Below are 72,089 nucleotides of genomic sequence, written 5' to 3' on the forward strand. Positions count from 1 at the left end.
TCTTGCTGGAATACTGATGCCTTTTTTCCTCCCAGAAGCCCCAGGAGCCTAGTCAAATGAAGGGATGTGCACATCTCACTGGCCTCTGTTTACCCTCTGGCTAACTGAAAATAGTTCTGGGCTCTCCAGGCAAATGTATCCATTCGGGAGAGAGGAAGGAATAGGAAGGCTCTTTCTGCAGGCACGGTGGGGAAGAGTCAGAGAGCTACATGCCTGAGGCATCTTTCCTCCTCCCTCGCTCATTGTGTTCCCTAACTTCTAACTCTCTGCCAGGCCAGGCCCTGTTTCTTTTACTGCCAACCCCCTGACCACTCGTCGTCCACCTACTTCCCGCTCTATTATGCCTTTTCCTTTTTTGCTCTCTTTCATGGCCCTTTGAAAAGGAATGCAGGCCTAGCTGAGCCTGATGAAGGAAATCTACCAACAAAAGATGCATTCCTCGCTTATGGGAGGTGCTGTGAGACGAGTAAGAAGGGCTGAAGGGGTGATTGGGTTGTTGAGTTGCGAAACACCAGAGGCGTAGCCAGGATTGTCTAGCAAATGGGGCCTGATGCTAATGTAGTTGGGCCCACTGCATTGACAAAAATATCTGTAATACCCACACAGCGCTGCTGAGTGGGCATTTACAGATTTTGTATGGGCCTTGCCCCTCAGGCCCTACCCTGCCTGCGCCTCTGCTCTCTCCCCCAGGGCAAAGAGTGGGAAAAGCTCGCTACAGCAAGAGTCTTTCAAATCTTTCACTTTTGAAAGCAGAGTGTTTACATTTAAGATCTTGAACAAGCAGCAATAAGGAAGCATACCGTAGCACAGGACAGAAGACTGCACTGCGCATATCAGTACACCCCAATGACAAAGGCAAAGATTTAACTGACCTGCTTAGCTATTAGTGGCTCACACCTCACAATGAGTATCATCTCTCCGTGAAGCAAAACATACTCTGAATTGGGGTGAAAGATAGATCTCATGTGCCAAAGGAAGGTAACATGGAAATTCAGTTTCCTGCTCTCAGAGGAAGGAGGGTCGACATCCCAATGGGTTAATGCACCTACTGCAACCTCCTATGTGTAGCCTGCAGGTGACAAATTCAGTTGCTGGTGAGATGCTGATACAGGTTTGCTTGCTATGCAGGGGCCGGTGGTCACCTCGCAGCGCCTCGAGAAGGTGTCCTGTTTGAGTCCCCGTGCAAATATCTTATCAACCATGACCCGTAGGTTACACTCTTTCCCCTTGTTTTTTCCAGTTAGTTGGGGCCAGAGAGACAAGCTTTTGTATGGGCGTTACCAATGCCAGAGTGCAGAAAACAAATGCACAACTGTTAGGAGGAATGCAGGTATTGAAGGGGCATTAGCTGTTAGCTGATCGCACAGGGCAATGCATACCTATTTTAAAAAAAAAGTAAAAAAAGATGTTTTCCCTTTTTAAAAAAAACATGGCAAGGAGACTCCAAACATTGGATTAGAACTCTGGTCTCCAGCATTCCAAGACCAATCACTTACCACTTGAGCCACAGGCGCTTGTGTTTTTGACCATAGCTTTTGGGCGTATATATCTTTCTTTTGCATGCCCCTTTGAGCATACCCATTTGCATTGTGAAACATGTTCACTAAAGAAAATGAGGAAGGAACCTCTGGGCCCCAGCTCAACCAAATACCAGCTAACTGCAGTGGCCTAGAGGTTAAGTGCTTGCGTTACAGCGCTGGGGGCATGGGTTTGAGTCCTGTTAACAGAATAGTTGTGTAGTCTCCTTGTACAGTTGCAGTGGAAAAAAGCAGAGAGGCGGTGCTGTGGGAATGCAGGCTAATGGAGCAGGTGGGCAGGCTAAAGGAGGAGGTAGGGCAGGCTACAGGGGGAGGTAGGGCAATATACATGGGTCCCTGTGGAGAGGAGGCGAGGCTGGCTAGGCCTACAAGGGCATGGCATAGGTTCCGTGTAGAGGAAGAAAGCATAGAGGCAGCACTGAGGAGGCCAGGAAGTGCAAGGTAAATAAAGGAGAAGGTGGGGCAGGCGAAAGAGTAGTGCTGGATGAGGGAAAAAATGTCAGCTCATGGTCCATTCCACCCTCTCTGGGGCACCCTTTTTTTGCTTACAGGGGCATGCAGTTGAAAGATATATACGCCCAAAAGCTGCTTTCAGAAGCACTGCCACCAGTGGCTCAAGTGGTAAGTGCTTGGTCTGGAAATGCTGGAGACCTGAGTTCTAATCCAATGTCTGTAGTCTCCTGGGCATGCATCATTTTTTTATAAATGTTTTTTTAATTTTTAATTGAAAATGGGTATGCATTGCCCTGCGCGATCAGCGAAAAGCTAATTCCCCTTCAATACCTGCATTCCGACTAACAGTTTTGTCTTTTTTTCCTGCACTCTGGCCTTGGTAACGCCCATACAAAAGCTTGTTTTTCTGGCCCCAATTGACTGGAAAAAAACCGAGGGGAAAAGGTGCAATGTACGGCTCATGGTTGTTACAATATTTGCCCTGGGACTCAAAATGGACACCTTCTCGAGGTGCTGTGAGGTGACCACCGGTCCCTGCATAGCAAGCAAAACTGTTTCAGCATCTCACCAGCAACTGAATGTGTCGCCTGCAGGCTACACATAAGAGGCAGCAGTAGGTGCATTAACGCATTGGGCTGTCGACCTTCCTTCCTCTGAGAGCTGAAAACTGAATTTCCATGTTGCCTTCCTTTGGCACATTAGATCTATCTTTCAACCCAATTCAGAGGATGTTTTGCTTCACGGAGAGATGATAATCATTGTGAGGTGTCAGCCACTAAATGCTAAGCAGGTCAGTTAAATCTTTGACTTTGTCATTGGGGTGTACTGATATGCGCAGGGCAGTCTTCTGTCTTCTGCTACTGTATGATTCCTAAATGTAAACACTGCTCTCAAAAGTGAAAGATTTGAAAGACTCTTGATGTAACAAGCCTTTCCCACTCTTTGCCCTGGGGGTCAAAGGGCTGCTTTCTGTCTTTAACACCCTGAATTTTGGAGTGGCTGGCTCCACCACTGAGAATCAGAGCCTACTGCTGGAGGGAAACGGACAGAGGTCGGCACCCTGCGTTCCAAACGCGACCATACCTCTAACGGGCACAGCCCTATGTCCGGTACAGCCTCTATGGTGCAGCCACCCAGGTATCTTAGGGTTAGGATATGTGCTCTTCAACATAAGCCTGGCCAACCAGGCCCCGGAGAGTGTCACAGCATGCACTGTAATACCCTAGTGATGGTGGCCTTGGTGACAATATTCTTGCTGGAATACTGATGCCTTTTCTCCTCCCAGAAGCCCCAGGAGCCTAGTCAAATGAAGGGGTGTGCACATCTCACTGGCCTCTGTTTACCCTCTGGCTAACTGAAATTAGTTCTGGGCTCTCCAGGCAAATGTATCCATTCGGGAGAGAGGTAGGAATAGGAAGGCTCTTTCTGCAGGCACGGTGGGGAAGAGTCAGAGAGCTACATGCCTGAGGCATCTTTCCTCCTCCCTCGCTCATTGTGTTCCCTAACTTCTAACTCTCTGCCAGGCCAGGCCCTGTTTCTTTTACTGCCAACCCCCTGACCACTCGTCGTCCACCTACTTCCCGCTCTATTATGCCTTTTCCTTTTTTGCTCTCTTTCATGGCCCTTTGAAAAGGAATGCAGGCCTAGCTGAGCCTGATGAAGGAAATCTACCAACAAAAGATGCATTCCTCGCTTATGGGAGGTGCTGTGAGACGAGTAAGAAGGGCTGAAGGGGTGATTGGGTTGTTGAGTTGCGAAACACCAGAGGCGTAGCCAGGATTGTCTAGCAAATGGGGCCTGATGCTAATGTAGTTGGGCCCACTGCATTGACAAAAATATCTGTAATACCCACACAGCGCTGCTGAGTGGGCATTTACAGATTTTGTGTGGGCCTTGCCCCTCAGGCCCTACCCTGCCTGCGCCTCTGCTCTCTCCCCCAGGGCAAAGAGTGGGAAAAGCTCGCTACAGCAAGAGTCTTTCAAATCTTTCACTTTTGAAAGCAGAGTGTTTACATTTAAGATCTTGAACAAGCAGCAATAAGGAAGCATACCGTAGCACAGGACAGAAGACTGCACTGCGCATATCAGTACACCCCAATGACAAAGGCAAAGATTTAACTGACCTGCTTAGCTATTAGTGGCTCACACCTCACAATGAGTATCATCTCTCCGTGAAGCAAAACATACTCTGAATTGGGGTGAAAGATAGATCTCATGTGCCAAAGGAAGGTAATATGGAAATTCAGTTTCCTGCTCTCAGAGGAAGGAGGGTCGACATCCCAATGGGTTAATTCACCTACTGCAACCTCCTATGTGTAGCCTGCAGGTGACAAATTCAGTTGCTGGTGAGATGCTGATACAGGTTTGCTTGCTATGCAGGGGCCGGTGGTCACCTCGCAGCGCCTCGAGAAGGTGTCCTGTTTGAGTCCCCGTGCAAATATCTTATCAACCATGACCCGTAGGTTACACTCTTTCCCCTTGTTTTTTCCAGTTAGTTGGGGCCAGAGAGACAAGCTTTTGTATGGGCGCTACCAATGCCAGAGTGCAGAAAACAAATGCACAACTGTTAGGAGGAATGCAGGTATTGAAGGGGCATTAGCTGTTGGCTGATCGCACAGGGCAATGCATACCCATTTTCAAAAAAAAGTAAAAAAAGATTTTTTCCCTTTTTAAAAAAAACATGGCAAGGAAACTCCAAACATTGGATTAGAACTCTGGTCTCCAGCATTCCAAGACCAATCACTTACCACTTGAGCCAAAGGTAGCTGTGTTTTTGACCATAGCTTTTGGGCGTATATATCTTTCTTTTGCATGCCCCTGTGAGCATACCCATTTGCATTGAGAAACATGTTCACTAAAGAAAATGAGGAAGGAACCTCTGGGCCCCAGCTCAACCAAATACCAGCTAACTGCAGTGGCCTACAGCGCTGGGGGCATGGGTTCGAGTCCTGCTAACAGAATAGTTGTGTACTCTCCTTGTACAGTTGCAGTGGAAAAAAGCAGAGAGGCGGTGCTGTGAGAATGCAGGCTAATGGAGCAGGTGGGCAGGCTAAAGGAGGAGGTAGGGCAGGCTACAGGGGGAGGTAGGGCAATATACATGGGTCCCTGTGGAGAGGAGGCGAGGCTGGCTAGGCCTACAAGGGCATGGCAGAGGTTCCGTGGTAGAGGAAGAAAGTATAGAGGCAGCACTGAGGAGGCCAGGAAGTGCAAGGTAAATAAAGGAGAAGGTGGGGCAGTAGAAAAAGTAGTGCTGGATGAGGGAAAAAATGTCAGCTCATGGTCCATTCCACCCTCTCTGGGGCACCCTTTTTTTGCTTACAGGGGCATGCAGTTGAAAGATATATATGCCCAAAAGCTGCTTTCAGAAGCACTGCCACCAGTGGCTCAAGTGGTAAGTGCTTGCTCTGGGAATCCTGGAGACCTGAGTTCTAATCCAATGTCTATAGTCTCCTGGGCATGCATCAATTTTTTATAAATGTTTTTTAAATTTTTAATTGAAAATGGGTATGCATTGCCCTGCGCGATCAGCGAAAAGCTAATGCCCCTTCAATACCTGCATTCCGACTAACAGTTTTGTCTTTTTTTTCCTGCATTCTGGCCTTGGTAACGCCCATAAAAAAGCTTGTTTTTCTGGCCCCAATTGACTGGAAAAAAACCGAGGGGAAAAGGTGCAATGTACGGCTCATGGTTGATACAATATTTGCCCTGGGGCTCAAAATGGACACCTTCTCGAGGTGCTGTGAGGTGACCACCGGTCCCTGCATAGCAAGCAAAACTGTTTCAGCATCTCACCAGCAACTGAATGTGTCGCCTGCAGGCTACACATAAGAGGCAGCAGTAGGTGCATTAACGCATTGGGCTGTCGACCTTCCTTCCTCTGAGAGCTGACAACTGAATTTCCATGTTGCCTTCCTTTGGCACATTAGATCTATCTTTCAACCCAATTCAGAGGATGTTTTGCTTCACGGAGAGATGATAATCATTGTGAGGTGTCAGCCACTAATAGCTAAGCAGGTCAGTTAAATCTTTGACTTTGTCATTGGGGTGTACTGATATGCGCAGGGCAGTCTTCTGTCTTCTGCTACTGTATGATTCCTAAATGTAAACACTCTGCTCTCAAAAGTGAAAGATTTGAAAGACTCTTGATGTAACAAGCCTTTCCCACTCTTTGCCCTGGGGGTCAAAGGGCTGCTTTCTGCCTTTAACACCCTGAATTTTGGAGTGGCTGGCTCCACCACTGAGAATCAGAGCCTACTGCTGGAGGGAAACGGACAGAGGTCGGCACCCTGCGTTCCAAACACAACCATACCTGTAACGGGCACAGCCCTATGTCCGGTACAGCCTCTATGGTGCTGCCACCCAGGTATCTTAGGGTTAGGATATGTGCTCTTCAACATAAGCCTGGCCAACCAGGCCCCGGAGAGTGTCACAGCATGCACTGTAATACCCTAGTGATGGTGGCCTTGGTGAAAATATTCTTGCTGGAATACTGATGCCTTTTTTCCTCCCAGAAGCCCCAGGAGCCTTGTCAAATGAAGGGGTGTGCACATCTCACTGGCCTCTATTTACCCTCTGGCTAACTGAAATTAGTTCTGGGCTCTCCAGGCAAATGTATCCATTCGGGAGAGAGGTAGGAATAGGAAGGCTCTTTCTGCAGGCACGGTGGGGAAGAGTCAGAGATCTACATGCCTGAGCCATCTTTCCTCCTCCCTCGCTCATTGTGTTCCCTAACTTCTAACTCTCTGCCAGGCCAGGCCCTGTTTCTTTTACTGCCAACCCCCTGACCACTCGTCGTCCACCTACTTCCCGCTCTATTATGCCTTTTCCTTTTTTGCTCTCTTTCATGGCCCTTTGAAAAGGAATGCAGGCCTAGCTGAGCCTGATGAAGGAAATCTACCAACAAAAGATGCATTCCTCGCTTATGGGAGGTGCTGTGAGACGAGTAAGAAGGGCTGAAGGGGTGATTGGGTTGTTGAGTTGCGAAACACCAGAGGCGTAGCCAGGATTGTCTAGCAAATGGGGCCTGATGCTAATGTAGTTGGGCCCACTGCATTGACAAAAATATCTGTAATACCCACACAGCGCTGCTGAGTGGGCATTTACAGATTTTGTGTGGGCCTTGCCCCTCAGGCCCTACCCTGCCTGCGCCTCTACTCTCTCCCCCAGGACAAATAGTGGGAAAAGCTCGCTACAGCAAGAGTCTTTCAAATCTTTCACTTTTGAAAGCAGAGTGTTTACATTTAAGATCTTGAACAAGCAGCAATAAGGAAGCATACCGTAGCACAGGACAGAAGACTGCACTGCGCATATCAGTACACCCCAATGATAAAGGCAAAGATTTAACTGACCTGCTTAGCTATTAGTGGCTCACACCTCACAATGAGTACCATCTCTCCGTGAAGCAAAACATACTCTGAATTGGGGTGAAAGATAGATCTCATGTGCCAAAGGAAGGTAACATGGAATTCAGTTTCCTGCTCTCAGAGGAAGGAGGGTCGACATCCCAATGGGTTAATACACCTACTGCAACCTCCTATGTGTAGCCTGCAGGTGACAAATGCAGTTGCTGGTGAGATGCTGATACAGGTTTGCTTGCTATGCAGGGGCCGGTGGTCACCTCGCAGCGCCTCGAGAAGGTGTCCTGTTTGAGTCCCCGTGCAAATATCTTATCAACCATGACCCGTAGGTTACACTCTTTCCCCTTGTTTTTTCCAGTTAGTTGGGGCCAGAGAGACAAGCTTTTGTATGGGTGTTACCAATGCCAGAATGCAGAAAACAAATGCACAACTGTTAGGAGGAATGCAGGTATTGAAGGGGCATTAGCTTTTGGCTGATCGCACAGGGCAATGCATACCCATTTTCAAAAAAAAGTAAAACAAGATTTTTTCCCTTTTTAAAAAAAGCATGGCAAGGAGACTCCAAACATTGGATTAGAACTCTGGTCTCCAGCATTCCAAGACAAATCACTTACCACTTGAGCCACAGGCGGCTGTGTTCTTGACCATAGCTTTTGGGCGTATATATCTTTCTTTTGCTTGCCCCTGTGAGCATACCCATTTGCATTGTGAAACATGTTCACTAAAGAAAATGAGGAAGGAACCTCTGGGCCCCAGCTCAACCAAATACCAGCTAACTGCAGTGGCCTAGAGGTTAAGTGCTTGCGTTACAGCGCTGGGGGCATGGGTTCGAGTCCTGCTAACAGAATAGTTGTGTAGTCTCCTTGTACAGTTGCAGTGGAAAAAAGCAGAGAGGCGGTGCTGTGAGAATGCAGGCTAATGGAGCAGGTGGGCAGGCTAAAGGAGAAGGTAGAGCAGGCTACAGGGGGAGGTAGGGCAATATATATGGGTCCCTGTGGAGAGGAGGCGAGGCTGGCTAGGCCTACAAGGGCATGGCATAGGTTCTGTGGTAGAGGAAGAAAGCATAGAGGCAGCACTGAGGAGGCCAGGAAGTGCAAGGTAAATGAAGGAGAAGGTGGGGCAGGCGAAAGAGTAGTGCTGGATGAGGGAAAAAATGTCAGCTCATGGTCCATTCCACCCTCTCTGGGGCACCCTTTTTTTGCTTAAAGGGGCATGCAGTTGAAAGATATATATGCCCAAAAGCTGCTTTCAGAAGCACTGCCACCAGTGGCTCAAGTGGTAAGTGTTTGCTCTGGGAATGCTGGAGACCTGAGTTCTAATCCAATGTCTGGAGTCTCCTGGGCATGCATCATTTTTTTATGAATGTTTTTTTAATTTTTAATTGAAAATGGGTATGCATTGCCCTGCGCGATCAGCGAAAAGCTAATGCCCCTTCAATACCTGCATTCCGACTAACAGTTTTGTCTTTTTTTTCCTGCACTCTGGCATTGGTAACGCCCATACAAAAGCTTGTTTTTCTGGCCCCAATTGACTGGAAAAAAACCGAGGGGAAAAGGTGCAATGTACGGCTCATGGTTGATACAATATTTGCCCTGGGACTCAAAATGGACACCTTCTCGAGGTGCTGTGAGGTGACCACCGGTCCCTGCATAGCAAGCAAAACTGTTTCAGCATCTCACCAGCAACTGAATGTGTCGCCTGCAGGCTACACATATGAGGCAGCAGTAGGTGCATTAACGCATTGGGCTGTCGACCTTCCTTCCTCTGAGAGCTGAAAACTGAATTTCCATGTTGCCTTCCTTTGGCACATTAGATCTATCTTTCAACCCAATTCAGAGGATGTTTTGCTTCACGGAGAGATGATAATCATTGTGAGGTGTCAGCCACTAAATGCTAAGCAGGTCAGTTAAATCTTTCACTTTGTCATTGGGGTGTACTGATATGCGCAGGGCAGTCTTCTGTCTTCTGCTACTGTATGATTCCTAAATGTCAACAATGCTCTCAAAAGTGAAAGATTTGAAAGACTCTTGATGTAACAAGCCTTTCCCACTCTTTGCCATGGAGGTCAAAGGGCTGCTTTCTGTCTTTAACACCCTGAATTTTGGAGTGGCTGGCTCCACCACTGAGAATCAGAGCCTACTGCTGGAGGGAAACGGACAGAGGTCGGCACCCTGCGTTCCAAACGCGACCATACCTCTAACGGGCACAGCCCTATGTCCGGTACAGCCTCTATGGTGCAGCCACCCAGGTATTTTAGGGTTAGGATATGTGCTCTTCAACATAAGCCTGGCCAACCAGGCCCCGGAGAGTGTCACAGCATGCACTGTAATACCCTAGTGATGGTGGCCTTCGTGACAATATTCTTGCTGGAATACTGATGCCTTTTTTCCTCCCAGAAGCCCCAGGAGCCTAGTCAAATGAAGGGGTGTGCACATCTCACTGGCCTCTATTTACCCTCTGGCTAACTGAAATTAGTTCTGGGCTCTCCAGGCAAATGTATCCATTCGGGAGAGAGGTAGGAATAGGAAGGCTCTTTCTGCAGGCACGGTGGGGAAGAGTCTGAGAGCTACATGCCTGAGGCATCTTTCCTCCTCCCTCGCTCATTGTGTTCCCTAACTTCTAACTCTCTACCAGGCCAGGCCCTGTTTCTTTTACTGCCAACCCCCTAACCACTCGTCGTCCACCTACTTCCAGCTCTATTATGCCTTTTCCTTTTTTGCTCTCTTTCATGGCCCTTTGAAAAGGAATGCAGGCCTAGCTGAGCCTGATGAAGGAAATCTACCAACAAAAGATGCATTCCTCGCTTATGGGAGGTGCTGTGAGACGAGTAAGAAGGGCTGAAGGGGTGATTGGGTTGTTGAGTTGCGAAACACCAGAGGCGTAGCCAGGATTGTCTAGCAAATGGGGCCTGATGCTAATGTAGTTGGGCCCACTGCATTGACAAAAATATCTGTAATACCCACACAGCGCTGCTGAGTGGGCATTTACAGATTTTGTGTGGGCCTTGCCCCTCAGGCCCTACCCTGCCTGCGCCTCTGCTCTCTCCCCCAGGGCAAAGAGTGGGAAAAGCTCACTACAGCAAGAGTCTTTCAAATCTTTCACTTTTGAAAGCAGAGTGTTTACATTTAAGATCTTGAACAAGCAGCAATAAGGAAGCATACCGTAGCACAGGACAGAAGACTGCACTGCGCATATCAGTACGCCCCAATGACAAAGGCAAAGATTTAACTGACCTGCTTAGCTATTAGTGGCTCACACCTCACAATGAGTATCATCTCTCCGTGAAGCAAAACATACTCTGAATTGGGGTGAAAGATAGATCTCATGTGCCAAAGGAAGGTAACATGGAATTCAGTTTCCTGCTCTCAGAGGAAGGAAGGTCGACATCCCAATGGGTTAATGCACCTACTGCAACCTCCTATGTGTAGCCTGCAGGTGACAAATTCAGTTGCTGGTGAGATGCTGATACAGGTTTGCTTACTATGCAGGGGCCGGTGGTCACCTCGCAGCGCCTCGAGAAGGTGTCCTGTTTGAGTCCCCGTGCAAATATCTTATCAACCATGACCCGTAGGTTACACTCTTTCCCCTTGTTTTTTCCAGTTAGTTGGGGCCAGAGAGACAAGCTTTTGTATGGGCGTTACCAATGCCAGAGTGCAGAAAACAAATGCACAACTGTTAGGAGGAATGCGGGTATTGAAGGGGCATTAGCTTTTGGCTGATCGCACAGGGCAATGCATACCCATTTTAAAAAAAAAGTAAAAAAAGATTTTTTCCCTTTTTAAAAAAAACATGGCAAGGAGACTCCAAACATTGGATTAGAACTCTGGTCTCCAGCATTCCAAGACCAATCACTTACCACTTGAACCACAGGCGGCTGTGTTTTTGACCATAGCTTTTGGGCGTATATATCTTTCTTTTGCATGCCCCTGTGAGCATACCCATTTGCATTGTGAAACATGTTCACCAAAGAAAATGAGGAAGGAACCTCTGGGCCCCAGCTCAACCAAATACCAGCTAATTGCAGTGGCCTAGAGGTTAAGTGCTTGCGTTACAGCGCTGGGGGCATGGGTTCGAGTCCTGCTAACAGAATAGTTGTGTAGTCTCCTTGTACAGTTGCAGTGGAAAAAAGCAGAGAGGCGGTGCTGTGAGAATGCAGGCTAATGGAGCAGGTGGGCAGGCTAAAGGAGGAGGTAGGGCAGGCTACAGGGGGAGGTAGGGCAATATACATGGGTCCCTGTGGAGAGGAGGCGAGGCTGGCTAGGCCTACAAGGGCATGGCATAGGTTCCGTGGTAGAGGAAGAAAGCATTGAGGAGGCCAGGAAGTGCAAGGTAAATAAAGGAGAAGGTGGGGCAGGCGAAAGAGTAGTGCTGGATGAGGGAAAAAATGTCAGCTCATGGTCCATTCCACCCTCTCTGGGGCACCCTTTTTTTGCTTACAGGGGCATGCAGTTGAAAGATATATACGCCCAAAAGCTGCTTTCAGAAGCACTGCCACCAGTGGCTCAAGTGGTAAGTGTTTGCTCTGGGAATGCTGGAGACCTGAATTCTAATCCAATGTCTGGAGTCTCCTGGGCATGCATCATTTTTTTATAAATGTTTTTTTAATTGAAAATGGGTATGCATTGCCCTGCGCGATCAGCGAAAAGCTAATGCCCCTTCAACACCTGCATTCCGACTAACAGTTTTGTCTTTTTTTTCCTGCACTCTGGCCTTGGTAACGCCCATACAAAAGCTTGTTTTTCTGGCCCCAATTGACTGGAAAAAAACAGAGGGTAAAAGGTGCAATGTATGGCTCATGGTTGTTACAATATTTGCCCTGGGACTCAAAATGGACACCTTCTCGAGGTGCTGTGAGGTGACCACCGGTCCCTGCATAGCAAGCAAAACTGTTTCAGCATCTCACCAGCAACTGAATGTGTCGCCTGCAGGCTACACATATGAGGCAGCAGTAGGTGCATTAACGCATTGGGCTGTCGACCTTCCTTCCTCTGAGAGCTGAAAACTGAATTTCCATGTTGCCTTCCTTTGGCACATTAGATCTATCTTTCAACCCAATTCAGAGGATGTTTTGCTTCACGGAGAGATGATAATCATTGTGAGGTGTCAGCCACTAAATGCTAAGCAGGTCAGTTAAATCTTTGACTTTGTCATTGGGGTGTACTGATATGCGCAGGGCAGTCTTCTGTCTTCTGCTACTGTATGATTCCTAAATGTCAACAATGCTCTCAAAAGTGAAAGATTTGAAAGACTCTTGATGTAACAAGCCTTTCCCCCTCTTTGCCATGGAGGTCAAAGGGCTGCTTTCTGTCTTTAACACCCTGAATTTTGGAGTGGCTGGCTCCACCACTGAGAATCAGAGCCTACTGCTGGAGGGAAACGGACAGAGGTCGGCACCCTGCGTTCCAAACGCGACCATACCTCTAACGGGCACAGCCCTATGTCCGGTACAGCCTCTATGGTGCAGCCACCCAGGTATCTTAGGGTTAGGATATGTGCTCTTCAACATAAGCCTGGCCAACCAGGCCCCGGAGAGTGTCACAGCATGCACTGTAATACCCTAGTGATGGTGGCCTTGGTGACAATATTCTTGCTGGAATACTGATGCCTTTTTTCCTCCCAGAAGCCCCAGGAGCCTAGTCAAATGAAGGGATGTGCACATCTCACTGGCCTCTGTTTACCCTCTGGCTAACTGGAATTAGTGCTGGGCTCTCCAGGCAAGTGTATCCATTCGGGAGAGAGGTAGGAATAGGAAGGCTCTTTCTGCAGGCATGGTGGGGAAGAGTCAGAGAGCCACATGCCTGAGGCATCTTTCCTCCTCCCTCGCTCATTGTGTTCCCTAACTTCTAACTCTCTGCCAGGCCAGGCCCTGTTTCTTTTACTGCCAACCCCCTGACCACTCGTCGTCCACCTACTTCCCGCTCTATTATGCCTTTTCCTTTTTTGCTCTCTTTCATGGCCCTTTGAAAAGGAATGCAGGCCTAGCTGAGCCTGATGAAGGAAATCTACCAACAAAAGATGCATTCCTCGCTTATGGGAGGTGCTGTGAGACGAGTAAGAAGGGCTGAAGGGGTGATTGGGTTGTTGAGTTGCGAAACACCAGAGGCGTAGCCAGGATTGTCTAGCAAATGGGGCCTGATGCTAATGTAGTTGGGCCCACTGCATTGACAAAAATATCTGTAATACCCACACAGCGCTGCTGAGTGGGCATTTACAGATTTTGTGTGGGCCTTGCCCCTCAGGCCCTACCCTGCCTGCGCCTCTGCTCTCTCCCCCAGGGCAAAGAGTGGGAAAAGCTCACTACAGCAAGAGTCTTTCAAATCTTTCACTTTTGAAAGCAGAGTGTTTACATTTAAGATCTTGAACAAGCAGCAATAAGGAAGCATACCGTAGCACAGGACAGAAGACTGCACTGCGCATATCAGTACGCCCCAATGACAAAGGCAAAGATTTAACTGACCTGCTTAGCTATTAGTGGCTCACACCTCACAATGAGTATCATCTCTCCGTGAAGCAAAACATACTCTGAATTGGGGTGAAAGATAGATCTCATGTGCCAAAGGAAGGTAACATGGAATTCAGTTTCCTGCTCTCAGAGGAAGGAAGGTCGACATCCCAATGGGTTAATGCACCTACTGCAACCTCCTATGTGTAGCCTGCAGGTGACAAATTCAGTTGCTGGTGAGATGCTGATACAGGTTTGCTTACTATGCAGGGGCCGGTGGTCACCTCGCAGCGCCTCGAGAAGGTGTCCTGTTTGAGTCCCCGTGCAAATATCTTATCAACCATGACCCGTAGGTTACACTCTTTCCCCTTGTTTTTTCCAGTTAGTTGGGGCCAGAGAGACAAGCTTTTGTATGGGCGTTACCAATGCCAGAGTGCAGAAAACAAATGCACAACTGTTAGGAGGAATGCGGGTATTGAAGGGGCATTAGCTTTTGGCTGATCGCACAGGGCAATGCATACCCATTTTAAAAAAAAAGTAAAAAAAGATTTTTTCCCTTTTTAAAAAAAACATGGCAAGGAGACTCCAAACATTGGATTAGAACTCTGGTCTCCAGCATTCCAAGACCAATCACTTACCACTTGAACCACAGGCGGCTGTGTTTTTGACCATAGCTTTTGGGCGTATATATCTTTCTTTTGCATGCCCCTGTGAGCATACCCATTTGCATTGTGAAACATGTTCACCAAAGAAAATGAGGAAGGAACCTCTGGGCCCCAGCTCAACCAAATACCAGCTAATTGCAGTGGCCTAGAGGTTAAGTGCTTGCGTTACAGCGCTGGGGGCATGGGTTCGAGTCCTGCTAACAGAATAGTTGTGTAGTCTCCTTGTACAGTTGCAGTGGAAAAAAGCAGAGAGGCGGTGCTGTGAGAATGCAGGCTAATGGAGCAGGTGGGCAGGCTAAAGGAGGAGGTAGGGCAGGCTACAGGGGGAGGTAGGGCAATATACATGGGTCCCTGTGGAGAGGAGGCGAGGCTGGCTAGGCCTACAAGGGCATGGCATAGGTTCCGTGGTAGAGGAAGAAAGCATTGAGGAGGCCAGGAAGTGCAAGGTAAATAAAGGAGAAGGTGGGGCAGGCGAAAGAGTAGTGCTGGATGAGGGAAAAAATGTCAGCTCATGGTCCATTCCACCCTCTCTGGGGCACCCTTTTTTTGCTTACAGGGGCATGCAGTTGAAAGATATATACGCCCAAAAGCTGCTTTCAGAAGCACTGCCACCAGTGGCTCAAGTGGTAAGTGTTTGCTCTGGGAATGCTGGAGACCTGAATTCTAATCCAATGTCTGGAGTCTCCTGGGCATGCATCATTTTTTTATAAATGTTTTTTTAATTGAAAATGGGTATGCATTGCCCTGCGCGATCAGCGAAAAGCTAATGCCCCTTCAACACCTGCATTCCGACTAACAGTTTTGTCTTTTTTTTCCTGCACTCTGGCCTTGGTAACGCCCATACAAAAGCTTGTTTTTCTGGCCCCAATTGACTGGAAAAAAACAGAGGGGAAAAGGTGCAATGTATGGCTCATGGTTGTTACAATATTTGCCCTGGGACTCAAAATGGACACCTTCTCGAGGTGCTGTGAGGTGACCACCGGTCCCTGCATAGCAAGCAAAACTGTTTCAGCATCTCACCAGCAACTGAATGTGTCGCCTGCAGGCTACACATATGAGGCAGCAGTAGGTGCATTAACGCATTGGGCTGTCGACCTTCCTTCCTCTGAGAGCTGAAAACTGAATTTCCATGTTGCCTTCCTTTGGCACATTAGATCTATCTTTCAACCCAATTCAGAGGATGTTTTGCTTCACGGAGAGATGATAATCATTGTGAGGTGTCAGCCACTAAATGCTAAGCAGGTCAGTTAAATCTTTGACTTTGTCATTGGGGTGTACTGATATGCGCAGGGCAGTCTTCTGTCTTCTGCTACTGTATGATTCCTAAATGTCAACAATGCTCTCAAAAGTGAAAGATTTGAAAGACTCTTGATGTAACAAGCCTTTCCCCCTCTTTGCCATGGAGGTCAAAGGGCTGCTTTCTGTCTTTAACACCCTGAATTTTGGAGTGGCTGGCTCCACCACTGAGAATCAGAGCCTACTGCTGGAGGGAAACGGACAGAGGTCGGCACCCTGCGTTCCAAACGCGACCATACCTCTAACGGGCACAGCCCTATGTCCGGTACAGCCTCTATGGTGCAGCCACCCAGGTATCTTAGGGTTAGGATATGTGCTCTTCAACATAAGCCTGGCCAACCAGGCCCCGGAGAGTGTCACAGCATGCACTGTAATACCCTAGTGATGGTGGCCTTGGTGACAATATTCTTGCTGGAATACTGATGCCTTTTTTCCTCCCAGAAGCCCCAGGAGCCTAGTCAAATGAAGGGATGTGCACATCTCACTGGCCTCTGTTTACCCTCTGGCTAACTGGAATTAGTGCTGGGCTCTCCAGGCAAGTGTATCCATTCGGGAGAGAGGTAGGAATAGGAAGGCTCTTTCTGCAGGCATGGTGGGGAAGAGTCAGAGAGCCACATGCCTGAGGCATCTTTCCCCCTCCCTCGCTCATTGTGTTCCCTAACTTCTAACTCTCTGCCAGGCCAGGCCCTGTTTCTTTTACTGCCAACCCCCTGACCACTCGTCGTCCACCTACTTCCCGCTCTATTATGCCTTTTCCTTTTTTGCTCTCTTTCATGGCCCTTTGAAAAGGAATGCAGGCCTAGCTGAGCCTGATGAAGGAAATCTACCAACAAAAGATGCATTCCTCGCTTATGGGAGGTGCTGTGAGACGAGTAAGAAGGGCTGAAGGGGTGATTGGGTTGTTGAGTTGCGAAACACCAGAGGCGTAGCCAGGATTGTCTAGCAAATGGGGCCTGATGCTAATGTAGTTGGGCCCACTGCATTGACAAAAATATCTGTAATACCCACACAGCGCTGCTGAGTGGGCATTTACAGATTTTGTGTGGGCCTTGCCCCTCAGGCCCTACCCTGCCTGCGCCTCTGCTCTCTCCCCCAGGACAAAGAGTGGGAAAAGCTCGCTACAGCAAGAGTCTTTCAAATCTTTCACTTTTGAAAGCAGAGTGTTTACATTTAAGATCTTGAACAAGCAGCAATAAGGAAGCATACTGTAGCACAGGACAGAAGACTGCACTGCGCATATCAGTACACCCCAATGATAAAGGCAAAGATTTAACTGACCTGCTTAGCTATTAGTGGCTCACACCTCACAATGAGTATCATCTCTCCGTGAAGCAAAACATACTCTGAATTGGGGTGAAAGATAGATCTCTTGTGCCAAAGGAAGGTAACATGGAATTCAGTTTCCTGCTCTCAGAGGAAGGAGGGTCGACATCCCAATGGGTTAATGCACCTACCACAACCTCCTATGTGTAGCCTGCAGGTGACAAATTCAGTTGCTGGTGAGATGCTGATACAGGTTTGCTTGCTATGCAGGGGCCGGTGGTCACCTCGCAGCGCCTCGAGAAGGTGTCCTGTTTGAGTCCCCGTGCAAATATCTTATCAACCATGACCCGTAGGTTACACTCTTTCCCCTTGTTTTTTCCAGTTAGTTGGGGCCAGAGAGACAAGCTTTTGTATGGGTGTTACCAATGCCAGAGTGCAGAAAACAAATGCACAACTGTTAGGAGGAATGCAGGTATTGAAGGGGCATTAGCTTTTGGCTGATCGCACAGGGCAATGCATACTCATTTTAAAAAAAAAGTAAAAAAAGATTTTTTCCCTTTTTAAAAAAAACATGGCAAGGAGATTCCAAACATTGGATTAGAACTCTTGGCTCCAGCATTCCAAGACCAATCACTTACCACTTGAGCCACAGGTAGCTGTGTTTTTGACCATAGCTTTTGGGCGTATATATCTTTCTTTTGCATGCCCCTGTGAGCATACCCATTTGCATTGTAAAACATGTTCACTAAAGAAAATGAGGAAGGAACCTCTGGGCCCCAGCTCAACCAAATACCAGCTAACTGCAGTGGCCTAGAGGTTAAGTGCTTGCGTTACAGTGCTGGGGGCATGGGTTCGAGTCCTGTTAACAGAATAGTTGTGTAGTCTCCTTGTACAGTTGCAGTGGAAGAAAGCAGAGAGGCGGTGCTGTGAGAATGCAGGCTAATGGAGCAGGTAGGCAGGCTAAAGGAGGAGGTAGGGCAGGCTACAGGAGGAGGTAGGGCAATGTACATGGGTCCCTGTGGAGAGGAGGCGAGGCTGGCTAGGCCTACAAGGGCATGGCATAGGTTCCGTGGTAGAGGAAGAAAGCATAGAGGCAACACTGAGGAGGCCAGGAAGTGCAAGGTAAATAAAGGAGAAGGTGGGGCAGGCGAAAGAGTAGTGCTGGATGAGGGAAAAAATGTCAGCTCATGGTCCATTCCACCCTCTCTGGGGCACCCTTTTTTTGCTTACAGGGGCATGCAGTTGAAAGATATATACGCCCAAAAGCTGCTTTCAGAAGCACTGCCACCAGTGGCTCAAGTGGTAAGTGTTTGCTCTGGGAATGCTGGAGACCTGAATTCTAATCCAATGTCTGGAGTCTCCTGGGCATGCATCATTTTTTTATAAATGTTTTTTTAATTGAAAATGGGTATGCATTGCCCTGCGCGATCAGCGAAAAGCTAATGCCCCTTCAACACCTGCATTCCGACTAACAGTTTTGTCTTTTTTTTCCTGCACTCTGGCCTTGGTAACACCCATACAAAAGCTTGTTTTTCTGGCCCCAATTGACTGGAAAAAAACAGAGGGGAAAAGGTGCAATGTATGGCTCATGGTTGTTACAATATTTGCCCTGGGACTCAAAATGGACACCTTCTCGAGGTGCTGTGAGGTGACCACCGGTCCCTGCATAGCAAGCAAAACTGTTTCAGCATCTCACCAGCAACTGAATGTGTCGCCTGCAGGCTACACATAAGAGGCAGCAGTAGGTGCATTAACGCATTGGGCTGTCGACCTTCCTTCCTCTGAGAGCTGAAAACTGAATTTCCATGTTGCCTTCCTTTGGCACATTAGATCTATCTTTCAACCCAATTCAGAGGATGTTTTGCTTCACGGAGAGATGATAATCATTGTGAGGTGTCAGCCACTAAATGCTAAGCAGGTCAGTTAAATCTTTCACTTTGTCATTGGGGTGTACTGATATGCGCAGGGCAGTCTTCTGTCTTCTGCTACTGTATGATTCCTAAATGTCAACAATGCTCTCAAAAGTGAAAGATTTGAAAGACTCTTGATGTAACAAGCCTTTCCCACTCTTTGCCCTGGGGGTCAAAGGGCTGCTTTCTGTCTTTAACACCCTGAATTTTGGAGTGGCTGGCTCCACCACTGAGAATCAGAGCCTACTGCTGGAGGGAAACGGACAGAGGTCGGCACCCTGCGTTCCAAACGCGACCATACCTCTAACGGGCACAGCCCTATGTCCGGTACAGCCTCTATGGTGCAGCCACCCAGGTATCTTAGGGTTAGGATATGTGCTCTTCAACATAAGCCTGGCCAACCAGGCCCCGGAGAGTGTCACAGCATGCACTGTAATACCCTAGTGATGGTGGCCTTGGTGACAATATTCTTGCTGGAATACTGATGCCTTTTTTCCTCCCAGAAGCCCCAGGAGCCTAGTCAAATGAAGGGATGTGCACATCTCACTGGCCTCTGTTTACCCTCTGGCTAACTGAAAATAGTTCTGGGCTCTCCAGGCAAATGTATCCATTCGGGAGAGAGGTAGGAATAGGAAGGCTCTTTCTGCAGGCATGGTGGGGAAGAGTCAGAGAGCTACATGCCTGAGGCATCTTTCCTCCTCCCTCGCTCATTGTGTTCCCTAACTTCTAACTCTCTGCCAGGCCAGGCCCTGTTTCTTTTACTGCCAACCCCCTGACCACTCGTCGTCCACCTACTTCTGGCTCTATTATGCCTTTTCCTTTTTTGCTCTCTTTCATGGCCCTTTGAAAAGGAATGCAGGCCTAGCTGAGCCTGATGAAGGAAATCTACCAACAAAAGATGCATTCCTCGCTTATGGGAGGTGCTGTGAGACGAGTAAGAAGGGCTGAAGGGGTGATTGGGTTGTTGAGTTGCGAAACACCAGAGGCGTAGCCAGGATTGTCTAGCAAATGGGGCCTGATGCTAATGTAGTTGGGCCCACTGCATTGACAAAAATATCTGTAATACCCACACAGCGCTGATGAGTGGGCATTTACAGATTTTGTATGGGCCTTGCCCCTCAGGCCCTACCCTGCCTGCGCCTCTGCTCTCTCCCCCAGGGCAAAGAGTGGGAAAAGCTCGCTACAGCAAGAGTCTTTCAAATCTTTCACTTTTGAAAGCAGAGTGTTTACATTTAAGATCTTGAACAAGCAGCAATAAGGAAGCATACCGTGGCACAGGACAGAAGACTGCACTGCGCATATCAGTACACCCCAATGACAAAGGCAAAGATTTAACTGACCTGCTTAGCTATTAGTGGCTCACACCTCACAATGAGTATCATCTCTCCGTGAAGCAAAACATACTCTGAATTGGGGTGAAAGATAGATCTCATGTGCCAAAGGAAGGTAACATGGAAATTCAGTTTCCTGCTCTCAGAGGAAGGAGGGTCGACATCCCAATGGGTTAATGCACCTACTGCAACCTCCTATGGTAGCCTGCAGGTGACAAATTCAGTTGCTGGTGAGATGCTGATACAGGTTTGCTTGCTATGCAGGGGCGGGTGGTCACCTCGCAGCGCCTCGAGAAGGTGTCCTGTTTGAGTCCCCGTGCAAATATCTTATCAACCATGACCCGTAGGTTACACTCTTTCCCCTTGTTTTTTCCAGTTAGTTGGGGCCAGAGAGACAAGCTTTTGTATGGGCGTTACCAATGCCAGAGTGCAGAAAACAAATGCACAACTGTTAGGAGGAATGCAGGTATTGAAGGGGCATTAGCTGTTGGCTGATCGCACAGGGCAATGCATACCCATTTTCAAAAAAAAGTAAAAAAAGATTTTTTCCCTTTTTAAAAAAAACATGGCAAGGAGATTCCAAACATTGGATTAGAACTCTTGTCTCCAGCATTCCAAGACCAATCACTTACCACTTGAGCCACAGGTAGCTGTGTTTTTGAACATAGCTTTTGGGCGTATATATCTTTCTTTTGCATGCCCCTGTGAGCATACCCATTTGCATTGTGAAACATGTTCACTAAAGAAAATGAGGAAGGAACCTCTGGGCCCCAGCTCAACCAAATACCAGCTAACTGCAGTAGCCTAGAGGTTAAGTGCTTGCGTTACAGCGCTGGGGGCATGGGTTCGAGTCCTGTTAACAGAATAGTTGTGTAGTCTCCTTGTACAGTTGCAGTGGAAGAAAGCAGAGAGGCGGTGCTGTGAGAATGCAGGCTAATGGAGCAGGTAGGCAGGCTAAAGGAGGAGGTAGGGCAGGCTACAGGGGGAGGTAGGGCAATATACATGGGTCCCTGTGGAGAGGAGGCGAGGCTGGCTAGGCCTACAAGGGCATGGCATAGGTTCCGTGGTAGAGGAAGAAAGCATAGAGGCAGCACTGAGGAGGCCAGGAAGTGCAAGGTAAATAAAGGAGAAGGTGGGGCAGGCGAAAGAGTAGTGCTGGATGAGGGAAAAAATGTCAGCTCATGGTCCATTCCACCATCTCTGGGGCACCCTTTTTTTGCTTACAGGGGCATTCAGTTGAAAGATATATACGCCCAAAAGCTGCTTTCAGAAGCACTGCCAGCAGTGGCTCAAGTGGTAAGTGCTTGGTCTGGGAATGCTGGAGACCTGAGTTCTAATCCAATGTCTGTATTCTCCTGGGCATGCATCATTTTTCTATAAATGTTTTTTTAATTTTTAATTGAAAATGGGTATGCATTGCCCTGCGCGATCAGCGAAAAGCTAATGCCCCTTCAATACCTGCATTCCGACTAACAGTTTTGTCTTTTTTTTCCTGCACTCTGGCATTGGTAACGCCCATACAAAAGCTTGTTTTTCTGGCCCCAATTGACTGGAAAAAAACCGAGGGGAAAAGGGGCAATGTACGGCTCATGGTTGATACAATATTTGCCCTGGGACTCAAAATGGACACCTTCTCGAGGTGCTGTGAGGTGACCACCGGTCCCTGCATAGCAAGCAAAACTGTTTCAGCATCTCATCAGCAACTGAATGTGTCGCCTGCAGGCTACACATAAGAGGCAGCAGTAGGTGCATTAACGCATTGGGCTGTCGACCTTCCTTCCTCTGAGAGCTGAAAACTGAATTTCCATGTTGCCTTCCTTTGGCACATTAGATCTATCTTTCAACCCAATTCAGAGGATGTTTTGCTTCACGGAGAGATGATAATCATTGTGAGGTGTCAGCCACTAATAGCTAAGCAGGTCAGTTAAATCTTTGACTTTGTCATTGGGGTGTGCTGATATGCGCAGGGCAGTCTTCTGTCTTCTGCTACTGTATGATTCCTAAATGTAAACACTCTGCTCTCAAAAGTGAAAGATTTGAAAGACTCTTGATGTAACAAGCCTTTCCCACTCTTTGCCCTGGGGGTCAAAGGGCTGCTTTCTGCCTTCAACACCCTGAATTTTGGAGTGGCTGGCTCCACCACTGAGAATCAGAGCCTACTGCTGGAGGGTAACGGACAGAGGTCGGCACCCTGCGTTCCAAACACAACCATACCTCTAACGGGCACAGCCCTATGTCCGGTACAGCCTCTATGGTGCTGCCACCCAGGTATCTTAGGGTTAGGATATGTGCTCTTCAACATAAGCCTGGCCAACCAGGCCCCGGAGAGTGTCACAGCATGCACTGTAATACCCTAGTGATGGTGGCCTTCGTGACAATATTCTTGCTGGAATACTGATGCCTTTTTTCCTCCCAGAAGCCCCAGGAGCCTAGTCAAATGAAGGGGTGTGCACATCTCACTGGCCTCTATTTACCCTCTGGCTAACTGAAATTAGTTCTGGGCTCTCCAGGCAAATGTATCCATTCGGGAGAGAGGTAGGAATAGGAAGGCTCTTTCTGCAGGCACGGTGGGGAAGAGTCTGAGAGCTACATGCCTGAGGCATCTTTCCTCCTCCCTCGCTCATTGTGTTCCCTAACTTCTAACTCTCTGCCAGGCCAGGCCCTGTTTCTTTTACTGCCAACCCCCTGACCACTCGTCGTCCACCTACTTCCAGCTCTATTATGCCTTTTCCTTTTTTGCTCTCTTTCATGGCCCTTTGAAAAGGAATGCAGGCCTAGCTGAGCCTGATGAAGGAAATCTACCAACAAAAGATGCATTCCTCGCTTATGGGAGGTGCTGTGAGACGAGTAAGAAGGGCTGAAGGGGTGATTGGGTTGTTGAGTTGCGAAACACCAGAGGCTTAGCCAGGATTGTCTAGCAAATGGGGCCTGATGCTAATGTAGTTGGGCCCACTGCATTGACAAAAATATCTGTAATACCCACACAGCGCTGCTGAGTGGGCATTTACAGATTTTGTGTGGGCCTTGCCCCTCAGGCCCTACCCTGCCTGCGCCTCTGCTCTCTCCCCCAGGGCAAAGAGTGGGAAAAGCTCGCTACAGCAAGAGTCTTTCAAATCTTTCACTTTTGAAAGCAGAGTGTTTACATTTAAGATCTTGAACAAGCAGCAATAAGGAAGCATACCGTAGCACAGGACAGAAGACTGCACTGCGCATATCAGTACGCCCCAATGACAAAGGCAAAGATTTAACTGACCTGCTTAGCTATTAGTGGCTCACACCTCACAATGAGTATCATCTCTCCGTGAAGCAAAACATACTCTGAATTGGGGTGAAAGATAGATCTCATGTGCCAAAGGAAGGTAACATGGAATTCAGTTTCCTGCTCTCAGAGGAAGGAAGGTCGACATCCCAATGGGTTAATGCACCTACTGCAACCTCCTATGTGTAGCCTGCAGGTGACAAATTCAGTTGCTGGTGAGATGCTGATACAGGTTTGCTTGCTATGCAGGGGCCGGTGGTCACCTCGCAGCGCCTCGAGAAGGTGTCCTGTTTGAGTCCCCGTGCAAATATCTTATCAACCATGACCCGTAGGTTACACTCTTTCCCCTTGTTTTTTCCAGTTAGTTGGGGCCAGAGAGACAAGCTTTTGTATGGGCGTTACCAATGCCAGAGTGCAGAAAACAAATGCACAACTGTTAGGAGGAATGCGGGTATTGAAGGGGCATTAGCTTTTGGCTGATCGCACAGGGCAATGCATACCCATTTTCAAAAAAAAGTAAAAAAAGATTTTTTCCCTTTTTAAAAAAAACATGGCAAGGAGACTCCAAACATTGGATTAGAACTCTGGTCTCCAGCATTCCAAGACCAATCACTTACCACTTGAACCACAGGCGGCTGTGTTTTTGACCATAGCTTTTGGGCGTATATATCTTTCTTTTGCATGACCCTGTGAGCATACCCATTTGCATTGTGAAACATGTTCACCAAAGAAAATGAGGAAGGAACCTCTGGGCCCCAGCTCAACCAAATACCAGCTAATTGCAGTGGCCTAGAGGTTAAGTGCTTGCGTTACAGCGCTGGGGGCTGTTGTGGGGCTCTTTCCACGCCCCTGATGCGGTCCCGCAAGCCCCGCCACACATAGCACACGGAGACACGGTGTTGCTAGTTCGGGCTTCCCGGTCGCTCTGCCGCGGCCGGGAACGCCCCCTTTATTTAAACAGCACGCGGCGGCGTGACGTGTCACGCCGCCGCGTTAGCCCGTCATCGGGCAACGCCACACTCCTCCTTTTCCGGGAGGATCAACAAGCAACACAAACCTTTCAACTTTATTAACCCAATAACCACACTTATGAAAACTTCACTGCACACCCAGAAAACAGAACCCCTTTAATTGCAGCCACCCCCATTGGAATCCCCAAACTCACTGGCCATCTGTCCAACAACATAGTCACTGAGGTAGGCGGGCTTCCCACGCCCAGATCGCTGGGGGTACCTCCGGCCTACCTCCGGCAATCGATGTCCCTCGGTTGCTTCACCTCGGAGGGGAGACTCCGGCACCTCCTCCTGGAAGCTGTCGTTGAACGATGTGTAGGGAGGATCAGGTTCAGGGGGGGTTTCAGTTCGCGAATCCCCCAACTTCTTGAAGAAGCTGACGTTCCGGGTGACGGCCGACCTGCCATCAGAGGCCGTGACCATGGAACCTTTCACCGCCACAACGTCCAATGGTTCGGGTTCGTAGGGTAGTGATAGTTTACCCTGGGGATGTCTATTCCGGATTAGAACCTCATCCCCTGGTTCAAGCCTCTGAGGTTGAAGGCCCCGTCGAAGATTTTCCTGCTCGATCCGAAGCCGTCTCTCAACCTCAACTCGCTGATCATCAATGACCCCGGGTTCCCTGTCCCCCGCTTCCGGCAGCAGTCCTCGGGGGCATCTCCGGAACAGCACCTCCGCCGGGGCCACTCCGGTGGCGGCATGTGGAGTGGTACGGTACACACGAAGAAATTGATAAAGGGCCCGTTGTAGGGACTGGCCTTGTCCCTGAGCAATTCGGAATGTTTTATTCAATGTCCGCATCAGTCTCTCGGCATCTCCATTTGCCCGGGGCCACAGAGGGGACACCTTCCTATGATGTACTCCACAGCTCTCCATCAGCTCAGAGAATCTCTCGCTTTGAAACGGCGAACCATTGTCGGAACAGAGTGTGTGGGGAAAACCATGGGCCGCAAAGATTTTCTCAACAGCGATCACCACATGCTCGAATGCCACGGACTCCACAAACTCAACCTCTGGATATCTGGAGTATTCATCTATTATCACCAGGAAATGAGTCCCCACTGACGTCGAGCCAAAGTCCGCATGAACGATCTCCCACGGCCTCGTGCCCCTAGGCATGGCCTCGATGGCAGGCTCCCGTTGGAGAGGGGAGGCCGCTTGACACCACACACATGCTGCCACGAACTCGTCGACCTTTCTCTCCAGCTCGGGAAACCAAACCTTCGAGCGGAGTCGCGCCTTGGTCTTTGCGGCCCCTTGGTGTCCGTGGTGGGCGAGCCTGATCACCTCGAGGACCTTTGATTGTGGAACAACAATGCGGTCCCCCCGGAGCAGCAGCCCGGAGTTAGAGAATGATAACTCTTCCTTGACCTTCCACAACTGTTCCAGCGATGCTCTAGCCTCTGGTGTGCGTCCGGCCACTGCCTCCAGAATGGACTTCCAGGATCCGTTGTGCATCGATTGTTTCAATATCTGAAAACACTCATCTCCTGCTGCTGCCACCTCCAGTTCCTCTATGGACATCGCATTGGGTGTTGCCGCCTCCACAACCATGCTTATATGACTGTCCGCTTCCTCTTCACAGGTTTCATACCCCTCTCCCCCACTCGCTCCAGGATGGCGGGATAAGTAGTCCGCCGCATTGTTGACTCCTGGTCTGTAGACAAGGGTGACGGAGTATTCAAGTAGGGCAAGCATCCATCTCTCGATTCTTGCCGGGGGTTTAGATGAGGACCCTGCCAGTATTGGAATCAGTGGTTTATGGTCTGTGACCACGGTCACCGGGTGCCCCAACACGTAGAGCCGGAAGTGGCGGCAGCCCCATAACACCGCCAAAGCCTCCCGTTCAATTTGGGAGTATCTCTGTTCCGTGTCTGTGAGAGCCTTGCTGGCATACGCCACCGGTCGAATGGTCCCCGTGATGTCTATTTGGGTCAACACAGCACCCAGCCCGAAAGGGCTCGCATCGACCACAATTTCCGACTCCAGCGCTGGGTCGAAGAATGCCATAGTGTCCTCCATGGTGAGAGCACCTTTGATGTCTTCGAAGGCAGCTTGTTCCAGGGGGCCCCAGTGCCACAGCGTATCCTTCTTGGTGAGCGCCCGAAGAGGTTCCGACCTTGCGGCCAGATTCTGGATGAAACGCCCACAGTACGTGACCATCCCTAGGAAACTCCTCACCTCCGTTACCGACTCAGGTGCTTTCGCCGCCTTAATGTCTTGGACCTTCTTCGGATCTGGCGACACCCCGCCCTCCTTAAAAATGAACCCAAAGAACTCGATAGACGAGCGCAGGAACTCACATTTCTCCCTGTGAAGGGTGAGGCCCAGCGACAGAAGGCGGTCTAGAGTCTTTCCCAGTCTCTGCATATGGTCCACCTCGGTCTTGGCAAACACCAGAATATCATCGCTGATATTAAGGACGCCTTCCAGATCTGCCAGGGCGCCCCTGATGATATTCTGGAATACCTCGGCGGCCGACGACACTCCAAAGCTCAGCCGCTTGTACCGATACAACCCCCGATGAGTAGTGAAGGTTGTAATGTACCGGGACTCAGGGTGGAGTATGACCTGATGATAGCCAGCTCGGAGGTCCAGCTTGGAGAACACACGAGCCCCTTGGACCTCAGCAATAATGTCATCGATGGTCGGTGTGAGGTGCCGCTCCCTCCGGATGGCTTTATTGGGGAGCCTCATGTCCACACATATGCGTACTGAGTCAGGTTGCTTAGGTTTTCTGGCAACCACAATCGGGGACACCCAGGGTGTCGGGCCCTCCACTTTCTCGATGATATCGAGGTGCACCAAATTGTCCAGTTCTTTGTCCACCAGTTCTCTTAGATGGAAGGGGGGCGTGGCCTGATGTCCACGGAGTGAGGACGCGAGTTCCCTGAGCTCCGTCTGGGCCGCAGCAGTCCGATCCTTTTCAAGGTGATTCAGCCCACAGACACCGCATCCGAGGAGATCCACCGGCGGCCGAAGCGGGAGACCTCGTCTTCCACCCAACCCCGACGAAAATCGGGGCCTGAGAAGCTTCTACCGCGACCCGGCGCTGGCTCCCCCTTCTTCCCGGGCGAGGCACACAAGATGGCGGCCGCCTCACGTTGATAACCCAGCGGCTCGCACTGGATCCGGGAGCCAGCGACTCGCTGACTCGAGCAGTCCCTCCCTGCAGTCGAGTGCACCCCGGCTCGGGCCACTCGAGGGCACCGTCAGGACCCGGTGCAGCAGCCAAGAAGGGCCAGGAGGAAGATCGCTACGCGGCCGATAGACACGGGGGAGAGGGTGGCGACGGCATCAAAGAGGCAAGATGGCTGCCGCGAGGAACAAAGCCAAGCACGCTACTCTGGACCCCTTTGTAACATCCAAGCCTGCTGCTCAATCCACACCGAAGACCTCACCAGCACAAGATGCCCCTGGGGATGAGACCAGACATAATCAAGTGCTTGAGGCGATCGCGGCCCTGAGGACATTCATCGATACGAAAATCGGGGAGGTTAAGACGGACATACAACTTATCAGGCAAGATGCCCGCAACTTAACGGAGCGCGTCACCATAGTCGAATCCTCCCAGAAGGACATCTCAGATGAGACGACGTCTCTACAGAAAGAGGTAGCGGACCTCAAACGGAAAGTGCACTTCTTGGAGGCGAGATCCGAAGAAGCAGAGGGTCGGGCCAGACGGAACAATATCAGGATCCTGGGCGTACCGGAGGGGTCGGAGACCATGGACCCGACGGCTTATGTGGAGTCCCTGATACAGCAGGAAGTAGGGGTGTCGAAACTCTCGCAGGGATTCGCCATTGAAAGAGCTCATAGATCCCTCCAGAAGCGCCCCCCGCCTGGATCCTACCCCCGCCCCATCATCGCCAAGGTCCTCAATTTCCGCGACCGAGAGGTGATCCTGAAATTCTCGAGGGAAGGAGGTATAATCGAGCGGGGTGACTCAAAGATTACCATCTACCCCGACTATACCCAATCGGTGCAGAGAGCAAGGAATTCCTTTGTCCCCATCAAGGCCCAGCTGAGGACACTGAACATAAAATACATGCTGCTCTATCCATCACGACTAAAAGTAATCCACAATGGGCGGGCAATATTCTTGGAATCACCAGAAGCGGCCACTATGTGGATGGAACACAATAACCTTGCTGAGGCTCCCAAAGAAACCACGCTAGAGGAACGCACTTAGCACGCCCAAAAAGCTGACCGCATACTAACGCGGCTGGAGCACCCATTTCTTTGGTATTATACTCCAAACCGAACCGAGGCTATACCAATACTGAAGAAAAACTACCACATCAGAACGCTAAATGACTGCGGGCTCACTCGACCTCCCGCCCATGGACACAGACCACGGACCCACCGTTGACCAGTGCAGACCTCTTTCCTGCACACAACCACTCGCGCCAGAGACCTGGACTAGGTCGGACGGCGCGAGGGCCCCCGAGCACTCCACCCCGGTGGCTGAAGCTGGGTGCATTAGTTTTAGTTACTTGTTCCAAGTTGTTATTGTTATGACTGTCCCAACCCGGATGAATAAAGATTTCCTGGGCCTAGGCGGGCCTACCCACCCCACACAAATGGCTCATCACCCACCCTACAATACGGCTCATGCAACACTGGGAGAAGGGGTGGCACTCCCCTCATCGAGGAACCCACTTATGCAATGGCAGCAAGACTCAAGCTAATTACATGGAACGTTAGAGGGATGGGAACATACATAAGAAGAAACCGGATTTTTTCTTATCTAAAGAGGAAAAAAATATCATTGGCCCTCCTGCAAGAAACACATCTCACCTTGGAGGCCACAGACAAAATCCTGAAATACTGGGGAGGCCAGGGTAGCGGCGCATCCTTCTCAAAGTACGCAAGAGGAGTCTATACATGGGTGAGCCCGGACACACCATTTCAACAAATGGGATCGGAGCTGGATAAAGAGGGCAGGTATGCAATAGTGTGGGGCATGCTTGAGAACACTCCCCTGTGTATAGTAAACTCGTATTTTCCCCAGCACAATATACCCTCACACATCAAGGACCTATGCGCAAAATTGCTGCACTACCGAGAGTATACGTTCATATGGGGGGGGGACTTCAACTCTATTATGAACCCGGAACTGGACAGATCGACAGCTCCACGCATGCCCCATAGCGCCTCTCCTGGGGCCCTCCCCAGGATGGTGGCAGACCTACACCTGACGGACATTTGGAGAGACCTCCACCCCTCGGATAGATCATATTCATTCTACTCGGCTCCCCATAGCCTCCACACGAGACTGGACTACTTCTTCATCGCCAACGAACTAACCCCGCAAGTTGAATTGGCAGAATACATGGGCAGAACAATATCTGATCACTCCCCCTTGCTGTTGCAGCTCTCCCTCAAGGGCCCCCGCCCCCCCATCCCGACGTGGCGCATGCCATCAGATGCCTTGACCGACCCAGCATTCAAGGAAACCCTAAGAGAAAAGCTGGAAGAATATTTAGCGATAAATAAGGGTTCGGTCGAGAAGTGGAGCACGCTTTGGGAGGCGCTGAAAGTAGTGACAAGGGGGGAGATAATCGCCGAGGCGGGCGGGATCAGGCGACAACTGAGGAGAGAACTGGAGGTCGTGGAGGAGAGAATAAAGCGACTTGAAAGTGGCGCCCCACCAACCACCGAAAGGGAGGCTGAACTGAAACTGATCAGAGAGGATTGCAGGGAGGCATGGGAAAGACTCTCGAAGTTTGACTTCTCTGTGCGCACCTCGAAGGCCCACAGGGAAGCTGACAAACCGGGCAGAATACTCGCATGGCTATGCAGGAAAGAGCACCCGAGACAGGCCCTCAAGGAGATCAAAGATACGAACGAAAAGACCTGCAGAACACGACAAGAGATTAATGATACCTTCACGGAATTCTATAACGACCTATACACTCATGAGACGAAGGTCCCCATAGCAGATATAAAGGATACGCTGGCTGAGGTGGGACTGCCTAGGCTGAGCCAGGAACAACAGGACAAACTTGGGGAGCCTATTACGGTGGAGGACATCACAGATGCAATCAGATCCCTCTCCACAGGCAAGGCTCCTGGCACAGATGGACTCATCCCAGAATTCTACAAGGCCTACGAGGAGATCACCTCTCCTATACTACACGCAGTATATACGGAGGCATACGAGTCGGGCACTCTCCCTAACACTATGAGAGAAACCCTCATCGTCCCGATGCTCAAGCCAGGCAAACCAGCTGATAGATGTGACTCATATCGCCCACTGGCGCTCCTAAACTACGACGGCAAAATATTGACGACCATATTGGCCAAAAGGCTCTCGAGGGTGATCGGTTCCCTGGTACATGAGGACCAGAATGGCTTCGTTCCGGGGCGTAACACCTCCGCCAATCTCAGGAGGCTCCAACATATCATTTCACAGACGTCCGAAAGCGAGGAAGATCTAGCAGTACTCTCACTGGATGCCATAAAAGCCTTTGACTCTATTTACTGGGAGTGGCTGATCGAAACCCTGAGGGAGTTCGGACTTGGCGAACACTTCATCCGCTGGATAGAGGTCCTGTACAGCGACCCATTGGCAAGAGTTAAAACGGGTGTCATGATATCGAGGGCCTGGCCCATCCAGAGGGGTACCAGACAGGGATGCCCACTGTCTCCAATGCTGTACATTCTAGGCCTGGAGCCGGTGGCAATATACTTCAGGAAGCAGTTCTTTGACGCTGGCATCAGCATTGGAGGATCAGACAACATCATCTCGTTATATGCCGACGACGTCCTCCTATACCTGCGCGACCCCTTGGAGAATGCCCCGATTGTATTGGATGTTCTGGACAACTTTGCAAGATACTCGGGGATAAGATTTAGCAGGCAGAAGTCTTGCGCGTTCCCACTAGCAAGACTGAAAAATAAACCTGAGGAGGAGCTTCCTGAGATCGGGATCCGTTGGCAGGTGGACACTTTTCGATACCTAGGCCTCAACATCACACATTCACCAATATCCACCCACAAAGCCAACACGGAGGCCGCAATGGGCGGAGTGCGGAGATCCATACAGTTCTGGTCAAAGCTCCCGCTCTCCATGATGGGGAGGGCGGCGATAGCTAAAATGATAATCCTCCCCAGGTTCCTCTACTATTTCACCAACGTGGTGTATTACATTCCCCCACCCTTTTTCAGGACACTCGACTCTCTGATCAGGGACTTCCTCTGGGGACGAGCCCGGCACCGACTCACACTGAATACCCTCACACTCCCTTACGCAGAGGGCGGCATTCAGCTCCCCGACTTCCAGAGATACTTTCTGGCGGCTCAGTCGACACACCTGGCAAAATGGCTCTCAGATGAACCTTCAGCTGAGCTAGAACTTCTATCCCACTCCTCTTCACCGCTGTATCCCAAGGAGCTACTCTGGAACCCCCGACTTGGACCCCCCAACCCACCCACTATACTAGAGGTTGGAAGGCGGGTATGGAACAAGGTGAGATCCATGGCGGGCCTGCAACGCTCTTATACACCCGACACCCCCATGATGACGGATGTCTGCAAAACCTCCACCGACCTGGCAACTATGAGGAGATGGGAGAACCATGGTCTCTACACATGGGGGGACATGTTTCATGATGGCCTCTTCAGGGACTTCGAGTCGCTTCGAGAAGGAGATGGACTACCACTGGGCCATTTCCTCTGGTACCAAAGAGTGAGACATGTGGCCAGAAAGAACTGGGTCGCATGGCCTGAGGAACCAGAAACTCACCCCCTCCTGAGAGAAATGTATGACGTTGGTGACGGATGGAGACCGACGTCCAGGTTGTACACTCAACTGAACGATCGACCCAACCCAAAGAGCGCCCGGCTGAAGGTAAAATGGGAGGCAGACCTCCGGACTGAAATCACAGAGGCCGAATGGGCGAGAGCCCTGATATATCCAAAGGAGGTATCCAGAAACGCCAGGTTTAGACTGATCCAACTGAACGTACTCTACAGAACGTATATGACCCCTCACCGGATATCCACGTTCAACAACAAAGCGGACTCAAGGTGCCCCTGGTGCTCCTCAGACCTGGCGGACATGATTCACATGTTTTGGACCTGTTCCAAATCTCAGAAACTCTGGCAGGCCGCTGAACGGACCTGCAGGAATGCTGGCCTAGAAACTTACGAGTGGACACCCAAGGAGTGCCTACTGGGCACCTATCCGAGACTTGGTAAAATCAAACACTTGACGAAGCTTATGGATATGGCCTGCCTTCTAGTTAAGAGAACAATTGCCATGGCCTGGAAGGCCCCAGCGGGCCCCAGGTATGACCCCTGGATCAGGGAAATGGAAAGATGGACTACGGCTGAGACTGTAGCCTGGGAGGAGGGAAACAAATGTGGCGGCGACGATGTGAGCAATGTGCTGGAGGCCTGGAAAGCCCTCCTTAGAGACATGGTCTTTGCAACGAGCTACAAACCTCCTTGAACCCACCCCCCCTTGCATCCTAGAAAGCAACAGACACTACAGATTAGCCCACCACACCCAAGGGCTCCACCCAGCAACTGTACTGAGGGAGCAAAGCCGATACCCGCCTCCGGACCCACTCCCCGAACCTGGCGACATTGATTAAGAAACCACACCGAGAGTTGGGACAGTCACTGTTACTGTTATTGTTATTTCTTTTCTCTTCTTTTCCCTTTCTTCCTTAGTTTGTTTGTTCTTTATTAATAGTTTTGTCGTTGGTTATAAGCTGATCACCATATCACATTTACGCCAGTTATTGCATTTTGAATGTAACTGCTTTCAGAATCTTATCCTTGTACAAGTTTACTCACAAATGCCAATAAAGACATTTAAAAATAAATTAGATGGAAGGGCACTCTGCGGTGTTTCAGCGCAACAGGTTGCACGGACTCATCAATATGCAGTCGGATCGGTTCTCCTGTCATCTTCCCGATCCCATTGAAGAGTTTAGCGTAACGGTCAAGGAGGTCATTTATGTCCTCTCGGTGCACGGCGTATGCAAATCTTACGATCCCCAAAGCTTCCGCAGCCGCACAACTGAGCAGGGTATTGCTACTGACTGGGGTTACGTAAAATCGAGCCTTGATGTGCGACCCATCATGCTCCACCTTCGCTACAAACGCCCCATCCAGTGGTATGGGATCTTGACCACCGAATGCAAATATACGGGCTTTCGGCGTTACCAAACTTGGGGGGGGTCTAAGAGAGTCATAATGTTCTCTGGCCATCACATTAACAGAGGCACCTGTGTCCACCAGGACTGGGACCGGGGCGTTGTTGATCTCAACGATACACCGTGGCTGCCTTCTGCTCTTCGCTTTGAGCATCTCCACACTCGAGACAAAAAATATGTTTTCCTCGTCCTCTTCATCAGCCACCTCCGCCTGCGGATCACCCTCACCCTGTTCCACCTGGGCCACGCTGGGCTGCTGGTATTGGCGAGGGGCCCATATCCGAGCCTGGCCTCTCGGTACCATCACGGGCAGGGCTGCACGGCACACCCTCGAGAAGTGGTCTGCCAGTCCACACCTCCCACAGACCTTTCCAGCCGCCGGGCACTCCGCTGTGTGAGGGAGGTCATAGCCGCACTTTTGGCATGACTCACCGGCTCTTCCTGCCCTGTCTCGGGGCCCTCCGCCCGGACGCCTCACTCCTCGGCCACCTCGCCACACGACGCACACCTCCTCCGACCTCACTGAACGAGACCCAGACTCCATCTTGACAGCCCGGGCTTCAGCTACATCATGGCACCGGCCTAGCTCCAATATGCGTGGCAGCGTGATGCCAGGCTCCCTGAGGACTTGTCTCCTGAGTTTCCCCGACGAACATGCTTGAATGAGCATGGTGCGGATCATGTCGTCCGCATCCCCCCATGCACATCCCAGAGAAAGACGCCGTAGGCGACCATAGAAAGTGTCCAGCGTCTCCTCCTCCTTTTGCTTGGCCGAGAGCATGACAAACCTCTCATAGTCCGTGTTCGCAAGAGGGAGAAAATGAGTAAGGAGTGCCGCCTTGGCCGCATCATACGTGTTGTTGGCAGGCGTAAGGGACTCAAAAATGTCTTGGACTGCGGATCCAGCCGAATACAGCATAGTGGCGATTCTGCTGTCATCATCCGTCACGTGTGCCGCTCTGAAGTACATATCAAGACGACTCACCCATCTCCTCCATCGAGGCCCCATGCTTGAGGGTGGACCTTACGCGTCAAACTCTGGAATGGGCTGCAGAGCTGCGTGAGCGGTGGGCACTGGTTGTTGAGCCATGATGGGGGGTGCAGGTTGGCCCAGCAGCAGACCTGGAGGAGCCTGAGTCCCTGGGGGTGCAGCAGCCGGCTGTTGGGCGGTCCGCGGGGCAGCCCCCTGGCCACGATCCTGGGGTTGCGACGTTGATGAAGTGTCGTCGTCTGAACCGTCAGATCCGTCCATGGACTTGAGCGCACAGGCACCCCCACCTACTGCGTTGGGGGCCGCAACTCAAACCCACGATCATTCAGGCGTTCATGCAGCAGCCTCAATCTGGTCACCCCAGCACACCAGCAGTCCCCATGGGTTAAATCCGGCAAGACCCACCACGCCAGGTGTACCTGATGATGAAGGAGATGAAGAAAGAGATGCACCGCACCCTGATGATGAAGGTGATGAAGATGAACCACTATTGACTGTCCATCCGAATTTAGGAAGTTCCAAAAATTAAGCCTGGAGCATGGACTGGTTTCAGGCAGGCCCAGTCATACCAATCCTTCTCCGAGCTTCCACACGACGTATGAGTCCCAGAAAAACTCAAAAATCCATAACAAGGATATGGGCGTGCAGATTGAGCTACCCGCTCTTAATGTGTCCAAAAATTAGGCTCATAAAACATTTCTGCTCCAAACCGGAGCCTGAGAAAGATTTATGGCCTCGAGACAAAATGGCCGCCGGCCGCGTGTGCGTCCTCGCGACCCGGCCTTGATCGGAGCGAATCTTCGATCCGCTCCATTACGAAAAATATTGTGAAGTCATATTCACCGCCGGGCCCGGGTCTCCTCTACACCTCGTCGCCACTGTTGTGGGGCTCTTTCCACGCCCCTGATGCGGTCCCGCAAGCCCCGCCACACATAGCACACGGAGACACGGTGTTGCTAGTTCGGGCTTCCCGGTCGCTCTGCCGCGGCCGGGAACGCCCCCTTTATTTAAACAGCACGCGGCGGCGTGACGTGTCACGCCGCCGCGTTAGCCCGTCATCGGGCAACACCACAGGGGCATGGGTTCGAGTCCTGCTAACAGAATAGTTGTGTAGTCTCCTTGTACAGTTGCAGTGGAAAAAAGCAGAGAGGCGGTGCTGTGAGAATGCAGGCTAATGGAGCAGGTGGGCAGGCTAAAGGAGGAGGTAGGGCAGGCTACAGGGGGAGGTAGGGCAATATACATGGGTCCCTGTGAAGAGGAGGCGAGGCTGGCTACAAGGGCATGGCATAGGTTCCGTGGTAGAGGAAGAAAGCATTGAGGAGGCCAGGAAGTGCAAGGTAAATAAAGGAGAAGGTGGGTCAGGCGAAAGAGTAGTGCTGGATGAGGGAAAAAATGTCAGCTCATGGTCCATTCCACCCTCTCTAGGGCACCCTTTTTTTGCTTACAGGGGCATGCAGTTGAAAGATATATACGCCCAAAAGCTGCTTTCAGAAGCACTGCCACCAGTGGCTCAAGTGGTAAGTGCTTGGTCTGGGAATGCTGGAGACCTGAGTTCTAATCCAATGTCTGGAGTCTCCTGGGCATGCATCATTTTTTTATAAATGTTTTTTTAATTTTTAATTGAAAATAGGTATGCATTGCCCTGCGCGATCAGCGAAAAGCTAATGCCCCTTCAATACCTGCATTCCGACTAACAGTTTTGTCTTTTTTTTCTGCACTCTGGCCTTGGTAACGCCCATACAAAAGTTTGTTTTTCTGGCCCCAATTGACTGGAAAAAAACCGAGGGGAAAAGGTGCAATGTATGGCTCATGGTTGTTACAATATTTGCCCTGGGACTCAAAATTGACACCTTCTCGAGGTGCTGTGAGGTGACCACCGGTCCCTGCATAGCAAGCAAAGCTGTTTCAGCATCTCAACTGCAACTGAATGTTTCGCCTGCAGGCTACACATAAGAGGCAGCAGTAGGTGCATTAACGCATTGGGCTGTCGACCTTCCTTCCTCTGAGAGCTGAAAACTGAATTTCCATGTTGCCTTCCTTTGGCACATTAGATCTATCTTTCAACCCAATTCAGAGGATGTTTTGCTTCACGGAGAGATGATAATCATTGTGAGGTGTCAGCCACTAAATGCTAAGCAGGTCAGTTAAATCTTTCACTTTGTCATTGGGGTGTACTGATATGCGCAGGACAGTCTTCTGTCTTCTGCTACTGTATGATTCCTAAATGTCAACAATGCTCTCAAAAGTGAAAGATTTGAAAGACTCTTGATGTAACAAGCCTTTCCCACTCTTTGCCCTGGGGGTCAAAGGGCTGCTTTCTGTCTTTAACACCCTGAATTTTGGAGTGGCTGGCTCCACCACTGACAATCAGAGCCTACTGCTGGAGGGAAATGGACAGAGGTCGGAACCCTGCATTCCAAACGCGACCATACCTCTAACGGGCACAGCCCTATGTCCGGTACAGCCTCTATGGTGCAGCCACCCAGGTATCTTAGGGTTAGGATATGTGCTCTTCAACATAAGCCTGGCCAACCAGGCCCCGGAGAGTGTCACAGCATGCACTGTAATACCCTAGTGATGGTGGCCTTGGTGACAATATTCTTGCTGGAATACTAATGCCTTTTTTCCTCCCAGAAGCCCCAGGAGCCTAGTCAAATGAAGGGATGTGCACATCTCACTGGCCTCTGTTTACCCTCTGGCTAACTGAAAATAGTTCTGGGCTCTCCAGGCAAATGTATCCATTCGGGAGAGAGGTAGGAATAGGAAGGCTCTTTCTGCAGGCACGGGGGGGAAGAGTCAGAGAGCTACATGCCTGAGGCATCTTTCCTCCTCCCTCGCTCATTGTGTTCCCTAACTTCTAACTCTCTGCCAGGCCAGGCCCTGTTTCTTTTACTGCCAACCCCCTGACCACTCGTCGTCCACCTACTTCCCGCTCTATTATGCCTTTTCCTTTTTTGCTCTCTTTCATGGCCCTTTGAAAAGGAATGCAGGCCTAGCTGAGCCTGATGAAGGAAATCTACCAACAAAAGATGCATTCCTCGCTTATGGGAGGTGCTGTGAGACGAGTAAGAAGGGCTGAAGGGGTGATTGGGTTGTTGAGTTGCGAAACACCACAGGCGTAGCCAGGATTGTCTAGCAAATGGGGCCTGATGCTAATGTAGTTGGGCCCACTGCATTGACAAAAATATCTGTAATACCCACACAGCGCTGCTGAGTGGGCATTTACAGATTTTGTATGGGCCTTGCCCCTCAGGCCCTACCCTGCCTGCGCCTCTGCTCTCTCCCCCAGGGCAAAGAGTGGGAAAAGCTCGCTACAGCAAGAGTCTTTCAAATCTTTCACTTTTGAAAGCAGAGTGTTTACATTTAAGATCTTGAACAAGCAGCAATAAGGAAGCATACCGTGGCACAGGACAGAAGACTGCACTGCGCATATCAGTACACCCCAATGACAAAGGCAAAGATTTAACTGACCTGCTTAGCTATTAGTGGCTCACACCTCACAATGAGTATCATCTCTCGTGAAGCAAAACATACTCTGAATTGGGGTGAAAGATAGATCTCATGTGCCAAAGGAAGGTAACATGGAAATTCAGTTTCCTGCTCTCAGAGGAAGGAGGGTCGACATCCCAATGGGTTAATGCACCTACTGCAACCTCCTATGTGTAGCCTGCAGGTGACAAATTCAGTTGCTGGTGAGATGCTGATACAGGTTTGCTTGCTATGCAGGGGCCGGTGGTCACCTCGCAGCGCCTCGAGAAGGTGTCCTGTTTGAGTCCCCGTGCAAATATCTTATCAACCATGACCCGTAGGTTACACTCTTTCCCCTTGTTTTTTCCAGTTAGTTGGGGCCAGAGAGACAAGCTTTTGTATGGGCGTTACCAATGCCAGAGTGCAGAAAACAAATGCACAACTGTTAGGAGGAATGCAGGTATTGAAGGGGCATTAGCTGTTGGCTGATCGCACAGGGCAATGCATACCCATTTTCAAAAAAAAGTAAAAAAAGATTTTTTCCCTTTTTAAAAAAAACATGGCAAGGAGATTCCAAACATTGGATTAGAACTCTTGTCTCCAGCATTCCAAGACCAATCACTTACCACTTGAGCCACAGGTAGCTGTGTTTTTGACCATAGCTTTTGGGCGTATATATCTTTCTTTTGCATGCCCCTGTGAGCATACCCATTTGCATTGTGAAACCTGTTCACTAAAGAAAATGAGGAAGGAACCTCTGGGCCCCAGCTCAACCAAATACCAGCTAACTGCAGTGGCCTAGAGGTTAAGTGCTTGCGTTACAGCGCTGGGGGCATGGGTTCGAGTCCTGTTAACAGAATAGTTGTGTAGTCTCCTTGTACAGTTGCAGTGGAAGAAAGCAGAGAGGCGGTGCTGTGAGAATGCAGGCTAATGGAGCAGGTAGGCAGGCTAAAGGAGGAGGTAGGGCAGGCTACAGGGGGAGGTAGGGCAATATACATGGGTCCCTGTGGAGAGGAGGCGAGGCTGGCTAGGCCTACAAGGGCATGGCATAGGTTCCGTGGTAGAGGAAGAAAGCATAGAGGCAGCACTGAGGAGGCCAGGAAGTGCAAGGTAAATAAAGGAGAAGGTGGGGCAGGCGAAAGAGTAGTGCTGGATGAGGGAAAAAATGTCAGTATTGGTCCATTCCACCATCTCTGGGGCACCCTTTTTTTGCTTACAGGGGCATTCAGTTGAAAGATATATACGCCCAAAAGCTGCTTTCAGAAGCACTGCCAGCAGTGGCTCAAGTGGTAAGTGCTTGGTCTGGGAATGCTGGAGACCTGAGTTCTAATCCAATGTCTGTATTCTCCTGGGCATGCATCATTTTTCTATAAATGTTTTTTTAATTTTTAATTGAAAATGGGTATGCATTGCCCTGCGCGATCAGCGAAAAGCTAATGCCCCTTCAATACCTGCATTCCGACTAACAGTTTTGTCTTTTTTTTCCTGCACTCTGGCATTGGTAACGCCCATACAAAAGCTTGTTTTTCTGGCCCCAATTGACTGGAAAAAAACCGAGGGGAAAAGGGGCAATGTACGGCTCATGGTTGATACAATATTTGCCCTGGGACTCAAAATGGACACCTTCTCGAGGTGCTGTGAGGTGACCACCGGTCCCTGCATAGCAAGCAAATCTGTTTCAGCATCTCATCAGCAACTGAATGTGTCGCCTGCAGGCTACACATAAGAGGCAGCAGTAGGTGCATTAACGCATTGGGCTGTCGACCTTCCTTCCTCTGAGAGCTGAAAACTGAATTTCCATGTTGCCTTCCTTTGGCACATTAGATCTATCTTTCAACCCAATTCAGAGGATGTTTTGCTTCACGGAGAGATGATAATCATTGTGAGGTATCAGCCACTAATAGCTAAGCAGGTCAGTTAAATCTTTGACTTTGTCATTGGGGTGTGCTGATATGCGCAGGGCAGTCTTCTGTCTTCTGCTACTGTATGATTCCTAAATGTAAACACTCTGCTCTCAAAAGTGAAAGATTTGAAAGACTCTTGATGTAACAAGCCTTTCCCACTCTTTGCCCTGGGGGTCAAAGGGCTGCTTTCTGCCTTCAACACCCTGAATTTTGGAGTGGCTGGCTCCACCACTGAGAATCAGAGCCTACTGCTGGAGGGTAACGGACAGAGGTCGGCACCCTGCGTTCCAAACACAACCATACCTCTAACGGGCACAGCCCTATGTCCGGTACAGCCTCTATGGTGCTGCCACCCAGGTATCTTAGGGTTAGGATATGTGCTCTTCAACATAAGCCTGGCCAACCAGGCCCCGGAGAGTGTCACAGCATGCACTGTAATACCCTAGTGATGGTGGCCTTCGTGACAATATTCTTGCTGGAATACTGATGCCTTTTTTCCTCCCAGAAGCCCCAGGAGCCTAGTCAAATGAAGGGGTGTGCACATCTCACTGGCCTCTATTTACCCTCTGGCTAACTGAAATTAGTTCTGGGCTCTCCAGGCAAATGTATCCATTCGGGAGAGAGGTAGGAATAGGAAGGCTCTTTCTGCAGGCACGGTGGGGAAGAGTCTGAGAGCTACATGCCTGAGGCATCTTTCCTCCTCCCTCGCTCATTGTGTTCCCTAACTTCTAACTCTCTGCCAGGCCAGGCCCTGTTTCTTTTACTGCCAACCCCCTGACCACTCGTCGTCCACCTACTTCCAGCTCTATTATGCCTTTTCCTTTTTTGCTCTCTTTCATGGCCCTTTGAAAAGGAATGCAGGCCTAGCTGAGCCTGATGAAGGAAATCTACCAACAAAAGATGCATTCCTCGCTTATGGGAGGTGCTGTGAGACGAGTAAGAAGGGCTGAAGGGGTGATTGGGTTGTTGAGTTGCGAAACACCAGAGGCGTAGCCAGGATTGTCTAGCAAATGGGGCCTGATGCTAATGTAGTTGGGCCCACTGCATTGACAAAAATATCTGTAATACCCACACAGCGCTGCTGAGTGGGCATTTACAGATTTTGTGTGGGCCTTGCCCCTCAGGCCCTACCCTGCCTGCGCTTCTGCTCTCTCCCCCAGGGCAAAGAGTGGGAAAAGCTCGCTACAGCAAGAGTCTTTCAAATCTTTCACTTTTGAAAGCAGAGTGTTTACATTTAAGATCTTGAACAAGCAGCAATAAGGAAGCATACCGTAGCACAGGACAGAAGACTGCACTGCGCATATCAGTACGCCCCAATGACAAAGGCAAAGATTTAACTGACCTGCTTAGCTATTAGTGGCTCACACCTCACAATGAGTATCATCTCTCCGTGAAGCAAAACATACTCTGAATTGGGGTGAAAGATAGATCTCATGTGCCAAAGGAAGGTAACATGGAATTCAGTTTCCTGCTCTCAGAGGAAGGAAGGTCGACATCCCAATGGGTTAATGCACCTACTGCAACCTCCTATGTGTAGCCTGCAGGTGACAAATTCAGTTGCTGGTGAGATGCTGATACAGGTTTGCTTGCTATGCAGGGGCCGGTGGTCACCTCGCAGCGCCTCGAGAAGGTGTCCTGTTTGAGTCCCCGTGCAAATATCTTATCAACCATGACCCGTAGGTTACACTCTTTCCCCTTGTTTTTTCCAGTTAGTTGGGGCCAGAGAGACAAGCTTTTGTATGGGCGTTACCAATGCCAGAGTGCAGAAAACAAATGCACAACTGTTAGGAGGAATGCAGGTATTGAAGGGGCATTAGCTGTTGGCTGATCGCACAGGGCAATGCATACCCATTTTCAAAAAAAAGTAAAAAAAGATTTTTTCCCTTTTTAAAAAAAACATGGCAAGGAGATTCCAAACATTGGATTAGAACTCTTGTCTCCAGCATTCCAAGACCAATCACTTACCACTTGAGCCACAGGTAGCTGTGTTTTTGACCATAGCTTTTGGGCGTATATATCTTTCTTTTGCATGCCCCTGTGAGCATACCCATTTGCATTGTGAAACATGTTCACTAAAGAAAATGAGGAAGGAACCTCTGGGCCCCAGCTCAACCAAATACCAGCTAACTGCAGTGGCCTAGAGGTTAAGTGCTTGCCTTACAGCGCTGGGGGCATGGGTTCGAGTCCTGTTAACAGAATAGTTGTGTAGTCTCCTTGTACAGTTGCAGTGGAAGAAAGCAGAGAGGCGGTGCTGTGAGAATGCAGGCTAATGGAGCAGGTAGGCAGGCTAAAGGAGGAGGTAGGGCAGGCTACAGGGGGAGGTAGGGCAATATACATGGGTCCCTGTAGAGAGGAGGCGAGGCTGGCTAGGCCTACAAGGGCATGGCATAGGTTCCGTGGTAGAGGAAGAAAGCATAGAGGCAGCACTGAGGAGGCCAGGAAGTGCAAGGTAAATAAAGGAGAAGGTGGGGCAGGTGAAAGAGTAGTGCTGGATGAGGGAAAAAATGTCAGCTCATGGTCCATTCCACCATCTCTGGGGCACCCTTTTTTTGCTTACAGGGGCATTCAGTTGAAAGATATATACGCCCAAAAGCTGCTTTCAGAAGCACTGCCAGCAGTGGCTCAAGTGGTAAGTGCTTGGTCTGGGAATGCTGGAGACCTGAGTTCTAATCCAATGTCTGTATTCTCCTGGGCATGCATCATTTTTCTATAAATGTTTTTTTAATTTTTAATTGAAAATGGGTATGCATTGCCCTGCGCGATCAGCGAAAAGCTAATGCCCCTTCAATACCTGCATTCCGACTAACAGTTTTGTCTTTTTTTCCTGCACTCTGGCCTTGGTAACGCCCATACAAAAGCTTGTTTTTCTGGCCCCAATTGACTGGAAAAAAACCGAGGGGAAAAGGTGCAATGTACGGCTCATGGTTGATACAATATTTGCCCTGGGACTCAGAATGGACACCTTCTCGAGGTGCTGTGAGGTGACCACCGGTCCCTGCATAGCAAGCAAAACTGTTTCAGCATCTCACCAGCAACGGAATGTGTCGCCTGCAGGCTACACATAAGAGGCAGCAGTAGGTGCATTAACGCATTGGGCTGTCCACCTTCCTTCCTCTGAGAGCTGAAAACTGAATTTCCATGTTGCCTTCCTTTGGCACATTAGATCTATCTTTCAACCCAATTCAGAGGATGTTTTGCTTCACGGAGAGATGATAATCATTGTGAGGTGTCAGCCACTAATAGCTAAGCAGGTCAGTTAAATCTTTGACTTTGTCATTGGGGTGTACTGATATGCGCAGGGCAGTCTTCTGTCTTCTGCTACTGTATGATTCCTAAATGTAAACACTCTGCTCTCAAAAGTGAAAGATTTGAAAGACTCTTGATGTAACAAGCCTTTCCCACTCTTTGCCCTGGGGGTCAAAGGGCTGCTTTCTGTCTTTAACACCCTGAATTTTGGAGTGGCTGACTCCACCACTGAGAATCAGAGCCTACTGCTGGAGGGAAATGGACAGAGGTCGGCACCCTGCGTTCCAAACGCGACCATACCTCTAACGGGCACAGCCCTATGTCCGGTACAGCCTCTATGGTGCAGCCACCCAGGTATATTAGGGTTAGGATATGTGCTCTTCAACATAAGCCTGGCCAACCAGGCCCCGGAGAGTGTCACAGCATGCACTGTAATACCCTAGTGATGGTGGCCTTGGTGACAATATTCTTGCTGGAATACTGATGCCTTTTTTCCTCCCAGAAGCCCCAGGAGCCTAGTCAAATGAAGGGGTGTGCACATCTCACTGGCCTCTGTTTACCCTCTGGCTAACTGAAATTAGTTCTGGGCTCTCCAGGCAAATGTATCCATTCGGGAGAGAGGTAGGAATAGGAAGGCTCTTTCTGCAGGCACGGTGGGGAAGAGTCAGAGAGCTACATGCCTGAGGCATCTTTCCTCCTCCCTCGCTCATTGTGTTCCCTAACTTCTAACTCTTTGCCAGGCCAGGCCCTGTTACTTTTACTGCCAACCCCCTGACCACTCGTCATCCACCTACTTCCCGCTCTATTATGCCTTTTCCTTTTTTGCTCTCTTTCATGGCCCTTTGAAAAGGAATGCAGGCCTAGCTGAGCCTGATGAAGGAAATCTACCAACAAAAGATGCATTCCTCACTTATGGGAGGTGCTGTGAGACGAGTAAGAAGGGCTGAAGGGGTGATTGGGTTGTTGAGTTGCGAAACACCAGAGGCGTAGCCAGGATTGTCTAGCAAATGGGGCCTGATGCTAATGTAGTTGGGCCCACTGCATTGACAAAAATATCTGTAATACCCACACAGCGCTGCTGAGTGGGCATTTACAGATTTTGTGTGGGCCTTGCCCCTCAGGCCCTACCCTGCCTGCGCCTCTGCTCTCTCCCCAGGGCAAAGAGTGGGAAAAGCTTGCTACAGCAAGATACTTTCAAATCTTTCACTTTTGAAAGCAGAGTGTTTACATTTATGATCTTGAACAAGCAGCAATAAGGAAGCATACCGTAGCACAGCACAGAAGACTGCCCTGCGCATATCAGTACACCCCAATGACAAAGGCAAAGATTTAACTGACCTGCTTAGCTATTAGTGGCTCACACCTCACAATGAGTATGATCTCTCCGTGAAGCAAAACATACTCTGAATTGGGGTGAAAGATAGATCTCATGTGCCAAAGGAAGGTAACATGGAAATTCAGTTTCCTGCTCTCAGAGGAAGGAGGGTCGACATCCCAATGGGTTAATGCACCTACTGCAACCTCCTATGTGTAGCCTGCAGGTGACGAATTCAGTTGCTGGTGAGATGCTGATACAGGTTTGCTTGCTATGCAGGGGCCGGTGGTCACCTCGCAGCGCCTCGAGAAGGTGTCCTGTTTGAGTCCCCGTGCAAATATCTTATCAACCATGACCCGTAGGTTACACTCTTTCCCCTTGTTTTTTCCGGTTAGTTGGGGCCAGAGAGACAAGCTTTTGTATGGGCGTTACCAATGCCAGAGTGCAGAAAACAAATGCACAACTGTTAGGAGGAATGCAGGTATTGAAGGGGCATTAGCTGTTAGCTGATCGCACAGGGCAATGCATACCTATTTTCAAAAAAAAGTAAAAAAAGATTTTTTCCCTTTTTAAAAAAAACATGGCTAAGAGACTCCATACATTGGATTAGAACTCTGGTCTCCAGCATTCCAAGACCAATCACTTACCACTTGAGCCACAGCTGGCTGTGTTTTTGACTATAGCTTTTGGGCGTGTATATCTTTCTTTTGCCTGCCCCTGTGAGCATATACATTTGCATTGTGAAACATGTTCACTAAAGAAAATGAGGAAGGAACCTCTGGGCCCCAGCTCAACCAAATACCAGCTAACTGCAGTGGCCTAGAGGTTAAGTGCTTGCGTTACAGCACTGGGGGCATGGGTTCGAGTCCTGCTAACAGAATAGTTGTGTAGTCTCCTTGTACAGTTGCAGTGGAAAAAAGCAGAGAGGCGGTGTTGTGAGAATGCAGGCTAATGGAGCAGGTGGGCAGGCTAAAGGAGGAGGTAGGGCAGGCTACAGGGGGAGGTAGGGCAATATACATGGGTTGCTGTGGAGGGGAGGCTGGCTAGGCCTACAAGGGCATGGCATAGGTTCCGTGGTAGAGGAAGAAAGCAGAGGCAGCACTGAGGATGCCAGGAAGTGCAAGGTAAATAAAGGAGAAGGTGGGGCAGGCGAAAGAGTAGTGCTGGATGAGGGAAAAAATGTCAGCTCATGGTCCATTCCACCCTCTCTGGGGCACCCTTTTTTTGCTTATAGGGGCATGCAGTTGAAAGATATATACGCCCAAAAGCTGCTTTCAGAAGCACTGCCACCAGTGGCTCAAGTGGTAAGTGCTTGGTCTGGGAATGCTGGAGACCTGAGTTCTAATCCAATGTCTGTAGTCTCCTGGGCATGCATCATTTTTTTATAAATGTTTTTTTAATTTTTAATTGAAAATAGGTATGCATTGCCCTGCGCGATCAGCGAAAAGCTAATGCCCCTTCAATACCTGCATTCCGACTAACAGTTTTGTCTTTTTTTCCTGCACTCTGGCCTTGGTAACGCCCATACAAAAGCTTGTTTTTCTGGCCCCAATTGACTGGAAAAAAACCGAGGGGAAAAGGTGCAATGTATGGCTCATGGTTGTTACAATATTTGCCCTGGGACTCAAAATTGACACCTTCTCGAGGTGCTGTGAGGTGACCACCGGTCCCTGCATAGCAAGCAAAACTGTTTCAGCATCTCACCAGCAACTGAATGTGTCGCCTGCAGGCTACACATAAGAGGCAGCAGTAGGTGCATTAACGCATTGGGCTGTCGACCTTCCTTCCTCTGAGAGCTGAAAACTGAATTTCCATGTTGCCTTCCTTTGGCACATTAGATCTATCTTTAAACCCAATTCAGAGGATGTTTTGCTTCACGGAGAGATGATAATCATTGTGAGGTGTCAGCCACTAAATGCTAAGCAGGTCAGTTAAATCTTTGACTTTGTCATTGGGGTGTACTGATATGCGCAGGGCAGTCTTCTGTCTTCTGCTACTGTATGATTCCTAAATGTAAACACTGCTCTCAAAAGTGAAAGATTTGAAAGACTCTTGATGTAACAAGCCTTTCCCACTCTTTGCCCTGGGGGTCAAAGGGCTGCTTTCTGTCTTTAACACCCTGACTTTTGGAGTGGCTGGCTCCACCACTGACAATCAGAGCCTACTTCTGGAGGGAAACGGACAGAGGTCGGCACCCTGCGTTCCAAACGCGACCATACCTCTAACGGGCACAGCCCTATGTCCGGTACAGCCTCTATGGTGCAGCCACCCAGGTATCTTAGGGTTAGGATATGTGCTCTTCAACATAAGCCTGGCCAACCAGGCCCCGGAGAGTGTCACAGCATGCACTGTAATACCCTAGTGATGGTGGCCTTGGTGACAATATTCTTGCTGGAATACTGAATCCTTTTTTCCTCCCAGAAGCCCCAGGAGCCTACTCAAATGAAGGGGTGTGCACATCTCACTGGCCTCTGTTTACCCTCTGGCTAACTGAAATTAGTTCTGGGCTCTCCAGGCAAATGTATCCATTCGGGAGAGAGGTAGGAATAGGAAGGCTCTTTCTGCAGGCACGGTGGGGAAGAGTCAGAGAGCTACATGCCTGAGGCATCTTTCCTCCTCCCTCGCTCATTGTGTTCCCTAACTTCTAACTCTCTGCCAGGCCAGGCCCTGTTTCTTTTACTGCCAACCCCCTGACCACTCGTCGTCCACCTACTTCCCGCTCTATTATGCCTTTTCCTTTTTTGCTCTCTTTCATGGCCCTTTGAAAAGGAATGCAGGCCTAGCTGAGCCTGATGAAGGAAATCTACCAACAAAAGATGCATTCCTCGCTTATGGGAGGTGCTGTGAGACGAGTAAGAAGGGCTGAAGGGGTGATTGGGTTGTTGAGTTGCGAAACACCAGAGGCGTAGCCAGGATTGTCTAGCAAATGGGGCCTGATGCTAATGTAGTTGGGCCCACTGCATTGACAAAAATATCTGTAATACCCACACAGCGCTGCTGAGTGGGCATTTACAGATTTTGTGTGGTCCTTTCCCCTCAGGCCCTACCCTGCCTGCGCCTCTGCTCTCTCCCCCAGGGCAAAGAGTGGGAAAAGCTCGCTACAGCAAGAGTCTTTCAAATCTTTCACTTTTGAAAGCAGAGTGTTTACATTTAAGATCTTGAACAAGCAGCAATAAGGAAGCATACCGTGGCACAGGACAGAAGACTGCACTGCGCATATCAGTACACCCCAATGACAAAGGCAAAGATTTAACTGACCTGCTTAGCTATTAGTGGCTCACACCTCACAATGAGTATCATCTCTCCGTGAAGCAAAACATACTCTGAATTGGGGTGAAAGATAGATCTCATGTGCCAAAGGAAGGTAACATGGAAATTCAGTTTCCTGCTCTCAGAGGAAGGAGGGTCGACATCCCAATGGGTTAATGCACCTACTGCAACCTCCTATGTGTAGCCTGCAGGTGACAAATTCAGTTGCTGGTGAGATGCTGATACAGGTTTGCTTGCTATGCAGGGGCCGGTGGTCAACTCGCAGCGCCTCGAGAAGGTGTCCTGTTTGAGTCCCCGTGCAAATATCTTATCAACCATGACCCGTAGGTTACACTCTTTCCCCTTGTTTTTTCCAGTTAGTTGGGGCCAGAGAGACAAGCTTTTGTATGGGCGTTACCAATGCCAGAGTGCAGAAAACAAATGCACAACTGTTAGGAGGAATGCAGGTATTGAAGGGGCATTAGCTGTTGGCTGATCGCACAGGGCAATGCATACCCATTTTCAAAAAAAAGTAAAAAAAGATGTTTTCCCTTTTTAAAAAAACCATGGCAAGGAGATTCCAAACATTGGATTAGAACTCTTGTCTCCAGCACTCCAAGAGCAATCACTTACCACTTGAGCCCCAGGTAGCTGTGTTTTTAACCATAGCTTTTGGGCGTATATACCTTTCTTTTGCATGCCCCTGTGAGCATACCCATTTGCATTGTGAAACATGTTCACTAAAGAAAATGAGGAAGGAACCTCTGGGCCCCAGCTCAACCAAATACCAGCTAACTGCAGTGGCCTAGAGGTTAAGTGCTTGCGTTACAGAGCTGGGGGCATGGGTTCGAGTCCTGTTAACAGAATAGTTGTGTAGTCTCCTTGTACAGTTGCAGTGGAAAAAAGCAGAGAGGCCGTGCTGTGAGAATGCAGGCTAATGGAGCAGGTGTGCAGGCTAAAGGAGGACGTAGGGCAGGCTACTGGGGGAGGTAGGGCAATATACATGGGTCCCTGTGGAGAGGAGGCGAGGCTGGCTAGGCCTACAAGGGCATGGCATAGGTTCCGTGGTAGAGGAAGAAAGCATAGAGGCAGCACTGAGGAGGCCAGGAAGTGCAAGGTAAATAAAGGAGAAGGTGGGGCAGGCGAAAGAGTAGTGCTGGATGAGGGAAAAAATGTCAGCTCATGGTCCATTCCACCCTCTCTGGGGCACCCTTTTTTTGCTTACAGGGGCATGCAGTTGAAAGATATATACGCCCAAAAGCTGTTTTCAGAAGCACTGCCACCAGTGGCTCAAGTGGTAAGTGCTTGCTCTGGGAATGCTGGAGACCTGAGTTCTAATCCAATGTCTGTAGTCTCCTGGGCATGCATCATTTCTTTATAAATGTTTTTTAAATTTTAATTGAAAATGGGTATGCATTGCCCTGCGCGATCAGCGAAAAGCTAATGCCCCTTCAATACCTGCATTCCGACTAACAGTTTTGTCTTTTTTTTCCTGCACTCTGGCCTTGGTAACGCCCATACAAAAGCTTGTTTTTCTGGCCCCAATTGACTGGAAAAAAACCGAGGGGAAAAGGTGCAATGTAAGGCTCATGGTTGATACAATATTTGCCCTGGGACTCAAAATGGACACCTTCTCGAGGTGCTGTGAGGTGACCACCGGTCCCTGCATAGCAAGCAAAACTGTTTCAGCATCTCACCAGCAACTGAATGTGTCGCCTGCAGGCTACACATAAGAGGCAGCAGTAGGTGCATTAACGCATTGGGCTGTCGACCTTCCTTCCTCTGAGAGCTGAAAACTGAATTTCCATGTTGCCTTCCTTTGGCACATTAGATCTATCTTTCAACCCAATTCAGAGGATGTTTTGGTTTACGGAGAGATGATAATCATTGTGAGGTGTCAGCCACTATTAGCTAAGCAGGTCAGTTAAATCTTTGACTTTGTCATTGGGGTGTACTGATATGCGCAGGGCAGTCTTCTGTCTTCTGCTACTGTATGATTCCTAAATGTAAACACTCTGCTCTCAAAAGTGAAAGATTTGAAAGACTCTTGATGTAACAAGCCTTTCCCACTCTTTGCCCTGGGAGTCAAAGGGCTGCTTTCTGCCTTTAACACCCTGAATTTTGGAGTGGCTGGCTCCACCACTGAGAATCAGAGCCTACTGCTGGAGGGAAACGGACAGAGGTCGGCACCCTGCGTTCCAAACACAACCATACCTCTAACGGGCACAGCCCTATGTCCGGTACAGCCTCTATGGTGCTGCCACCCAGGTATTTTAGGGTTAGGATATGTGCTCTTCAACATAAGCCTGGCCAACCAGGCCCCGGAGAGTGTCACAGCATGCACTGTAATACCCTAGTGATGGTGGCCTTGGTGACAATATTCTTGCTGGAATACTGATGCCTTTTTTCCTCCCAGAAGCCCCAGGAGCCTAGTCAAATGAAGGGGTGTGCACATCTCACTGGCCTCTATTTACCCTCTGGCTAACTGAAATTAGTTCTGGGCTCTCCAGGCAAATGTATCCATTCGGGAGAGAGGTAGGAATAGGAAGGCTCTTTCTGCAGGCACGGTGGGGAAGAGTCTGAGAGCTACATGCCTGAGGCATCTTTCCTCCTCCCTCGCTCATTGTGTTCCCTAACTTCTAACTCTCTGCCAGGCCAGGCCCTGTTTCTTTTACTGCCAACCCCCTGACCACTCGTCGTCCACCTTCTTCCAGCTCTATTATGCCTTTTCCTTTTTTGCTCTCTTTCATGGCCCTTTGAAAAGGAATGCAGGCCTAGCTGAGCCTGATGAAGGAAATCTACCAACAAAAGATGCATTCCTCGCTTATGGGAGGTGTTGTGAGACGAGTAAGAAGGGCTGAAGGGGTGATTGGGTTGTTGAGTTGCGAAACACCAGAGGCGTAGCCAGGATTGTCTAGCAAATGGGGCCTGATGCTAATGTAGTTGGGTCCACTGCATTGACAAAAATATCTGTAATACCCACACAGCGCTGCTGAGTGGGCATTTACAGGGGCCTTGCCCCTCAGGCCCTACCCTGCCTGCGACTCTGCTCTCTCCCCCAAGGTAAAGAGTGGGAAAAGCTCGCTACAGCAAGATACTTTCAAATCTTTCACTTTTGAAAGCAGAGTGTTTACATTTATGATCTTGAACAAGCAGCAATAAGGAAGCATACCGTAGCACAGCACAGAAGACTGCCCTGCGCATATCAGTACACCCCAATGACAAAGGCAAAGATTTAACTGACCTGCTTAGCTATTAGTGGCTCACACCTCACAATGAGTATCATCTCTCCGTGAAGCAAAACATACTCTGAATTGGGGTGAAAGATAGATCTCATGTGCCAAAGGAAGGTAACATGGAAATTCAGTTTCCTGCTCTCAGAGGAAGGAGGGTCGACATCCCAATGGGTTAATGCACCTACTGCAACCTCCTGTGTGTAGCCTGCAGGTGACAAATTCAGTTGCTGGTGAGATGCTGATACAGGCTTGCTTGCTATGCAGGGGCCGGTGGTCACCTCGCAGCGCCTCGAGAAGGTGTCCTGTTTGAGTCCCCGTGCAAATATCTTATCAACCATGACCCATAGGTTACACTCCTTCCCCTTGTTTTTTCCAGTTAGTTGGGGCCAGAGAGACAAGCTTTTGTATGGGCGTTACCAATGCCAGAGTGCAGAAAACAAATGCACAACTTTTAGGAGGAATGCAGGTATTGAAGGTGCATTAGCTGTTAGCTGATCGCACAGGGCAATGCATACCTATTTTCAAAAAAAAGTAAAAAAAGATTTTTTCCCTTTTTAAAAAAAACATGGCAAGGAGACTCCAAACATTGGGTTAGAACTCTGGTCTCCAGCATTCCAAGACCAATCACTTACCACTTGAGCCACAGGTGGCTGTGTTTTTGACTGTAGCTTTTGGGCGTATATATCTTTCTTTTGCATGCCCCTGTGAGCATATACATTTGCATTGTGAAACATGTTCACTAAAGAAAATGAGGAAGGAACCTCTGGGCCCCAGCTCAACCAAATACCGGCTAACTGCAGTGGCCTAGAGGTTAAGTGCTTGCGTTACAGCGCTGGGGGCATGGGTTCGAGTCCTGCTAACAGAATAGTTGTGTAGTCTCCTTGTACAGTTGCAGTGGAAAAAAGCAGAGAGGCGGTGCTGTGAGAATGCAGGCTAATGGAGCAGGTGGGCAGGCTAAAGGAGGAGGTAGGGCAGGCTACAGGGGGAGGTAGGGCAATATACATGGGTCACTGTGGAGAGGAGGCGAGGCTGGCTAGGCCTACAAGGGCATGGCATAGGTTCGGTGGTAGAGGCAGCACTGAGGAGGCCAGGAAGTGCAAGGTAAATAAAGGAGAAGGTGGGGCAGGCGAAAGAGTAGTGCTGGATGAGGGAAAAAATGTCAGCTCATGGTCCATTCCACCCTCTCTGGGGCACCCTTTTTTTGCTTACAGGGGCATGCAGTTGAAAGATATATACGCCCAAAAGCTGCTTTGAGAAGCACTGCCACCAGTAGCTCAAGTGGTAAGTGCTTGCTCTGGGAATGCTGGAGACCTGCGTTCTAATCCAATGTCTGTAGTCTCCTGGGCATGCATCATTTATTTATAAATGTTTTTTTAATTTTTAATTGAAAATGGGTATGCATTGCCCTTGGCGATCTGCGAAAAGCTAATGCCCCTTCAATACCTGCATTCCGACTAACAGTTTTGTCTTTTTTTTCCTGCACTCTGGCCTTGGTAATGCCCATACAAAAGCTTGTTTTTCTGGCCCCAATTGACTGGAAAAAAACCGAGGGGAAAAGGTGCAATGTACGGCTCATGGTTGATACAATATTTGCCCTGGGACTTAAAATGGACACCTTCTCGAGGTGCTGTGAGGTGACCACCGGTCCCTGCATAGCAAGCAAAACTGTTTCAGCATCTCACCAGCAACTGAATGTGTCACCTGCAGGCTACACATAAGAGGCAGCAGTAGGTGCATTAACGCATTGGGCCGTCGACCTTCCTTCCTCTGAGAGCTGAAAACTGAATTTCCATGTTGCCTTCCTTTGGCACATTAGATCTATCTTTCAACCCAATTCAGAGGATGTTTTGCTTCACGGAGAGATGATAATCATTGTGAGGTGTCAGCCACTAATAGCTAAGCAGGTCAGTTAAATCTTTGACTCTGTCATTGGGGTGTACTGATATGCGCAGGGCAGCCTTCTGTCTTCTGCTACTGTATGATTCCTAAATGTAAACACTCTGCTCTCAAAAGTGAAAGATTTGAAAGACTCTTGATGTAACAAGCCTTTCCCACTCTTTGCCCTGGGGGTCAAAGGGCTGCTTTCTGCCTTTAACACCCTGAATTTTGGAGCGGCTGGCTCCACCACTGAGAATCAGAGCCTACTGCTGGAGGGAAACGGACAGAGGTCGGCACCCTGCGTTCCAAACACAACCATACCTCTAACGGACACAGCCCTATGTCCGGTACAGCCTCTATGGTGCAGCCACCCAGGTATCTTAGGGTTAGGATATGTGCTCTTCAACATAAGCCTGGCCAACCAGGCCCCGGAGAGTGTCACAGCATGCACTGTAATACCCTAGTGATGGTGGCCTTCGTGACAATATTCTTGCTGGAATACTGATGCCTTTTTTCCTCCCAGAAGCCCCAGGAGCCTAGTCAAATGAAGGGGTGTGCACATCTCACTGGCCTCTATTTACCCTCTGGCTAACTGAAATTAGTTCTGGGCTCTCCAGGCAAATGTATCCATTCGGGAGAGAGGTAGGAATAGGAAGGCTCTTTCTGCAGGCACGGTGGGGAAGAGTCAGAGAGCTACATGCCTGAGGCATCTTTCCTCCTCCCTCGCTCATTGTGTTCCCTAACTTCTAACTCTCTGCCAGGCCAGGCCCTGTTTCTTTTACTGCCAACCCCCTGACCACTCGTCGTCCACCTACTTCCAGCTCTATTATGCCTTTTCCTTTTTTGCTCTCTTTCATGGCCCTTTGAAAAGGAATGCAGGCCTAGCTGAGCCTGATGAAGGAAATCTACCAACAAAAGATGCATTCCTCGCTTATGGGAGGTGCTGTGAGACGAGTAAGAAGGGCTGAAGGGGTGATAGGGTTGTTGAGTTGCGAAACACCAGAGGCGTAGCCAGGATTGTCTAGCAAATGGGGCCTGATGCTAATGTAGTTGGGCCCACTGCATTGACAAAAATATCTGTAATACCCACACAGCGCTGCTGAGTGGGCATTTACAGATTTTGTGTGGGCCTTGCCCCTCAGCCCCTACCCTGCCTGCGCCTCTGCTCTCTCCCCCAGGGCAAAGAGTGGGAAAAGCTCGCTACAGCAAGAGTCTTTCAAATCTTTCACTTTTGAAAGCAGAGTGTTTACATTTAAGATCTTGAACAAGCAGCAATAAGGAAGCATACCGTAGCACAGGACAGAAGACTGCACTGCGCATATCAGTACGCCCCAATGACAAAGGCAAAGATTTAACTGACCTGCTTAGCTATTAGTGGCTCACACCTCACAATGACTATCATCTCTCCGTGAAGCAAAACATACTCTGAATTGGGGTGAAAGATAGATCTCATGTGCCAAAGGAAGGTAACATGGAATTCAGTTTCCTGCTCTCAGAGGAAGGAGGGTCGACATCCCAATGGGTTAATGCACCTACTGCAACCTCCTATGTGTAGCCTGCAGGTGACAAATTCAGTTGCTGGTGAGATGCTGATACAGGTTTGCTTGCTATGCAGGGGCCGGTGGTCACCTCGCAGCGCCTCGAGAAGGTGTCCTGTTTGAGTCCCCGTGCAAATATCTTATCAACCATGACCCGTAGGTTACACTCTTTCCCCTTGTTTTTTCCAGTTAGTTGGGGCCAGAGAGACAAGCTTTTGTATGGGCGTTACCAATGCCAGAGTGCAGAAAACAAATGCACAACTGTTAGGAGGAATGCAGGTATTGAAGGGGCATTAGCTTTTGGCTGATCGCACAGGGCAATGCATACCCATTTTAAAAAAAAAGTAAAAAAAGATTTTTTCCCTTTTTAAAAAAAACATGGCAAGGAGACTCCAAACATTGGATTAGAACTCTGGTCTCCAGCATTCCAAGACCAATCACTTACCACTTGAGCCACAGGCGGCTGTGTTTTTGACCATAGCTTTTGGGCATATATATCTTTCTTTTGCATGCCCCCGTGAGCATACCCATTTGCATTGTGAAACATGTTCACTAAAGAAAATGAGGAAGGAACCTCTGGGCCCCAGCTCAACCAAATACCAGCTAACTGCAGTGGCCTAGAGGTTAAGTGCTTGCGTTACAGCACTGGGGGCATGCGATCGAGTCCTGCTAACAGAATAGTTGTGTAGTCTCCTTGTACAGTTGCAGTGGAAGAAAGCAGAGAGGCTGTGCTGTGAGAATGTAGGCTAATGGAGCATGTGGGCAGGCTAAAGGAGGAGGTAGGGCAGGCTACAGGGGGAGGTAGGGCAATATACATGGGTCCCTGTGGAGAGGAGGCGAGGCTGGCTAGGCCTACAAGGGCATGGCATAGGTTCCGTGGTAGAGGAAGAAAGCATAGAGGCAGCACTGAGGAGGCCAGGAAGTGCAAGGTAAATAAAGGAGAAGGTGGGGCAGGCGAAAGAGTAGTGCTGGATGAGGGAAAAAATGTCAGCTCATGGTCCATTCCACCATCTCTGGGGCACCCTTTTTTTGCTTACAGGTGCGTGCAGTTGAAAGATATATACGCCCAAAAGCTGCTTTCAGAAGCACTGCCACCAGTGGCTCAAGTAGTAAGTGCTTGGTCTGGGAATGCTGGAGACCTGAGTTCTAGTCCAATGTCTGTAGTCTCCTGGGCATGCATCATTTTTCTATAAATGTTTTTTAATTTTTAATTGAAAATGGGTATGCATTGCCCTGCGCGATCAGTGAAAAGCTAATGCCCCTTCAATACCTGCATTCCGACTAACAGTTTTGTCTTTTTTTCCTGCACTCTGGCCTTGGTAACGCCCATACAAAAGCTTGTTTTTCTGGCCCCAATTGACTGGAAAAAAACCGAGGGGAAAAGGTGCAATGTACGGCTCATGGTTGATACAATATTTGCCCTGGGACTCAAAATGGACACCTTCTCGAGGTGCTGTGAGGTGACCACCGGTCCCTGCATAGCAAGCAGAAATGTTTCAGCATCTCACCAGCAACTGAATGTGTCGCCTGCAGGCTACACATAAGAGGCAGCAGTAGGTGCATTAAGGCATTGGGCTGTCCACCTTCCTTCCTCTGAGAGCTGAAAACTGAATTTCCATGTTGCCTTCCTTTGGCACATTAGATCTATCTTTCAACCCAATTCAGAGGATGTTTTGCTTCACGGAGAGATGATAATCATTGTGAGGTGTCAGCCACTAATAGCTAAGCAGGTCAGTTAAATCTTTGACTTTGTCATTGGGGTGTACTGATATGCGCAGGGCAGTCTTCTGTCTTCTGCTACTGTATGATTCCTAAATGTAAACACTCTGCTCTCAAAAGTGAAAGATTTGAAAGACTCTTGATGTGACAAGCCTTTCCCACTCTTTGCCTTGGGGGTCAAAGGGCTGCTTTCTGCCTTTAACACCCTGAATTTTGTAGTGGCTGGCTCCACCACTGAGAATCAGAGCCTACTGCTGGAGGGAAACGGACAGAGGTCGGCACCCTGCGTTCCAAACGCGACCATACCTCTAACGGGCACAGCCCTATGTCCGGTACAGCCTCTATGGTGCAGCCACCCAGGTATCTTAGGGTTAGGATATGTGCTCTTCAACATAAGCCTGGCCAACCAGGCCCCGGAGAGTGTCACAGCATGCACTGTAATACCCTAGTGATGGTGGCCTTGGTGACAATATTCTTGCTGGAATACTGATGCCTTATTTCCTCCCAGAAGCCCCAGGAGCCTAGTCAAATGAAGGGGTGTGCACATCTCACTGGCCTCTGTTTACCCTCTGGCTAACTGAAATTAGTTCTGGGCTCTCCAGGCAAATGTATCCATTCGGGAGAGAGGTAGGTATAGGAAGGCTCTTTCTGCAGGCACGGTGGGGAAGAGTCAGAGAGCTACATGCCTGAGGCATCTTTCCTCCTCCCTCGCTCATTGTGTTCCCTAACTTCTAACTCTCTGCCAGGCCAGGCCCTGTTTCTTTTACTGCCAACCCCCTGACCACTCGTCGTCCACCTACTTCCCGCTCTATTATGCCTTTTCCTTTTTTGCTCTCTTTCATGGCCCTTTGAAAAGGAATGCAGGCCTAGCTGAGCCTGATGAAGGAAATCTACCAACAAAAGATGCATTCCTCGCTTATGGGAGGTGCTGTGAGACGAGTAAGAAGGGCTGAAGGGGTGATTGGGTTGTTGAGTTGCGAAACACCAGAGGCGTAGCCAGGATTGTCTAGCAAATGGGGCCTGATGCTAATGTAGTTGGGCCCACTGCATTGACAAAAATATCTGTAATACCCACACAGCGCTGCTGAGTGGGCATTTACAGATTTTGTGTGGGCCTTGCCCCTCAGGCCCTACCCTGCCTGCGCCTCTGCTCTCTCCCCCAGGGCAAAGAGTGGGAAAAGCTCGCTACAGCAAGAGTCTTTCAAATCTTTCACTTTTGAAAGCAGAGTGTTTACATTTAAGATCTTGAACAAGCAGCAATAAGGAAGCATACCGTAGCACAGGACAGAAGACTGCACTGCGCATATCAGTACACCCCAATGACAAAGACAAAGATTTAACTGACCTGCTTAGCTATTAGTGGCTCACACCTCACAATGAGTATCATCTCTCCGTGAAGCAAAACATACTCTGAATTGGGGTGAAAGATAGATCTCATGTGCCAAATGAAGGTAATATGGAAATTCAGTTTCCTGCTCTCAGAGGAAGGAGGGTCGACATCCCAATGGGTTAATGCACCTACTGCAACCTCCTATGTGTAGCCTGCAGGTGACAAATTCAGTTGCTGGTGAGATGCTGATACAGGTTTGCTTGCTATGCAGGGGCCGGTGGTCACCTCGCAGCGCCTCGAGAAGGTGTCCTGTTTGAGTCCCCGTGCAAATATCTTATCAACCATGACCCGTAGGTTACACTCTTTCCCCTTGTTTTTTCCAGTTAGTTGGGGCCAGAGAGACAAGCTTTTGTATGGGCGTTACCAATGCCAGAGTGCAGAAAACAAATGCACAACTGTTAGGAGGAATGCAGGTATTGAAGGGGCATTAGCTGTTGGCTGATCGCACAGGGCAATGCATACCCATTTTCAAAAAAAAGTAAAAAAAGATTTTTTCCCTTTTTAAAAAAAACATGGCAAGGAAACTCCAAACATTGGATTAGAACTCTGGTCTCCAGCATTCCATGACCAATCACTTACCACTTGAGCCAAAGGTAGCTGTGTTTTTGACCATAGCTTTTGGGCGTATATATCTTTCTTTTGCATGCCCCTGTGAGCATACCCATTTGCATTGAGAAACATGTTCACTAAAGAAAATGAGGAAGGAACCTCTGGGCCCCAGCTCAACCAAATACCAGCTAACTGCAGTGGCCTACAGTGCTGGGGGCATGGGTTCGAGTCCTGCTAACAGAATAGTTGTGTACTCTCCTTGTACAGTTGCAGTGGAAAAAAGCAGAGAGGCGGTGCTGTGAGAATGCAGGCTAATGGAGCAGGTGGGCAGGCTAAAGGAGGAGGTAGGGCAGGCTACAGGGGGAGGTAGGGCAATATACATGGGTCCCTGTGGAGAGGAGGCGAGGCTGGCTAGGCCTACAAGGGCATGGCAGAGGTTCCGTGGTAGAGGAAGAAAGCATAGAGGCAGCACTGAGGAGGCCAGGAAGTGCAAGGTAAATAAAGGAGAAGGTGGGGCAGTAGAAAAAGTAGTGCTGGATGAGGGAAAAAATGTCAGCTCATGGTCCATTCCACCCTCTCTGGGGCACCCTTTTTTGCTTACAGGGGCATGCAGTTGAAAGATATATATGCCCAAAAGCTGCTTTCAGAAGCACTGCCACCAGTGGCTCAAGTGGTAAGTGCTTGCTCTGGGAATGCTGGAGACCTGAGTTCTAATCCAATGTCTATAGTCTCCTGGGCATGCATCAATTTTTTATAAATGTTTTTTAAATTTTTAATTGAAAATGGGTATGCATTGCCCTGCGCGATCAGCGAAAAGCTAATGCCCCTTCAATACCTGCATTCCGACTAACAGTTTTGTCTTTTTTTTCCTGCATTCTGGCCTTGGTAACGCCCATAAAAAAGCTTGTTTTTCTGGCCCCAATTGACTGGAAAAAAACCGAGGGGAAAAGGTGCAATGTACGGCTCATGGTTGATACAATATTTGCCCTGGGGCTCAAAATGGACACCTTCTCGAGGTGCTGTGAGGTGACCACCGGTCCCTGCATAGCAAGCAAAACTGTTTCAGCATCTCACCAGCAACTGAATGTGTCGCCTGCAGGCTACACATAAGAGGCAGCAGTAGGTGCATTAACGCATTGGGCTGTCGACCTTCCTTCCTCTGAGAGCTGACAACTGAATTTCCATGTTGCCTTCCTTTGGCACATTAGATCTATCTTTCAACCCAATTCAGAGGATGTTTTGCTTCACGGAGAGATGATAATCATTGTGAGGTGTCAGCCACTAATAGCTAAGCAGGTCAGTTAAATCTTTGACTTTGTCATTGGGGTGTACTGATATGCGCAGGGCAGTCTTCTGTCTTCTGCTACTGTATGATTCCTAAATGTAAACACTCTGCTCTCAAAAGTGAAAGATTTGAAAGACTCTTGATGTAACAAGCATTTCCCACTCTTTGCCCTGGGGGGCAAAGGGCTGCTTTCTGCCTTTAACACCCTGAATTTTGGAGTGGCTGGCTCCACCACTGAGAATCAGAGCCTACTGCTGGAGGGAAACGGACAGAGGTCGGCACCCTGCGTTCCAAACACAACCATACCTGTAACGGGCACAGCCCTATGTCCGGTACAGCCTCTATGGTGCTGCCACCCAGGTATCTTAGGGTTAGGATATGTGCTCTTCAACATAAGCCTGGCCAACCAGGCCCCGGAGAGTGTCACAGCATGCACTGTAATACCCTAGTGATGGTGGCCTTGGTGAAAATATTCTTGCTGGAATACTGATGCCTTTTTTCCTCCCAGAAGCCCCAGGAGCCTAGTCAAATGAAGGGGTGTGCACATCTCACTGGCCTCTATTTACCCTCTGGCTAACTGAAATTAGTTCTGGGCTCTCCAGGCAAATGTATCCATTCGGGAGAGAGGTAGGAATAGGAAGGCTCTTTCTGCAGGCACGGTGGGGAAGAGTCAGAGATCTACATGCCTGAGGCATCTTTCCTCCTCCCTCGCTCATTGTGTTCCCTAACTTCTAACTCTCTGCCAGGCCAGGCCCTGTTTCTTTTACTGCCAACCCCCTGACCACTCGTCGTCCACCTACTTCCCGCTCTATTATGCCTTTTCCTTTTTTGCTCTCTTTCATGACCCTTTGAAAAGGAATGCAGGCCTAGCTGAGCCTGATGAAGGAAATCTACCAACAAAAGATGCATTCCTCGCTTATGGGAGGTGCTGTGAGACGAGTAAGAAGGGCTGAAGGGGTGATTGGGTTGTTGAGTTGCGAAACACCAGAGGCGTAGCCAGGATTGTCTAGCAAATGGGGCCTGATGCTAATGTAGTTGGGCCCACTGCATTGACAAAAATATCTGTAATACCCACACAGCGCTGCTGAGTGGGCATTTACAGATTTTGTGTGGGCCTTGCCCCTCAGGCCCTACCCTGCCTGCGCCTCTGCTCTCTCCCCCAGGACAAAGAGTGGGAAAAGCTCGCTACAGCAAGAGTCTTTCAAATCTTTCACTTTTGAAAGCAGAGTGTTTACATTTAAGATCTTGAACAAGCAGCAATAAGGAAGCATACCGTAGCACAGGACAGAAGACTGCACTGCGCATATCAGTACACCCCAATGATAAAGGCAAAGATTTAACTGACCTGCTTAGCTATTAGTGGCTCACACCTCACAATGAGTACCATCTCTCCGTGAAGCAAAACATACTCTGAATTGGGGTGAAAGATAGATCTCATGTGCCAAAGGAAGGTAACATGGAATTCAGTTTCCTGCTCTCAGAGGAAGGAGGGTCGACATCCCAATGGGTTAATACACCTACTGCAACCTCCTATGTGTAGCCTGCAGGTGACAAATTCAGTTGCTGGTGAGATGCTGATACAGGTTTGCTTGCTATGCAGGGGCCGGTGGTCACCTCGCAGCGCCTCGAGAAGGTGTCCTGTTTGAGTCCCCGTGCAAATATCTTATCAACCATGACCCGTAGGTTACACTCTTTCCCCTTGTTTTTTCCAGTTAGTTGGGGCCAGAGAGACAAGCTTTTGTATGGGTGTTACCAATGCCAGAATGCAGAAAACAAATGCACAACTGTTAGGAGGAATGCAGGTATTGAAGGGGCATTAGCTTTTGGCTGATCGCACAGGGCAATGCATACCCATTTTCAAAAAAAAGTAAAACAAGATTTTTTCCCTTTTTAAAAAAAGCATGGCAAGGAGACTCCAAACATTGGATTAGAACTCTGGTCTCCAGCATTCCAAGACAAATCACTTACCACTTGAGCCACAGGCGGCTGTGTTCTTGACCATAGCTTTTGGGCGTATATATCTTTCTTTTGCATGCCCCTGTGAGCATACCCATTTGCATTGTGAAACATGTTCACTAAAGAAAATGAGGAAGGAACCTCTGGGCCCCAGCTCAACCAAATACCAGCTAACTGCAGTGGACTATTTTTATTTATTTATTTATTTATTTGCATTTATAAAGCGCACAGAACTGCCCTGGGGCATCGTGGCGCTGTTACAGCAGACTTAGTCATGAACACAAGCATAGGAATGTGTTTACAGATGTAACCGAGTTACATAGTACATTTCACATTGGTAATAAACATTGAGCTTAAAGGTTATGCTATGCTGTGGATACAATGCAAGCATGAGAGTGAATGTGGCAGACTTTAGCGGAATAGGAGGGTTTTGAGGTTTTTACGGAAGGTATGGTATGATTTTTCGTTCCTTAGTGAGGTAGGTAGGGAGTTCCAGTTTTTTGGTGCGAGGTGTTGGAAGCTGGTTCCTCCCGCCCTGGATCTTTGAAACGTGGGGACATCAATCATGTTGGTGCGGTGAGCTCTGGTGGGTCTGATGGAGGCTTTCGGTGTGATTCTTTCTGCGAGATAGGGTGGGGCATCCAGGGATAGGCATCTGTGTGTGATGGTCATGGCTTTGAACAGTATGCGTTCCTTCACAGGTAGCCAGTGGGCATCTCTCCTTGCTTGCGAGATGTGTTCTCTTTTTGGAATGGACAGTGCTGCCCGGAGCGCATTGTTTTGCGTGGTTTGGAGTTTTTTTAGGTTGTGGGCGGAGGTGCCTAGGAACAGTGCATTGCAGTAGTCTAGTTTTGTACCTATAGTGGCTCTGGCGATGGACAGGCAGTTTTTGGCGGAGAGAAACGGCTTGACAGCATTTATCATCTTGGTGGTAAGTGCTGAGGAAGAGGCAATGGCGTTGACTTGGCGAGACATAGATAGTGAGGCATCTAGGTGAACGCCTAAGGTTTTAACAGACTTGGAGACTGAGATGGTGGAGTTGTCAATGTTGAAGGATTTGTATTGGGGGGGGAGTTTGTTGAGAATTTCATTGGTCCCTACTATGAGGATTTCGGTTTTGTCCCCGTTTAGGCAGAGGACTAGAGGTTAAGTGCTTGCGTTACAGCGCTGGGGGCATGGGTTCGAGTCCTGCTAACAGAATAGTTGTGTAGTCTCCTTGTACAGTTGCAGTGGAAAAAAGCAGAGAGGCGGTGCTGTGAGAATGCAGGCTAATGGAGCAGGTGGGCAGGCTAAAGGAGGAGGTAGGGCAGGCTACAGGGGGAGGTAGGGCAATATATATGGGTCCCTGTGGAGAGGAGGCGAGGCTGGCTAGGCCTACAAGGGCATGGCATAGGTTCCGTGATAGAGGAAGAAAGCATAGAGGCAGCACTGAGGAGGCCAGGAAGTGCAAGGTAAATAAAGGAGAAGGTGGGGCAGGCGAAAGCGTAGTGCTGGATGAGGCAAAAAATGTCAGCTCATGGTCCATTCCACCCTCTCTGGGGCACCCTTTTTTTGCTTACAGGGGCATGCAGTTGAAAGATATATACGCCCAAAAGCTGCTTTCAGAAGCACTGCTACCAGTGGCTCAAGTGGTAGTGCTTGGTCTGGGAATGCTGGAGACCTGAGTTCTAATCCAGTGTCTGTAGTCTACTGGGCATGCATCATTTTTTTATAAATGTTTTTTAAATTTTTAATTGAAAAAGGGTATGCATTGCCCTGCGCGATCAGCGAAAAGCTAATGCCCCTTCAATACCTGCATTCCGACTAACAGTTTTGTCTTTTTTTCCTGCACTCTGGCCTTGGTAACGCCCATACAAAAGCTTGTTTTTCTGGCCCCAATTGCCTGGAAAAGAACCGAGGGGAAAAGGTGCAATGTACGGCTCATGGTTGTTACAATATTTGCCCTGGGACTCAAAATGGACACCTTCTCGAGGTGCTGTGAGGTGACCACCGGTCCCTGCATAGCAAGCAAAACTGTTTCAGCATCTCACCAGCAACTGAATGTGTCGCCTGCAGGCTACACATGAGAGGCAGCAGTAGGTGCATTAACGCATTGGGCTGTCGACCTTCCTTCCTCTGAGAGCTGAAAACTGAATTTCCATGTTGCCTTCCTTTGGCACATTAGATCTATCTTTCAACCCAATTCAGAGGATGTTTTGCTTCACGGAGAGATGATAATCATTGTGAGGTGTCAGCCACTAAATGCTAAGCAGGTCAGTTAAATCTTTGACTTTGTCATTGGGGTGTACTGATATGCGCAGGGCAGTCTTCTGTCTTCTGCTACTGTATGATTCCTAAATGTAAACACTGCTCTCAAAAGTGAAAGATTTGAAAGACTCTTGATGTAACAAGCCTTTCCCACTCTTTGCCCTGGGGGTCAAAGGGCTGCTTTCGGTCTTTAACACCCTGAATTGTGGAGTGGCTGGCTCCACCACTGAGAATCAGAGCCTACTGCTGGAGGGAAACGGACAGAGGTCGGTACCCTGCGTTCCAAACGCGACCATACCTCTAACGGGCACAGCCCTATGTCCGGTACAGCCTCTATGGTGCAGCCACCCACGTATCTTAGGGTTAGGATATGTGCTCTTCAACATAAGCCTGGCCAACCAGGCCCCGGAGAGTGTCACAGCATGCACTGTAATACCCTAGTGATGGTGGCCTTGGTGACAATATTCTTGCTGGAATACTGATGCCTTTTTTCCTCCCAGAAGCCCCAGGAGCCTAGTCAAATGAAGGGGTGTGCACATCTCACTGGCCTCTGTTTACCCTCTGGCTAACTGAAATTAGTTCTGGGCTCTCCAGGCAAATGTATCCATTCGGGAGAGAGGTAGGAATAGGAAGGCTCTTTCTGCAGGCACGGTGGGGAAGAGTCAGAGAGCTACATGCCTGAGGCATCTTTCCTCCTCCCTCGCTCATTGTGTTCCCTAACTTCTAACCCTCTGCCAGGCCAGGCCCTGTTTCTTTTACTGCCAACCCCCTGACCACTCGTCGTCCACCTACTTCCCGCTCTATTATGCCTTTTCCTTTTTTGCTCTCTTTCATGGCCCTTTGAAAAGGAATGCAGGCCTAGCTGAGCCTGATGAAGGAAATCTACCAACAAAAGATGCATTCCTCGCTTATGGGAGGTGCTGTGAGACGAGTAAGAAGGGCTGAAGGGGTGATTGGGTTGTTGAGTTGCGAAACACCAGAGGCGTAGCCAGGATTGTCTAGCAAATGGGGCCTGATGCTAATGTAGTTGGGCCTACTGCATTGACAAAAATATCTGTAATACCCACACAGCGCTGCTGAGTGGGCATTTACAGATTTTGTGTGGGCCTTGCCCCTCAGGCCCTACCCTGCCTGCGCCTCTGCTCTCTCCCCCAGGGCAAAGAGTGGGAAAAGCTTGCTACAGCAAGAGTCTTTCAAATCTTTCACTTTTGAAAGCAGAGTGTTTACACTTAAGATCTTGAACAAGCAGCAATAAGAAAGCATTCCGTAGCACAGGACAGAAGGCTGCACTGCGCATATCAGTACACCCCAATGACAAAGGCAAAGATTTAACTGACCTGCTTAGCTATTAGTGGCTCACACCTCACAATGAGTATCATCTCTCCGTGAAGCAAAACATACTCTGAATTGGGGTGAAAGATAGATCTCATGTGCCAAAGGAAGGTAACATGGAAATTCAGTTTCCTGCTCTCAGAGGAAGGAGGGTCGACATCCCAATGGGTTAATGCACCTACTGCAACCTCCTATGTGTAGCCTGCAGGTGAGAAATTCAGTTGCTGGTGAGATGCTGATACAGGTTTGCTTGCTATGCAGGGGCCGGTGGTCACCTCGCAGCGCCTCGAGAAGGTGTCCTGTTTGAGTCCCCGTGCAAATATCTTATCAACCATGACCCGTAGGTTACACTCTTTCCCCTTGTTTTTTCCAGTTAGTTGGGGCCAGAGAGACAAGCTTTTGTATGGGCGTTACCAATGCCAGAGTGCAGAAAACAAATGCACAACTGTTAGGAGGAATGCAGGTATTGAAGGGGCATTAGCTGTTGGCTGATCGCACAGGGCAATGCATACCCATTTTCAAAAAAAAGTAAAAAAAGATTTTTTCCCTTTTTAAAAAAAACATGGCAAGGAGATTCCAAACATTGGATTAGAACTCTTGTCTCCAGCATTCCAAGACCAATCACTTACCACTTGAGCCACAGGTAGCTGTGTTTTTGACCATAGCTTTTGGGCGTATATATCTTTCTTTTGCATGCCCCTGTGAGCATACCCATTTGCATTGTGAAACATGTTCACTAAAGAAAATGAGGAAGGAACCTCTGGGCCCCAGCTCAACCAAATACCAGCTAACTGCAGTGGCCTAGAGGTTAAGTGCTTGCGTTACAGCGCTGGGGGCATGGGTTCGAGTCCTGTTAACAGAATAGTTGTGTAGTCTCCTTGTACAGTTGCAGTGGAAGAAAGCAGAGAGGCGGTGCTGTGAGAATGCAGGCTAATGGAGCAGGTAGGCAGGCTAAAGGAGGAGGTAGGGCAGGCTACAGGGGGAGGTAGGGCAATATACATGGGTCCCTGTGGAGAGGAGGCGAGGCTGGCTAGGCCTACAAGGGCATGGCATAGGTTCCGTGGTAGAGGAAGAAAGCATAGAGGCAGCACTGAGGAGGCCAGGAAGTGCAAGGTAAATAAAGGAGAAGGTGGGGCAGGCGAAAAAGTAGTGCTGGATGAGGGAAAAAATGTCAGCTCATGGTCCATTCCACCATCTCTGGGGCACCCTTTTTTTGCTTACAGGGGCATGCAGTTGAAAGATATATACGCCCAAAAGCTGCTTTCAGAAGCACTGCCACCAGTGGCTCAAGTGGTAAGTGTTTGCTCTGGGAATGCTGGAGACCTGAATTCTAATCCAATGTCTGGAGTCTCCTGGGCATGCATCATTTTTTTATAAATGTTTTTTTAATTGAAAATGGGTATGCATTGCCCTGCGCGATCAGCGAAAAGCTAATGCCCCTTCAATACCTGCATTCCGACTAACAGTTTTGTCTTTTTTTTCCTGCACTCTGGCCTTGGTAACGCCCATACAAAAGCTTGTTTTTCTGGCCCCAATTGACTGGAAAAAAACCGAGGGGAAAAGGTGCAATGTACGGCTCATGGTTGATACAATATTTGCCCTGGGACTCAAAATGGACACCTTCTCGAGGTGCTGTGAGGTGACCACCGGTCCCTGCATAGCAAGCAAAACTGTTTCAGCATCTCACCAGCAACTGAATGTGTCGCCTGCAGGCTACACATAAGAGGCAGCAGTAGGTGCATTAACGCATTGGGCTGTCGACCTTCCTTCCTCTGAGAGCTGAAAACTGAATTTCCATGTTGCCTTCCTTTGGCACATTAGATCTATCTTTCAACCCAATTCAGAGGATGTTTTGCTTCACGGAGAGATGATAATCATTGTGAGGTGTCAGCCACTAATAGCTAAGCAGGTCAGTTAAATCTTTGACTTTGTCATTGGGGTGTACTGATATGCGCAGGGCAGCCTTCTGTCTTCTGCTACTGTATGATTCCTAAATGTAAACACTCTGCTCTCAAAAGTGAAAGATTTGAAAGACTCTTGATGTAACAAGCCTTTCCCACTCTTTGCCCTGGGGGTCAAAGGGCTGCTTTCTGCCTTTAACACCCTGAATTTTGGAGTGGCTGGCTCCACCACTGAGAATCAGAGCCTACTGCTGGAGGGAAACGGACAGAGGTCGGCACCCTGCGTTCCAAACACAACCATACCTCTAACGGGCACAGCCCTATGTCCGGTACAGCCTCTATGGTGCTGCCACCCAGGTATCTTAGGGTTAGGATATGTGCTCTTCAACATAAGCCTGGCCAACCAGGCCCCGGAGAGTGTCACAGCATGCACTGTAATACCCTAGTGATGGTGGCCTTCGTGACAATATTCTTGCTGGAATACTGATGCCTTTTTTCCTCCCAGAAGCCCCAGGAGCCTAGTCAAATGAAGGGGTGTGCACATCTCACTGGCCTCTATTTACCCTCTGGCTAACTGAAATTAGTTCTGGGCTCTCCAGGCAAATGTATCCATTCGGGAGAGAGGTAGGAATAGGAAGGCTCTTTCTGCAGGCACGGTGGGGAAGAGTCAGAGAGCTACATGCCTGAGGCATCTTTCCTCCTCCCTCACTCATTGTGTTCCCTAACTTCTAACTCTCTGCCAGGCCAGGCCCTGTTTCTTTTACTGCCAACCCCCTGACCACTCGTCGTCCACCTACTTCCAGCTCTATTATGCCTTTTCCTTTTTTGCTCTCTTTCATGGCCCTTTGAAAAGGAATGCAGGCCTAGCTGAGCCTGATGCAGGAAATCTACCAACAAAAGATGCATTCCTCGCTTATGGGAGGTGCTGTGAGACGAGTAAGAAGGGCTGAAGGGGTGATTGGGTTGTTGAGTTGCGAAACACCAGAGGCGTAGCCAGGATTGTCTAGCAAATGGGGCCTGATGCTAATGTAGTTGGGCCCACTGCATTGACAAAAATATCTGTAATACCCACACAGCGCTGCTGAGTGGGCATTTACAGATTTTGTGTGGGCCTTGCCCCTCAGGCCCTACCCTGCCTGCGCCTCTGCTCTCTCCCCCAGGGCAAAGAGTGGGTAAAGCTTGCTACAGCAAGAGTCTTTCAAATCTTTCACTTTTGAAAGCAGAGTGTTTACATTTAAGATCTTGAACAAGCAGCAATAAGGAAGCATACTGTAGCACAGGACAGAAGACTGCACTGCGCATATCAGTACGCCCCAATGACAAAGGCAAAGATTTAACTGACCTGCTTAGCTATTAGTGGCTCACACCTCACAATGAGTATCATCTCTCCGTGAAGCAAAACATACTCTGAATTGGGGTGAAAGATAGATCTCATGTGCCAAAGGAAGGTAACATGGAATTCAGTTTCCTGCTCTCAGAGGAAGGAGGGTCGACATCCCAAAGGGTTAATGCACCTACTGCAACCTCCTATGTGTAGCCTGCAGGTGACAAATTCAGTTGCTGGTGAGATGCTGATACAGGTTTGCTTGCTATGCAAGGGCCGGTGGTCTCCTCGCAGCGCCTCGAGAAGGTGTCCTGTTTGAGTCCCCGTGCAAATATCTTATCAACCATGACCCGTAGGTTACACTCTTTCCCCTTGTTTTTTCCAGTTAGTTGGGGCCAGAGAGACTAGCTTTTGTATGGGCGTTACCAATGTCAGAGTGCAGAAAACAAATGCACAACTGTTAGGAGGAATGCAGGTATTGAAGGGGCATTAGCTTTTGGCTGATCGCACAGGGCAATGCATACCCATTTTCAAAAAAAAGTAAAAAAAGATTTTTTCCCTTTTTAAAAAAATCATGGCAAGGAGACTCCAAACATTGGATTAGAACTCTGGTCTCCAGCATTCCAAGACCAATCACTTACCACTTGAGCCACAGGCGGCAGTTTTTTTGACCATACCTTTTGGGCGTATATATCTTTCTTTTGCATGCCCCCGTGAGCATACCCATTTGCATTGTGAAACATGTTCACAAAAGAAAATGAGGAAGGAACCGCTGGGCCCCAGCTCAACCAAATACCAGCTAACTGCAGTGGCCTAGAGGTTAAGTGCTTGCGTTACAGCGCTGGGGGCATGCGATCGAGTCCTGCTAACAGAATAGTTGTGTAGTCTCCTTGTACAGTTGCAGTGGAAGAAAGCAGAGAATCGGTGCTGTGAGAATGTAGGCTAATGGAGCAGGTGAGCAGGCTAAAGGAGGAGGTAGGGCAGGCTACAGGGGGAGGTAGGGCAATATAAATGGGTCCCTGTGGAGAGGAGGCGAGGCTGGCTAGGCCTACAAGGGCATGGCATAGGTTCCGTGGTAGAGGAAGAAAGCATAGAGGCAGCACTGAGGAGGCCAGGAAGTGCAAGGTAAATAAAGGAGAAGGTGGGGCAGGCGAAAGAGTAGTGCTGGATGAGGGAAAAAATGTCAGCTCATGGTCCATTCCACCATCTCTGGGGCACCCTTTTTTTGCTTACAGGGGCATGCAGTTGAAAGATATATACGCCCAAAAGCCGCTTACAGAAGCACTGCCACCAGTGGCTCAAGTGGTAAGTGCTTGGTCTGGGAATGCTGGAGACCTGAGTTCTAATCCAATGTCTGTATTCTCCTGGGCATGCATCATTTTTCTATAAATGTTTTTTTAATTTTTAATTGAAAATGGGTATGCATTGCCCTGCGCGATCAGCGAAAAGCTAATGCCCCTTCAATACCTGCAATCCGACTAACAGTTTTGTCTTTTTTTCCTGCACTCTGGCCTTGGTAACGCCCATACAAAATCTTGTTTTTCTGGCCCCAATTGACTGGAAAAAAACCGAGGGGAAAAGGTGCAATGTACGGCTCATGGTTGATACAATATTTGCCCTGGGACTCAAAATGGACACCTTCTCGAGGTGCTGTGAGGTGACCACCGGTCCCTGCATAGCAAGCAAAACTGTTTCAGCATCTCACCAGCAACTGAATGTGTCGCCTGCAGGCTACACATAAGAGGCAGCAGTAGGTGCATTAACGCATTGGGCTGTCGACCTTCCTTCCTCTGAGAGCTGAAAACTGAATTTCCATGTTGCCTTCCTTTGGCACATTAGATCTATCTTTCAACCCAATTCAGAGGATGTTTTGCTTCACGGAGAGATGATAATCATTGTGAGGTGTCAGCCACTAATAGCTAAGCAGGTCAGTTAAATCTTTGACTTTGTCATTGGGGTGTATTGATATGCGCAGGGCAGCCTTCTGTCTTCTGCTACTGTATGATTCCTAAATGTAAACACTCTGCTCTCAAAAGTGAAAGATTTGAAAGACTCTTGATGTAACAAGCCTTTCCCACTCTTTGCCCTGGGGGTCAAAGGGCTGCTTTCTGCCTTTAACACCCTGAATTTTGGAGTGGCTGGCTCCACCACTGAGAATCAGAGCCTACTGCTGGAGGGAAACGGACAGAGGTCGGCACCCTGCGTTCCAAACACAACCATACCTCTAACGGGCACAGCCCTATGTCCGGTACAGCCTCTATGGTGCTGCCACCCAGGTATCTTAGGGTTAGGATATGTGCTCTTCAACATAAGCCTGGCCAACCAGGCCCCGGAGAGTGTCACAGCATGCACTGTAATACCCTAGTGATGGTGGCCTTCGTGACAATATTCTTGCTGGAATACTGATGCCTTTTTTCCTCCCAGAAGCCCCAGGAGCCTAGTCAAATGAAGGGGTGTGCACATCTCACTGGCCTCTATTTACCCTCTGGCTAACTGAAATTAGTTCTGGGCTCTCCAGGCAAATGTATCCATTCGGGAGAGAGGTAGGAATAGGAAGGCTCTTTCTGCAGGCACGGTGGGGAAGAGTCAGAGAGCTACATGCCTGAGGGATCTTTCCTCCTCCCTCGCTCATTGTGTTCCCTAACTTCTAACTCTCTGCCAGGCCAGGCCCTGTTTCTTTTACTGCCAACCCCCTGACCACTCGTCGTCCACCTACTTCCCGCTCTATTATGCCTTTTCCTTTTTTGCTCTCTTTCACGGCCCTTTGAAAAGGAATGCAGGCCTAGCTGAGCCTGATGAAGGAAATCTACCAACAAAAGATGCATTCCTCGCTTATGGGAGGTGCTGTGAGATGAGTAAGAAGGGCTGAAGGGGTGATTGGGTTGTTGAGTTGCGAAACACCAGAGGCGTAGCCAGGATTGTCTAGCAAATGGGGCCTGATGCTAATGTAGTTGGGCCCACTGCATTGACAAAAATATCTGTAATACCCACACAGCGCTGCTGAGTGGGCATTTACAGATTTTGTGTGGGCCTTGCCCCTCAGGCCCTACCCTGCCTGCGCCTCTGCTCTCTCCCCCAGGGCAAAGAGTGGGAAAAGCTCGCTACAGCAAGAGTCTTTCAAATCTTTCACTTTTGAAAGCAGAGTGTTTACATTTAAGATCTTGAACAAGCAGCAATAAGGAAGCATACCGTAGCACAGGACAGAAGACTGCACTGCGCATATCACTACGCCCCAATGACAAAGGCAAAGATTTAACTGACCTGCTTAGCTATTAGTGGCTCACACCTCACAATGAGTATCATCTCTCCGTGAAGCAAAACATACTCTGAATTGGAGTGAAAGATAGATCTCATGTGCCAAAGGAAGGTAACATGGAATTCAGTTTCCTGCTCTCAGAGGAAGGAGGGTCGACATCCCAATGGGTTAATGCACCTACTGCAACCTCCTATGTGTAGCCTGCAGGTGACAAATTCAGTTGCTGGTGAGATGCTGATACAGGTTTGCTTGCTATGCAGGGGCCGGTGGTCACCTCGCAGCGCCTCGAGAAGCTGTCCTGTTTGAGTCCCCGTGCAAATATCTTATCAACCATGACCCGTAGGTTACACTCTTTCCCCTTGTTTTTTCCAGTTAATTGGGGCCAGAGAGACAAGCTTTTGTATGGGCGTTTACCAATGCCAGAGTGCAGAAAACAAATGCACAACTGTTAGGAGGAATGCAGGTATTGAAGGGGCATTAGCTTTTGGCTGATCGCACAGGACAATGCATACCCATTTTCAAAAAAAAGTAAAAAAAGATTTTCTTCCCTTTTTAAAAAAAACATAGCAAGGAGACTCCAAACATTGGATTAGAACTCTGGTCTCCAGC

The sequence above is a fragment of the Ambystoma mexicanum genome, chromosome 11 (genome assembly GCF_040938575.1).
Source record: "Ambystoma mexicanum isolate Mex_15411 chromosome 11, UKY_AmexF1_1, whole genome shotgun sequence".
Taxonomy (NCBI): Eukaryota; Metazoa; Chordata; class Amphibia; order Caudata; family Ambystomatidae; genus Ambystoma; species Ambystoma mexicanum.